Raw genomic sequence first — 72,089 nt, 5'->3', positions numbered from 1 at the left:
GGGGGGGGGGTCTCGGGACCCCCCCAGGGGTTTGAACAGGCTGCATGCTGTTAGATATCAGCAGTCACCCCTGTCCGGTCCCTGCCCGGCGAGCGGCGGTGAGCGGAATTCCCACGGGCGTATCCATACGCCCTCAGTCCTTAAGGACTTTAAAACATCCTTAAGGGGTTAATAGAAGTAATTTACAAATCTGTTTAATTTTCTGGCACCAGTTGATTAAAAACATTTTTTTCAAGTGGAGTACCTCTTTAATAATGCAAGAGTATGGCCTTAAAGAGGAAGTTTTTACCCACATAGTTTACAATGGACCATACGTTGTTCCCTTCCACCTTTTAGAGGTCTTTGCATCACTACAATACTTGGTGGTGTAAGTGGCACATGGTGTTTTTTTCACACATTTCCTTTTGTTTGATTTAAAAAAAATGTTGGGTACATATATTTTATCCAAAGAAAACTTAAGTTTTAGCATATGCATATCCTTAATACTAACTTGGGGTTTGATGCCGAGGAATGTCTGTAACTGGGGAGCAGCACCTTAAATATGTTTAGCAATATCCATATTTGTGAAATGTTGGTGTGGCACCATGGTCAATCTACTCTGATGCATCAGGCATTGGTGGGGGGAAATCCTGGCTGATTCATTCCTGATTCATCTTCACAAATGTCAGTCTCTCCACATTTCTCGTGGACAGACGAGTTCTCCTTGGGGTTACCATGGCCTCTACAGCACTAAACACCCACTCTGATGGCACACTACTGGTCAAGCCGGATAGCTTTTCAAGGGCTAACTGCAAGTTGCGGCCACAAATCAAGTTGGGCTGCCCAGAAGTCCAGCAGATGTTCAAGGTATGTTGGCATGGTCATGTCAAGGTATGCCACCACCTGCTAGATCAGGTCATGCTCCAGGTCTACCTGCTGCTGGTGAGTTGCTTTACTATGCAGGTGAAGAAAGCTACTCATCAGCGACTGTAGACTCAGGCTGCTGCTGATGGAGCTGGTACTGCTCCTGCCACCCCACCCCTCCCCAGCATCCATGGCAGTGGAAGGTGAGGGCCGAGTCCGACCTGCGAGAGGATAGGCGATGGCGCAGATATGCATCGGCAAACTGACTAGGTAGGATGTCTCTGTAGCAGGTCAGTTTGTCCTCCATCTCAGTGGGTGTAAAAAAGGCCCCCATTTTGTGCTGGTAGCGAGGGTTCAATAAGGTGGAGAGCCAGAAGTCATCCAGCTGCTGAATGGTGACAATTCGGCGGTCACTACGCAAGCAAGTGAGCATGCATCGTGCCATTTGTGCAAGTGACTCGGAGGGACTCCCTGTCTCCATCTCCACTGCATACTGCCACAATGTTTCTGTGTCCTCTGTCTCGCCTTCCTCATAACCCTCTAGCTCCTCTAGCTGCTCCTGCTCCTCTTCTCCTGTCAGAGGACTAGAAAAACTGCCCATCTCGCGAAACCTATACTGTGCTCCACTGTGCCCCTAATCATCCTCCTCTAGTTCAGCCCCACAGGGCTCATGTGACCATGAGATGTTGGCACCACGTCTCCAGTGCCCTGACCAGCCATTGTTTCCAACAAGTGTTGTGATAAATTAAGCAGTGAAATGACTTTGTTCATCCCGTAATCCTGACAACTAATAATGTGGCTTCCTCAAAGGGCCTGTGCAAATGGCAGGTGTCATGTATGAGCTGCCACTGGTTGACATTGTAGTTACACAGGGGTATCCCCCTATCTGCTTCGATCATGAAGAAATCGGTGATGGCTTTTCTCTGTTCGTATAGTCGGTCCAACATATGGAGGGTGGAATTCCAATGTGTGGAAACATCGCAAATCAGACTATGTTGGGTTATACCGCTCTGACGCTGCAGCTCAAGGAGGGTGTGCTTTGCAGTGTACGAGTGGCTAAATTACATGCAAAGTTTCCTTCCCATTGTTGGGATGTCTTGCAAAGGGGGGAACACTTCAGGAATCGCTTGACAACCAGATTGAACATGTGTGCCATACAGGGCGCATGTCTCAGGGTTCCTTGTTACAGAGCAGACAAGATGTTCTTCCCGTTGTCGGTCACCATGGTTCCTATTTCCAGTTTTTCGTGGCGTAAGCCATGATTTGATTTCTTGCTGACTTTTAGCAGTTTCTCCCCAGTGTGACTCCGTTCGCCAAGGCAAACCATGTGAAGAACAGCGTGACACCGCCGTGCCCTGCACACATGGTATGCTGGAGGGGCACTGAGACTTGTTCGTGCTGTGGAGGCTGAGGACATGGTGGAGGATGAGGAGGCGGAGTCGCACACTGTCACAGGACCAACGGCCTGAGAGCGTGGAGGCGGAAGTTGCTGATTTGGCTGTGCAGGAACCACATTTACCGAACAGTGGGCCGTAAAGGACATGTATTTTACCTGACCGTAGATACAGCTCCACATGTCGGCGCTGCTGTGCACTTTGGTACACACCGACAGGCTCAATGACTGGCCCACCTTCAGGTCCACAAAATTGTGCAGGGCTGGTACTGCCTTCTTCACAAAGAAATGACAGCTTGGGACTCTCCACCTCTGCCATATACCGCACCATACCATCAATTTATGTGTTCCAACAGTCTTGGAGGCATCTATCCAATGTATGAGCATTCCTAGATGAACAGTTTCCTGGAAAGTGAATTGGTCGTCGTGGGCCAGTTGAATGGTCCCCAAGGTCTCCCGATCTGACCCCTTAGACTTTTATCTTTGGGGTCATCTGAAGGCAATTGTCTATGCTGTGAAGATACGAGATGTGCTGCACCTGAAACTACGGATACTGGAAGCCTGTGCTAGCATTTCTCCTGCGGTGTTGCTATCAGTGTGTGAGGAGTGGGAGAAGAGGGTTGCATTGACAATCCAACACAATGGGCAGCACATTGAACACATTTTATAAGTGGTCAGAAACTTGTAAATAACTCATGAAAGAATAAAGTTACGTTAAAACCAAGCACATCAATGTTTTTCTTGTGAAATTCCCAATAATGTTGATGTGTCACATGACCCTCTTTCTATTGAAAAAACTAAAGTTGGATTCAAAATGGCCGACTTCAAAATGGCCACCATGGTCACCACCCATCTTGAAAAGTTTCCCCCCCCCACCCCCAAACATATACTAATGTACCACAAACAGGAAGTTAATATCACCAACCATTCCCATTTTATTAAGGTGCATCCACATAAATGGTCCACCCTGTACTGTGCTTTTGAGCTCTTAGGCAGTGTAATACACATGTTTTGAGGCTAAAAGGGGATATCTACCATAAGGTGATTATAGTACATACCTGGCAGACAGTAATGGACATGCTTAGGAAGGATCTGCGCTTGTGTTGGGGCTAAATGGCTAAGTCATGAGATTACCATAACACTGGGGCTAGCTTTTTGTGAACTTGTATTTCCTGTTTGACTGTTCTTTTTTTTTACTACAAATCCCACAATTCTATTTTCCTCCTTCCCACAAATCAGCCACCCCACCCATTGAAACATAAATGAGCTGCAGACCTGTGGTTTTCAATCAGGGTGCCTACAGCTGTTGCATTAGTTGCAGATTTATCCCTCCACCCATTGAAGCAGACAGGCTCCCTGTCATCAGCTGACCAGTGAGTCAGGTCACGGCCGCATTGCAAGCTGGGAAAAATCCGAGACAACAGTCATTTTGTATGCTGGTAAACATTAATAGTGAGGTGAAAATCACAGAAGAATTGTGAGAAAACCGTCACAGACAGGTACAGACACTATATTATGATCTACACTAACTTTACAGCCCCTGTAGCATAGTCAAATAAAAAAAAAATCCCAGAATACCCCTTTAATGCATTGTCAGTTTGTGGAGCACTTGTTCACCATAAACCACATTTTTTTGAAAAAAACTGTCAAAATGATGGGTGCTGCACGGGGATTGCAGGGGTTCCTCCCACAGGACCTCCGCGATCAGACATCTTATCCTCTTTCCTTTGGATAGAGGATAAAATGTCTAATGCCGTAATAAACGAAAAACACAGTGCTGTTGCTAAGTTTCATCACCTAGCATATAACATAATATACAATGCACAATAAAATAAAATAATTCCATCCGCATACAGCAAATATTTGAGTGCAATTCTTTTTCAATAAAAAATTTCATTCTGAAGAGAAGTGTGTAGAATTGATAAAATAATGTTTCTCAAAAGTATTACAGTATATTGACAATGTTTTCAGTTTAACATTAGAGGAAAGTATTTGATTCCTGACCTAATAAATTATTTAGTAAAGTTTGATTTGATGAATTAGACATTCTGTAGACTTTACAGAGAAACATACGCAGTTGAGCTGCTTACCCTACACAGAAAAAAGGACTAAAGGGAAAATACAACTATTTCAAACAAAGCACATTTTATAAAACAACAGTGATAACCTTCTCTTTGCTTATTTAAAGAGTACCTGTCATGATCTTGATAAATTTTATAATCGTCCCAGTTCACTGCCCCATCATGATAAACCCCCCGCCTTAATTTTTATATTTTTTTAGTTTTCTACCTTGATATTGTTTTGTATTTTCTGCTCAGTCTCAGTGAGCTCCACAGACTGGGAAGGTGAGTTCCCCAGCAGGCATGACATCCTCTGAAGCCATACAGGGGAGAACTTCCTCTTTCACTGTGCTACACACAGCTGAGAGCAGTTAATTGTGAGATGGGCTTTCATTGGCTGAGACCGCACCCCCCCCCCCCCTCAGCTCTCTAAACTCATTGGGGGACATTTATGTTGTTGTTTAGAGCCTTTTTCATTTTATTTTGCTTACTCCGGGCGCACAAAAAGTTGCATATGCGCCTAAGCACCTTTTTGTGCAACTTTTGTGGGTACGCAGAAAGTACCAATTAACCCTACCAAAGCAATTTTCAGTTTTCACTTTGGAGTGGTCGGGAATTTATGAAGTGCAACTGTCGTATGTAGGCATTAAAAAGTCGTAAATCCACTCAAAAACAACCGGAAGCTAGGTCAGGCTTGGCTTACTAAACTGCCTGTAGAGACAACTTATTAAAAAGTCACACAAAAAATTCTCAACTGCGATTTTTGTGTGAAAAGCTCCGCTACCTGGCCACCTGCCCGCATCTACCACCCGCCCGATAACTGTTGCAACTACAACTCCCAGAATGTCTTCACTGTAAGGGTATGATGGGAGTTGTAGTTGCAACAGCTAACAGGGGGGATAGATGTGGGCGGGTGGCCGCTGGCTGGGGAGCAGAGCCGGCCAGCTCACAGAAATAGGAAGCTACAGCACTGTAATTTCATGTTTCCTGGCCAGAGCTGTGATTAGCCAGGACTGACTGGCCAATCACAGCTCCATCCAGGAAATATGAAACTACAGTGCAATAGTTTAATATTTCTGTGAGCCAGCTGGATCTGCTCCCAGACCCCCTAACCCACATCGACAAACTGCCCGCAAGCTGTTACAACTACAACTCCCAGCATGTCCTCACTGTAAGGGCATACTGGGAGTTGTAGTCCTAAAACAGCCAGTGGGCAGATGGTAGATACGGGTGGGTGGCCAGGGAGCCATTTTAACATCAGGGTGCCTCCATCTGTTGCTAAACTATAACTCCCAACATGGGAGTTGCAGTTTAGCAACAGCTGGAGGCACCCTGATCCTAAACTACAACTCCCATGATAGGAGTTGAAGTTTAACAACAGGAAGCCTCCAGCTATTGGTAAACTTTATGGCACTCTGTTGCTAAATAACAACTCCAATCATCAATGATAGGGGTTATAATTTAGCAACTGCTTCATTGACATTCTCCCCAGGGGAGAGCAGCTTAAATTTACTAACCTGTTTTTTTTAATTTTTATTATTATGACAGATCTGTGTTTCCTGTTGACATCTTCGGATTCGGTGGACTATGTCGATGACCAGCATTTTCTTATTTTATTATTAATAAAACGGTTAACAAGGGCTCATGGGGGACTGTTTTTTGGAATAAAAGTTTTTAAGTGTGTTGTATGTTTTTTTTTTTATTTACTTTGCGGGCTTAGTAGTGGAAGCCAATTATTACCCTGGCAACCACCGCCACAGGGGTGCCGGGAAGAGCCAGATAATAATAGGAGGAACCACACACTTTTTTTAGTATTATTTAATTTATGCAGAAAACATGTAGGGTTGCTTGTATTTTCATTCTCAGCCAAATATCAACCAAGCAGCAACATCCTGACGTTACCAGGGTGGGCGAGGACAATTGTTATTGTCCCTCCCTAGCCTAAATAACACCAGCCTGCTAGCACCAAGGCCCAGGAGCACCATTTTTGAGGGGTTATCGCTAGCTGTTTTTGGGGCTAATGCTAAGCCCCGGCTTTGTAATGGACTTCGTCTAAAAGATGGCTTTCACTACTTAACCTGTAAAGTAAATAAAAAAATAAAAACACATTTTAAAAACTTTTTTCCCCCAAAAAAAACTATCCCCAACAAGTCCTCATTAAGCATTTTCTTAATATTAAACAAAAAAAAAATGCCAGGCATCTACGTAGTCCACTAGTCCTCTGCATATATGGATCTGAAATGAGCAGGAAAAAAAAAACACATAAAAAATGGGTTAGTACATTTAGGAGGGAAAAAAAAGTGGTAAAAAGTGCAATGTAATGATTTTGCTTATGTGTGCTAAAATGGTATTCTAAAGTGTTCTATTGTTTTTTTTTTCTTATGTGAGCCAAATTTATCAACCTCCAAAGCAACAATGATAAATGTCCCCCGTTGTGCATATCCTGACTTTTGTCTCTGTCAGGCAATAGGCAATACCAGAAGGAGGAACCCTGGTGGTCAAACTTTTAGGGGTTAATTTAACAAATAAAGTTAATAAATTTTATTAAGAAGTATATTAGAAAAGTAATTACAATGGACTAATCTATAATATATATACATTTTTATTACTAATGACAGGTAGTGGTACCATTAAAAAAGTTAAACGGAACAGAAATCTGTTTTGGCACAATAGAAATATAAAAAAGGATAAGTGTAAAATAGGCTAAAAAAAGTTCAAAAAAGCTGTTTAATGTTTCCTATTGTAACTTAATACAGTAAGGTTATCCAAAATAATCACTGCATTCCCTTATTTACAACAATATTGAATGCGTCTTTGCTCAACCTACAGATTCACTATAACGTACGGTGAACGACGTAAACGTAACAAAAAAAGTCCAACATTGCTGCTTTTTTGTCATATTTTATTAATAAAAAAATTATAAAAAGTGATGAAAAAGTTAAATATAAGCAAAAGAGGTACCAATAAAAATTACAGATCACGGCGCAAAAACTGATGCCTCATACCGGCCCGTATACGGAAAAATGAGAAAGTTATAGGTGGTCGAATTTAGGCAATTTTAAACATACTAATTTTCTTTAAAAAGTTTGAGATTTTTTTTAAGTGGTACAGCAATAGAAAAGCATATAACCATGGGAAATTGAACCACAGAGTAATGAAAATATGTCATTTTTACCGTAAAGTGTACAGCATGAAAATAAAACCAAAAATTTGCTGAATTGAGGTTTTGTTTTCAATTTCCCCACATGAATAAATAATATTATTTTTGTTGCGCCATACATTTTATGGTAAAATGAGAGATGTCATTGCAAAGTACAATTGGTCAGCCAAAGACAAGCCATCATATGGGTCTGTGGATGAAAATATAAAAGAGTTATGATTTTTAGAAGGAGAGGAAGAAAAAATGCAAAGATGAATTTGGCCTGGTCCTTAAGGCCAATATGGGCTTGGTCCCTAAGGGGTTAAGTGATAAAATGATATAAGGAAATTTTGCAAACATAGCCTCAAACTTTCCAGAAGTATGGTTAGAAGAACAATGACTGTAGCATAATAAAAAGCAGCCCAAAAGTAACCCTGATTACTCAAGGTGCAAATAATGTCTTTAAGGGGGTTATCCACCATAAGGTGATCTTAGTACGTACCTGGCAGACAGAGGCGGCTCTAGACTTTTTGAGGCCATAAGCGAAAAAAAATCTGAGGCCCCCCAAATGCGATAAAAAGACGGAGCACTTCATTATGATGGGCCCCCCCCGAGGTGCAGTATAGTTCCCCCACATTAGGTGCAGTATAGTTCCCCTACATTAGGTGCAGCATAGTTCCCCCACATTAGGTGCAGTATAGTCCCCCACATTATGTGCAGTATAGTCTCCCACATTAGGTACAGTATAGTTCCCCACATTAGGTGCAGTATAGTTCCCCCAACATTAGGTGCAGTATAGTTCCCCCCACATTAGGTGCAGTATAGTTCCCCACATTGGGTGCAGTATAGTTCCCCCAACATTAGGTGCAGTATAGTTCCCCCCACATTAGGTGCAGTATAGTTCCCCACATTAGGTGCAGGTGAGTTCCCAACATTAGGTGCAGTACAGTTCCCCCACAGACATACAGCCTTCAGCCATATACAGTGTTATATACAGTGGCTGGAGGCTGTATGCCTGTTTACCGTCCCACTTCAGTATTCCGACCACCGCTCCGTGGTCACAATCTGCTGCCTATGGCCCATAGAAGTAGGTCCCAGGACCGGAGGAGAGGTGGTCGGAACACTGAAGATGACATGCCACTGGTGACTTACCATGAGTGCACGTCCTCCTCACTGCTCCGCTTCGCTCTTCTATGGGCGCATGCACAGGACGTCAGTGATGTCCCTGCATGCACTACCTCCTGGTGGCCCCTGCATTTTTAAAGTTAACATGGGGCCGCAGAGAGGTAACCAGGGCATCCTTGTGTCCTGAAAAGCTTTTTCGGGACACAGGGATGTCCCAAATGTGATGGGGGCCCCCTGCGGGCACAGGGCCCGGAGCAGGCACTCCATGAGCGCCAATGATGATCCGGCCCGGGCCGCGAGGCCCCTTTCAGCATGAGGCCTCAGTTGACTAGTGAGTCAGGTCTCGGCCGCATTGCACCTGGGAAAAATCTGAGACAACAGTCATTTTGTATGCTGTTAAAAATAAATATTGGGGTGAAAATCACAAAAAAATTGTGAGAAAACCATCACACACAGGTACAGACACTATATTATGAACCACATAACTTTACAGCCCCTGTAGCATAGTCAAATAAAAAGAATTCCTGGAATACCCTTTTAATGTCTTTAACCCCTTATAAATGTCCATATGCGGCTCCCGATATATAACGCGCGCTCAGCAAGTGAGCGCGCATCATACCAGGGGGGTCCCAGTTGCTATAAGAAACCAGGACCTGTGGCTAATGGCGGACATCGGACATCGCCGTCCCAATTGGCTAGAACGCAACAAGAGGGTGCCTTACCTGCCTCCTGAGCGTCCAATTGTTCATTGATTGCTCCAAGCCTGAAAGCAATCAGGCTTGAGCAATTAACCGCCGATAACACTGATGCCTGCCATTGCAATGCAACGGCAGTGATCAGTGTATTGAATCAATGTACTGCATGTTATAGTCCCCCATGTGGGCTGTAACATTACAAAAAAAAAGTGTAAATAAAAGTTAATAAAGATCATTTAAAGGAGTAGTCCAGTGGTGAACCCAGTGGTGAACAACTTATCCCCCCACGATCTCCTGTACGGGGCCCCGACAGCCCGCGGGAAGGGGCGTGTCGACCTCCGCACGAAGCTGCGACCGACACGCCCCCTCATTACAACTCTACGGCAGAGAGAAGCGCTGCCTTTGGCAATCTCCGGCTCTGCCATAGAGATGTATTGAGGGGGCGTGTCGGTCGCCGCTTCGTGCGGTGGTCGACACCCGCTATCTGGCCGGAGAGCCTGGCCTCCGTACAGAGAGATCGCAGGGGGGCCCAGCGGTCAGACCCCCTGCGATCTCAAACTTATCCCCGATCCTTAGGATAGGGTATAAGTTTTTCACCACTGGACTACCCCTTTAACCCCTTCCCTAATAAAAGTTTGAATCACCCCTCTTTTCCCAATATAAAAAAAAAACTGTGAAAATAAACATGTGGTAAAAGCGATCAAAAAGTCAGATCAAAACAAAAATGGTACTGATAAAAATTTAACATCACAGCGCAAAAAATGAGTCCTCAAACCACCCTGTACATGGAAAAATAAAAAGTTATAGGGGTCAGAATAGGACAATTTTAACCCCTTAAGGACCAGGCCATTTTACACCTTAGGACCAGAGCGTTTTTTGAACATCTGACCACTGTCACTTTAAACATTAATAACTCTGGAATGCTTTTAGTTATCATTCTGATTCCGAGATTGTTTTTTCGTGACATATTCTACTTTAACATGGTGGTAAATTTTTGTGGTAACTTGCATCCTTTCTTGGTGAAAAATCCCCAAATTTGATGGAAAAATTGAAAATTTTGTATTTTCTAAGCTCTCTGCTTGTAAGGAAAATGGATATTCCAAATAATTATATTTTTTATTTACATATACAATATGTCTACTTTATGTTTGCATTATAAAATTTACAAGTTTTTACTTTTGGAAGACATCAGAGGGCTTCAAAGTTCAGCAGCAATTTTCCAATTTTTCACAAAATTTTCAAACTCACAAATTTTCAGGGACCAGTTCAGGTTTAAGTTCAGGTTTAAAGTGGATTTGAAGGGTCTTCATATTAGAAATACCCCACAAATGACCCCATTATAAAATCTGCACCCCCCCCCCAAAGTATTCAAAATGACATTCAGTCAGCGTTTTAACCCTTTATGGTGTTTCACAGGAATAGCAGCAAAGTGAAGGAGAAAATTCACAATCCTCATTTTTTACACTCGCATGTTCTTGTATACCCAATTTTTGAATTTTTGCAAAGGGTAAAAGGAGATAATTTATACTTATATTTGTAGCCCAATTTCTCTTGAGTAAGGAAATACCTCATATGTCTATGTAAATTGTTCGGCGGGCGCAGTAGAGGGCTCAGAAGCTAAGGAGCGACAAGGGGATTTTGGAGAGTACGTTTTTCTGAAATCGTTTTTGGGGGGCATGTTGCATTTAGGAAGCTCCTATAGTGCCAGAACAGCAAAAAAAAAAAAAAAAAAAACACATGGCATACCATTTTGGAAACTAGACCCCTTAAGGAACGTAACAAGGAATTAAGTGAGCCTTAATAACCCACAGGTGTTTCACGACTTTTGCATATGTAAAAAGAAAATTTATTTTCTCACTAAAATGTGTGTTTCCCCCCCCAATTTCACATTTTTGCAAGGGTTAATAGCAGAAAATACCCCCCAAAATGTGTAACCCCATCTCTTCTGAGTAGAGGTACCCCATAAGTTGACCTGAAGTGCACTACGGGCGAACTACAATGCTCAGAAGAGAAGGAGTCATATTTGGCTTTTTGAGAGCAAATTTTCTCGGGGGGCATGTCGCATTTAGGAAGCCCCTATGGTGCCAGGACAGCAAAAAAAAAAAAAAAACACATGGCATACCATTTTGGAAACTAGACCCCTTGAATAATGTAACAAGGGGTAAAGTGAGCCTTAATACCCCACAGGGGTTTCACGACTTTTGTATATGTAAAAAAAAAATGTTTCACTAAAATGTGTGTTTCCCCCCAAATTTCACATTTTTGCAAGGGTAGCAAAAAAAAAAAAAAAAAAAACACATAGCATACCATACCATACCATACCAATTTTTTTATTTTTACGGACCACTGTTCCAAAGATCTGTAAGACACCTGTGGGGGTTAAATTCTCACTGCACCCCTCATTACATTCTGTGAGGGGTGTAGTTTCCAAAATGGGGTCACATGTGTTTTTTTCTTGCGTTTGTCAGAACCGCTGTAACAATCAGCCACCCCTGTGCAAATCATCTCAAATGTACATGGTGCACTCTCCCTTCTGGGCCTTGTTGTGCGCCCGCAGAGCACTTTGTGCCCACATATGGGGTATTTCCGTACTCGGGAGAAATTGCGATACAAATTTTGGGGGCTTTTTTCCCTTTTACCTCTTGTGAAAATGAAAAGTATAGGGCAACACCAGCATGTTAGTGTAAAAAAAATATTTTTTTACACTAACATGCTGGTGTAGACCCCAACTTCACCTTTTCATAAGGGGTAAAAGGAGAAAAAGCCCCCAAGATTTGTTAGGCAATTTCTCCCGAGTACGGAAATACCCCATATGTGGACGTAAACTGTTGCCTTGAAATACGACAGGGCTACAAAGTGAGAGCGCCATGTGCATTTTAGGCCTAAATTAGGGATTTGCATAGGGGTGGACATAGGGGTATTCTACGCCAGTGATTCCCAAACAGGGTGCATCCAGCTGTTCCAAAACTCCCAGCATGCCTGGACAGTCAATGGCTGTCCGGCAATACTGGGAGTAGTTGTTTTGCAACAGCTGGAGGCTCCATTTTGGAAACAGTGCCATACCAGACGTTGTTCATTTTTATTGGGGAGGGGAGGGGGGCTGTGTAGGGGTATGTGTATATGTAGTGTTTTTTACTTTTTATTTTATTTTGTGGTAGTGTAGTGTTTTTAGGGTACAGTCACACGGGCGAGGGATCACAGCGAGTTTCCCAGCGCAAAATTTGCTGCATACTCACTGTAACCCCCTGCCCATGTGTGTGTACCCTGTATATTCACAAGGGGGGGGGGGGGGCAGCCTGGACAGTCTTGGTATGCTGGGAGTTGTAGTTTTGCAACATCTGGAAGAGCACAGTGGTCTCCAAACTGTGGTCCTCCAGATGTTGCAAAACTGCAACTCCCAGCATGCTCACACAGCCTTTGGCTAGCTGGGCATGCTGGGACTTGCAGTTTTGTAACTGCCAGTAACAGCAGGGAGCACCACTTTACGACGGTGCTCCCTGCTGCAAAGAAGACGCCATAGAAGAGCAGAAGACAGAAGACCTACTCACCTCCGCCAGCGGTCCCGCGTAGTCTGCGCCGATCCTGTGGTCCCCGGACAGGTAAGTGTACCCGCTCCGTCGCCGCCATCTTCCCCTGGCCTGTCCAGACATCCAGGGGCCGGGCAGAGCAGGGGAAGTAACCGCCCCCCCCGGGGGCCTGGCCTCCGATTGACCGGCCAAATCGGAGGAGACAGGAGCAGGTGGCAAGCTTGCCACCACTCTCCTGTCCTCCCAGATGGTCCCGGCTGTCTGTAACAACCGGGATCATCGGTATTTCACAAGCGATTTGCGCCGATCGTCAAAATGTTGGGATCCCGGGACCCCCCTCGGCATTTGCACAGCATGCCTGCTGAGCGATTTCAGCAGGCATGCCATTCCGATCTCTGCCTGGCATGCGGCAGGGATCGGAAAATGCCAGGGCGTAACATTACGCCCTTGGTCCTTAAGTACCAGGCCGCAAGGGCATAACATTACGCCCTTGGTCCTTAAGGGGTTAAATGTATAAATTTTCCTGCATGTAGTTATGGTTTTTTTCAGAAGTACGACAAAATCAAACCTACATAAGTAGGGTATCATTTTAACCGTATGGTCCTACAGAATAAAGATAATGTGTCATGTTTACCGAAAAATTAACTGCGTAGAAACGGAAGCCCCCCAAATTTACAAAATGGCGTTTTCTCTTCCATTTTGTAGCACAATGATTTTTTTTCCCATTTTGCCGTACATTTTGGGGTAAAATGACTGATGTCATTACAAAGTAGAATTGGTGTCACAAAAAATAAGCCATAATATGGATTTTTAGGTGCAAAATTGAAAGTGTTATTATTTTTAGAAGGTAATGAGGAAAAAACTAAAATGCAAAAACTGAAAAACACTCCGTCTTTAACCCCTTAAGGACTTAGCCCTTTTTCACCTTAAGGACTCTGCTGTTTTTTTGTAATTCTGACCACTGTCACTTTAAACATTAATAACTCTGGAATGCTTTTAGTTATCATTCTGATTCCGAGACAGTTTTTTCGTGACATATTCTAATTTAACATAGTGGTAAATTTTTGTGGGAAATTGCATCCTTTCTTGGTGAAAAATCCCCAAATTTGATGAAAAAAATGAAAATTTAGCATTTTTCTAACTTTGAAGCTCTCTGCTTGTAAGGAAAAATGGATATTTAAAATAATTTTTTGGGGTTCACATATACAATATGTCTACTTTATGTTTGCATCATAAAATTGACAAGTTTTTACTTTTGGAAGACATCAGAGGGCTTCAAAGTTCAGCAGCAATTTTCAAATTTTTCACAAAATTTTCAAACTATTCCCTATTTTTCAGGGACCAGTTCAGTTTTGGAGTGGATTTGAAGGGTCTTCATATTAGAAATACCCTACAAATGACCCCATTATAAAAACTGCACCCCCAAAGTATCAAAATGACATTCAGTCAGCATTTTAACCCTTTAGGTGTTTCACAGGAATAGCAGCAAAGTGAAGGAGAACATTCAAAATCTTTGCAAAATCAATCGCATGTTATTGTAGACCCAATTTTTTAATTTTTGAAAGGGGTAAAAAGGAGAAAATTTTTACTTGTATTTGAAACCCAATTTCTATCGAGTAAGGACATACCTCATATGTCTATGTTAATTGTTCGGCGGGTGCAGTAGAGGGCTCAGAAGGGAAGGGGCAACAAATGGTTTTTGGGGGCATGTCACCTTTAGGAAGCCCCTATAGTGCCAGAACAGCAAAAAAAAAAAAAAAAAAAAAAAACATAGCATACTATTTTGGAAACTAAACCCCTTGGGGAACATAACAAGGGGTAAAGTGAACCTTAATACCCCACAGGTGATTCATGACTTTTGCATGTGTAAAAAAATTTTTTTTACCTAAAATGCTTGGTTTCCCAAAAATTTTACATTTTTAAAAAGGGTAATAGCAGAAAATAACTCCCAAAATTTGAAGCACAATTTCTCCCGATTCAGAAAACACCCCATATGGGGGTGCAAAGTGCTCTGCTGGCGCACTACAGGTCTCAGAAGAGAAGGAGTCACATTTGGCGCTTTGGAAGCAAATTTTGCTCTGGGCGCATGCCGCATTTAGGAAGCCCCTATGGTGCCAGAACAGCAAAAAAAAAAAAAACACATGGCATACTATTTTGGAAACTAGACCCCTCGGGGAACGTAACAAGGGGTAAAGTGAGCCTTAATACCCCACAGGTGTTTCACGACTTTTGCATATGTAAAAAAAAAAAAAATTAGCCTTAAATGCTTGCTTTCCCAAAAATTTTACATTTTTAAAAAGGGTAATAGCAGAAAATACCCCGCAACATTTGAAGCCCAAATTCTCCCAATTCAGAAAACACCCCATATGGGGGTGAAAAGTGCTCTGCTGTCGCACTACAGGTCTCAGAAAAGAAGGAGTCACATTTGGCGTTTTGGAAGCAAATTTTGCTCTGGGGGCATGCCAAATTTAGGAAACCCCTATGGTGCCAGAACAGCAAAAAAAAAACACATGGCATACTATTTTGGAAACTAGACCCCTCAGGGAACGTAACAAGGGGTAATGTGAACCTTAATACCCCACAGGTGTTTCACAACATTTGCATATGTAAAAAAAAAATAATAATATTTTTTACCTAAAATGCTTGGTTTCCCAAAAATTTTACATTTTTAAAAAAGGGTAATAGCAGAAAATACCCCCCAAAATTTTTAACACAATTTCTCCCGAGTACGGCGATACCCCATATGTGGCCCTAAACTGTTGCCTTGAAATACAACAGGGCTCCAAAGTGATTCCCAAACAGGGTGCCTCCAGCTGTTGTAAAACAGTGGCTGTCTGGTAATACTGGGAGTAGTTGTTTTGCAACAGCTGGAGACTCCGTTTTGGAAACAGTGGCGTACCAGACGTTTGTCATTTTTATTGGGGAAGGGGGCTGTGTAGGGGTATGTGTATATGTAGTGTTTTTTTTTTTCTGTTAGTGTAGTGTAGTATTTTTAGGGTACAGTCACACGGGCAGGGGTTCACAGTAGTTTCTCGCTGGCAGTTTGAGCTGCGGCAGAAAATTCGCCGAAGCTCAAACTTGCAGCAGGATACTTACTGTAAACCTCCGCCCATGTGAGTGTACCCTGTACATTCACATTGGGGGGGGGGGGGGGAGAAACATCCAGCGGTTGCAAAGCTACAACTCCCAGCATGTACGGTCTATCAGTGCATGCTGGAAGTTGTAGTTTTGAAACAGCTGGAGGCACACTGGTTGTGAAACACAGAATCAGGGTGATCGTGAGGTGGCACCAGTTCCACCTCACCCCTGCTGGCTATGGCTGTTCGGGGCCGTCAGAGACAGCCACGATCAGCCAGTAATTCCGGGTCACTGGAGACCCAATTGACCCAGAATCCGCCGCAGATCGCTGGGCTGAATTGTACAGCAATCTGCGGCCATTGCCGACATGGGGGGTAATCATGACCCCCCTGGGCGATATGCCGCGATGCCTGCTGAACGATTTCATCAGGCATTGGGCACCGGCTCCGCTCCAGCTGGCTGCGGGGGGCCAGGAAAGCTCATGACGTTCTTATACGTCATGAATCCTTAAGGACTCTGAAATGAAGACGTATGAGAACATCATGAGTCGTTAAGGGGTTAAAATATCTAGACCCTTATAAAACAAAGAGACTATGGCTCAATGAATCAATCTGCTTAAACCCAAGCTGTTTGGTTTCTGATAAATCTTGGCCTATGTCTTACAATGGAACTTTAATACCTAACAACCAAAATATTTATATGAGTAGGGTCACATATGCCATATTTTACTGCATATTTTCTGCAAGTGATTTTGCTATCCATTGACTTTGATAGGAAAATATGCATCAGCAAATACACAGCAAAATAGGGCATGTGCGACCCTTCTATAAGCCAACAGTTTTGCTTCTCAACCTACATCTATGTATTTAACGTTTGCGAAAAATCTTAGGAGCATAGAAAGAAAAGTTTGAATACATTTTATTTTAACAGAAAATTCACAACATATAGAGAAGATTAGATAATAAGATTTAAAATTTTATAAAACAGTCAAAAATATTCAGCCTAACCTAAATATAAAAAATAAAGGGTTATGAGGGTTACTAGGATTAGAAAAAAACTAATTTCTTCCAAGAACAGCATCACACCTGTCCTCAGGTTGTATTTGGTATTGCAGCTCAGTTTCATTGAGATGAATGGAGAAAAGTTGAAATACAACCCGATGACAGGTGTGGTGCTGTTTTTGTGAGAATTACAGTGACTCTGTTTCTGTCTTTTTTTTATTTTTTGTTTATTCCCGGATAACCCTTTTTAAGGTGTTATGTCTGATGATCCCAGTGTCCTGCTTGGGAAATACACTGGAGCTTCTGAATTACGGAAATAAAAACTGGATCGGAATTATTTTATAAATTGAATCCTATTTGTATCATTTGAATCCCTGATTAGAACTGACAGTTCATTCATTTCTAAAATGAATGTAATACCCATTTCAAGGCATTAAAGGGGTTCTCCACTGCCCTGCCTTCCGGAGCTCCGCTCGCAGTGTCCGGAAGTTTATTACTCCGAACGCTGTGTGCAGGCTTCCGTGTTTGAGGCTGCCCCCTCTTGACATCACGCCCGCCCCCTTGTGACATCACGCCCACCCCCTCGTGAAGTCATGCTCACTCCTCAATGGAAGTCTATGGGAAGGGGGCGTGACAGTGGTCGCGCCCCCTTCCCATAGACTTTCGTTGAGGGGGCGGGCGTGATGTCACGAGGGGGCGAGCGTGACGTCACAAGGGTGCTGCCTCGAACACGGAAGCCCGCACACAGCATTCGGAGTAATAAACTTCCGGACGCTGCGAGCGGAGCTCTGGAAGGCAGGGCAGTGGAGAACCCCTTTAATGGAAGTTATGCTTCCATAGTTAAAATAGCATAGTTAAAATACATTTTTTTTTGTTTCATTGTTCTGTTAACAAAAGTTATTCATACTTTGCACAGTTAAAGGGCTATTCCCATCTCTCTAACCTTGCCTCTATGTGTAGAGTAATCAGCATAAACAAGTCTACAATTAGCTTAATTTATCAAGTTTTTTTGGTTTTGTAGATATCACTTGTTATCTCTTTTTCTTGTTGACAACTGGTTGCCGGGATGGCCGTCCACCAGCACTGCTTTAGAAGCAGTGGTGACATCAGTGTTTAGCGTGGCCTAAGGAGCTCCTGTGCATCCATCAGGCTTCCTCCTCCCGGCCCGTTTATCATGTCTTACAGTTGCAGGCATAATGTTTTAGCTTAGTAGGTGTCAGACACAGAAGTAAATGACCTGCCACTGACCCAGTCCATCCACCAGCAATTCTAGAAGTGTGAGCAGATAACAGCAATAGAGAGAGGTAATCAACCAGATGGGAATAGCCCTTTAAGGTGGGAATAGCCCTATGTGTCTGGTCAATTGATGCACATTTGTGGTTTGGGCTGTCTGTGATTTGTGATGTGTCCACTGCATGTGAGAAATGAATTTCACTGGTGAAGATGCCTTTCTGCGCTGATCTTTTTAGTTACTGTGTCAATTTTGAACAATCTTTAATGTTTGTGAAGATGTCTGCTGCAGATATGTGTAGATGTTACAGCTCTTTGGTACTCTAGCTCACAGTCAAAATGACAGAAACTACTGCAGGAGGATTTGCAAGGGGGTAACAATAGTGTAATGCAAACTAGGAACTCCATTTTACAATAAAAAAAAAAAAGTAATCTGTAACATGACACTTGGAGAAGTGTATCCAGGAGAGTTGCTCCTGGCTTAGCAGACAGTCTAGCACTGGTCCATCCAGAATCTAAGAAGTGATCCAGTGAAACGCAGAAAAGAGCCTTGTTCAGCTTTTTCCTTGATTAAGAACATATCTCTTTTGTGGCAAAAAAAATGTAGAAAACTATCCTCACAGGGGGGCTGGAACTAGGTTCAAGAAAGGCTTTGTCTCAGACAGGACTAGTGACAATGTGGCCTATATGTAGTACATATGCCTGATCTTAGGAGTACCTAGGCTCACTACTTTAATCTCCTCAGGAAGAATAACACAGTTGAGGAGCAAGATGTGCACTAGGCTGGGCCAAGCTAGGACTCACTAGGAAAGGTCCACTGCCAGAGGAGTAACTTGTAGCTTTAAGGTCCCAGTCTAAAATCTTTGACAGGACTCCTTGTCTACTGTGCAGCATTTATTATACTAGTGTTTTTTTATGAGGCAAATATGCTTTTGGGCCCCCTTAGGCATCAGGGCCCTGGTGCGACTGCTTCCTCTGCATCCCATATACGTCTCATTCCACCTCTATTTCCCAGGAGTGGAGAGCAAACTTGGAACAGGCTCCTGTATTCATTGGTTAGGAGTCTTATGTGACTAAATACTTAGCAATGCAATGTAAGACGCATTAACACCTTTAACCCTCTGCATGCTGCATACCTCAGTGAATACTTAGACTTGCGATGCAAAACAGAAAAGGCATTACAAATGTAGAAAATACTCATTGCTTGACCATATAATACTTGAGAAACATACTTTGAATCCATAAAACCTATTGGACGTCCACCACCTGACTACTTTAATGGGTAGCAGCTGGAGGTGCTGGACTGGGCAACTACATCTTCAGTATTCAAGTCTGAAATCATTTCTGTTTTGGCACAGATAACTGGCTAAATGAGTTGCTCATGTAGAATTATTTATAGCAACCCTGCATACTGTGGCTGGACCAATGGATTGCATCAGTTTTTTGTACCAATTGAGTTTCTCCCCTTATCTCTTATAGTGTAAGCTCTTAAAGGAGTACTCTGGGATAAGTATACCTATCCCCTTACCTAAGGATAGGGGATAAGTTTCAGATTGTGGGGGTCCGACTGCTGGGGCCCCCCGTGATCTCCCATATGGGGCCCCTGCAGTCAGTGGCCAGGGGGTGTGTCTGACCACTGCATTACAAGGCAGCCGACACGCCTCCTTAATACATCTCTATAGGAGAGCCGGAGCACTGCATTCGGCAGTCTCTGCCTCTGCCATAGAAAAGTGTTGAGGGGGCAATGGCGGCCACCGCATCATCCGGGGGTTGAAACGCGCTATTTCGGCAAAGAGCCGAAGACCCTGTACGGGAGATCGCAGGGGGCCCCCAGCGGTCGGACCCCCAATGATCTGAAACGTTTCCCCTATCCTTAGGATGGGGAATAAGTTTCATATGCCAAAGTTCTCCCTCCCTTAAGAGAGTTGTTTATTTTCTGTTTGTATTGTTAGTAGATTATTTGTTTCATTAGCTGTCATATGGTATTTTAAAGGGGTACTCCGTCACTTAGACATCTTCTCTATTCAAAGGATAGGGGATAAGATTCCTGATCGCGGGGGTCCCGCCGCTGGGGACCCCCATGATCTTGCATGCCGCACCCCATTAAAATCAGTCCCCGGTTCTGATTACTGTCGATCACGGGGTCGGAGCATTTTGACATCACAACTCCGCCCCCGTGTGATGTCACGCTCCGCCCCCTCAATGCAATCTTATGGGAGGGGGCATGGCAGCTGTCCCATAGGCTTGCATTGAGGGGGCAGAGCGTGACATCACATGGGGGGCGGAGCTGTGATGTCACAATGCTCTGACTCCGTGATTGACAGTAATCAGACCTGGAGTGAACACACTCCGGGGATTGATTTTAACGGGGTGCGGCGTGCAAGATCATGGGGGTCCCCAGTGGTGGGACCCCCGCGATCAGGCATCTTATCCCCTATCCTTTGGATAGGGGATAAGTTGTCTAAGCGCAGGAGTACCCCTTTAACTACTCTCTATTGTGGAAACCTTAGCACAATACATTGATGTCACTATCATAAATCCCCCACCATAAGTCTAATTTAACTCAAGAAATGTTTAAGGGGTTAACCACCATAAGGTGCTTTTAGTATGTACCTGTCAGACAGTAATGGACATGCTTAGGAAGGATCTGTGCTTATCTTGGGGCTAAATGGCTATATTGTGAGATTATCATAATGCTGAAGCTATCTTTTAGTAAACTGGCTATTTCTTGCTTAAGCTCCCTCAAACTACAAGTCTCATAATTCCTTAATAAAGAAATTGGGGCTCAAGGTCGATGAATATTGGATAGATAAATTTATTAAATGATTATTCAACAAAATGGTAAAAAAATACAAATAGTGGTATGTGACCTACAGGACCCTTGTAGGTCAGCTGTACCACAGATAATATTTATAAAAAATAATTAAATATAAATATAATTAAAAGTCAGTATAATTGAATGAAATATAAAATATACATTTATAAAATAACCACAATAGAATATCACAATGAAAATATAAATTATAAAATATAGGTGACCTGAAACAAAATTGTTTAGATCCAATAATAAATAATAATCCAGGTAGGGAGTTAACTGTCTCTTTAGAGATATGTGATAGCAGCGCTGGTGGTGTCAAAAAATGTATCCCGTTTGTGTTAGTTGGTTACAATGTCATATATGTCCGTAATGACTCTTCATTGATGTATGTGTCGAACCTGGCTCCTATAGCAAGGAGCCTGCTGCAGGAGACTCGGCGGTCTCACAGTGAAGTAGCAGTGGGCGGTGGACACAGATTGTGGATGCCAGAGTGAGCAAATAGTCAAAATAGAGTATATTACCAGTATATGCAGGTCTCATGAGGTCCCGGCTCCCTGGGCGGGGAGCGTGCTGCTAGAGATTCAGCCGTCTCAGGTATGCAGCGGTAGTGGTGGGCTCACTTGTAGCGGACTGCAGCGCTTCTTTTGTAGATGATTGGATGGACAGGCTGTGTCCTCGTGGCAGGGATTGCACCCTTGTCCAATAAGGTTGGGAGTGCTGTATCCTAATAAAACAGACTTGTCTAGCTGCTGAGGAAAGGTCCTATGGGGGACCTGAAATGGGTCCAGCCACAGCCATAACCACAAGTACCACAATACCAAGTCTCTTTTATTAGGATACAGCGCTCCCAACCTTATTGGACAAGGGGCAGTTTCTTTAATATTGTATGCTCTGTTGGACACCGTGGGTATAGGTCTCATTTGGGTAGCTCAGGTCGCAGGTAATTAGTGTGGTAAGAGCCTCTCCAATCTTTCAACTTTGCATAATTCCTTGTTTGTAAGTGTGAGGTCACCTTCCTCCTTCCCAGCCACCCCAACCATTGAAACACACTTGTGATCCTTTCAATGCAATAGACCAGTGTTTTCTGACCAGGGAGCCTCCAGCTGTTGCAAAACTACAATTCACTGCAGAGTGATCTTCTTCCCACCCAACAGTTGCTCCACCAATATAAGCAAAGACAGGCTCCCTATGAACACCTGACTAGTGATGCAATGTCTCGGTCTGCACTGCAACCTGGGAAAATCACAGTCATTTTGTATGCAGTTAAAAATAAACATTCTGGCAAAAATCAAAGAAGAACCTCCATGAATCACAGGTACAGATGCTAAATTATGGACTACACAAACTTAGCCCCTGTAGAACAGTCAAATACAAAAAAATAAATAAATCCCGGAATACCCCTTTAATGTATGCAATCTTTTTTATTCAGTGCATCATTGTTTTATCTTTTTGATACTGTTATTTAAATGTAATTTTAAAATATTAAAGTTCATCGATTACATCAAATATTTGGGCAGAGTAAATTTAAATGTAATAAAATGTTTTGCCACACTTTGCCGTAGTAACTTAATTAAGTTGCTCACCAGCTACAATGTGTCTTATTTAGTTTCATACTACTTTATGCATCTTTTATAGCATCGAAGTCATCTGATAAAAAATTTATTTTCTTTGACTTATTGATGATTTTATTTACCTCTCACAAGAGACATAGATAAGTGGAAGCAAAAATATCCTAATACTATTTTTTTCCTTCACAGTCAATGTGTAGTACATTGAACTTGTGCATGTCCATCTCACGAGATATTGATATTCTTAGTGCCCTCTAATAGTCACCATTAATATAGCATTTTTACAACCTTAAATGGGCATTATAGTGGTAAAAACTTATCCCCTATCCACAGAATAGGTATGATCACAAGAATGGGGCCCAATCTTTTTTTATTATTATAATATTCGTATACCCTTTTAAAGCGCTTATAGCGCTTGAAACGCGTTACTTGTTCCTTCCTTGTCCTATGGATTAAACCTGATTTTATCTGCATTGAGCTGGATCCGATCTCCTTCATTTTCTGCTTTTAAAGGGAATGTTACATTTGTTTAGATATGATATTCTTTTATAAAAAAAAATATATTTTTGGAATTTTTTCTGTGATTTTGTCAGGAAATATAAAATAATAAATAATAATTTATCATATTTTCCACTGTTCACCAGCAGAGGAAGCTAACATGACGATGTGAAGAAGGCAAGCAGGGCCTGGCTGGGAGGTAAAAGCAGCCCTAAAACATAAACCCTACCAGCCCATGTACTATATAACCTCTCAACCAATCTTGCAGAAAAATTGTTGTGCTCAATGCACTGCATATATTGCATCTTCCCCTACTCTTACATCATCTATAAAAACACATAAACACATGGTCAGAGCCAGGCGTACCTTCATTCTTCAGTCATGCATATGTGTATACAAGCACCAATGTAATTAATCTTTCCTTAATACAGTGCCATACAGTGGCACTGTCCAGTTCTATATAGGCTCTGTAGACCATAAAAGTACTTACAGGTATGTCTGTTGACTCACAGGTGAAATCTGTCTTCTCCATCCATTCCAGGCCCCCAAGCTGTAATAATGCCCCCTTACATAGGTCCACCCCTTAATATTGCCCCCTTTGCACCAACATCCCCCCATTAAGTCGGTAGACCCTTCAAATTAAGTAGGTCATTATTATTGTAAGTAGGCAGACCAACAATATTAGGTATTAAAGTAGACTCCTATATTTAGGGAACAAAGACTGACTAATAGATAAGTGAGTTAAGCTCCTATATTAGATATTTAGGCAGAGCCCCCATTTTAGGTAAGGAGTCTTCATATTTAGTTATTAAATAACCCTCATAGGTAGGTAGATCTCCCATGTTAAGTAAGTTAATACCTCCCACATAAAATACATACATTGGAAAGCCCCCTTTATAGGCATATATTAGGCAGGCAGGTAATCCCCCTCCATATTAGATAGATAGGTTGATCCCCCCCCCGCCCTACATTCTAGATAGATAGATAGGCTCATCCTTTTCCTTGCCCGCCGACATATTAGATGGATAGGCTGATTCCCTTGCTCCATATTAGGTAGGTAAATAGGCTAACTCCCCCTCCTCCCTCTTCAATATTAGATAGGTAGGTATGCCCTTAAAAGGGTACTCCTCCCCTAGACATCTTATCCCCTATCCAAAGGAAGACAAGAAGATGTCTGATTGTGGGGGTCTCGCTGCTGGGGACCCCCACAATCTCGGCTGCAACACCCCAGATATTGCAAATGACTGGCGATTCCGGATGGGGGATCGAAATGTCACAGTCATGCCCCGCTTGTGATGTCATGGTCACTTTAGAATGGGGCATGATGGCCATCAGGGGGCGTGGCCGTAACGTCATGAGCGGGGCACGACTGTGATGTCACAAGCCTCCAGAGCTGCACCCGATGCTCTAAATGAATGCTGGGTGCAGCAGGGGGATCGCGGGGGTCCCAGCAATAGGATACCAGTTATCAGCCATCAGATAAGATGTCTAGGGGCGGAGTACTCCTTTAATCCTTATTGCAGTAACTTGAAAGAAAAAAAATTTCTTCCATGACCATTAAGGAACCCGTCAGTCTGGTCATCATCATGCCGCCTACGCCAAGATGCAGACATCCTTTGTGGCCTCAAGTAGGTCCAGGCCAAAGTGCTTAGTTAGTGGTGGGCCAGGAAGTTTAAAACTGCTACCTCGGGGACACACACAGAATGGAACTGTACTGTATAAGCTCCTAACTGCACAGAGGTTGCTGCACACAAGATCCTGATACTGTCAGGACCCTGTGTGCTAGTGAGGGGGTGGGTGGCCTTACAGCGAGGTGGCCCACTGTCTGCAGAAAGATCCAGGCAAGCAGTGCCAGGTGGCCAAACATTATGTTTGTGGTTAAAGAGGTTATCCAATATAACAAAACTTATCCCCTATCCTCAGGATAGAGGATAAGTTTCAGAATGCGGTTGGTCTGACCACTGGGACCCCCAGCAATCTCCCGCTCGGTGTCAGGCCCCCTTCATGAATGGAGGCATGTCGACCACTGCAGCAAGCTGTGGCCAACAGGCACTCTCCATGTATCTCTATGAGAGAGCCAGAGTTACAGTATAGCGCACCTTGCTCTGAACAGGTTTTCTGCTCAAGGGCAGAAGGTGCCCCAGATTTGTCCCATCTCCTGCTCCTATGCTGGGCTGTGCCTAGAAAGCCATTCTTTCACTTTACATCAAATTTACAAATAGTCTTGTTTAGTGTACTTGGTTGTTTTTGGTGGCAATTAGCACCAAAATCTGTAGGAAAACCATTAGTAAAAACAAAGCACACACCCCTTTTAGGGTTTATGAGCTGCTTTGTTGGTCTCAGTGTAAAATCAGGAAAAATTTAGCCTGAAACACAATAGAATTGTTGGCTTTCAGTTACATACAGTAAATCTGGGCCAACTGTTTTGGAGCCAGACACTGAGATATAAATAAAAATAAATAAATAAAAAAAAACTGCCCCAGTTGGCCTTTTCATGTAAACAAAAATTTTAAAAAAATCCAAAGATCCTTGACATAGTCCTCAAATCCAACATAGTCCTCTGGGTACTAGTGTCTGAAAAAAAAGTTTGTAAATATAGGATGCTCTTGTCTGCTGTGCTAGTGACAACAGCTAGCACATGCAGTTGGAATTGCAGGAGGGGACAGAACTTGCCACTGTTTAATTTAGCAAGTCCAGGTACAGCCCAGCAGTCAATAAAAACATCCTGTAGCAACTGCCACTAGCGCGGTAGAGAAGAGTCCCCAGAAAGTGCTGGAAGGCTGTGTTCCCACATTACATAAAAAAAAAAAAGGCATGTTAAAAACGCTATTTACCTAACACTTGCCCCACTCTGCTCCAGACTGTGTCCTTGCTGGTATCTTATGCACTGAAGCCTCTAGTGACCATCAAGTGATTCCAAGAGACTTCAATACATATGAAGATGCTAGGATACCATAAGAGGAGTGAGTGGTAAATCCCATTTTCACAGGTGGTCTACTCCTGTATGTAATGCCCCAACAGGTGTGGACCCACTGTGCCACTTACCAGTTTGGCATAGGGCCAAGCTTGGGAGCGGAGTCTAAGTGTTCCCTTGGTTTTCACCCTTTATCCTGCTCCAGGATGTGGAATCTAATCTGAATAACTGAATAGCTCAGGTGCAGTTAGATGGAACAAGGTTGTTGGCAGAGAGAGGCATAGTCAAACAGTCTAAGATCATACACTGGAGAGGCAAAACAGAATGCGGGAACACAGCAGATAATACCTTCGCTTACAAAAAATACATTATTGCTCAGACAAGGAAAGGAGGGCAGAGCTCCCATAAATAGGTGATGCCAGTAAGGGAATAGAGGGGGAGAAAAATCAGAGGTGCGCATGGATCCTAAAAGAGACAGACCTTGTGCACTAGACATTGTCGCCACCTGAGAGTGCAGAGGGAACAGTCCAGAGTCTGTAGTGAGGAGGAGGAGCTGTGTGTGCAGTTCGAGCAAGGTAGGTAGCGGAATTTGATTCATGTTGGTGGCTGCCAACCACCAGCATTACACTCTATTTCTGTATAGATCACTCTTTACACTCTGGCCCTTAAGGAGTTAAGTGGCAATGTGCATCACCACTTAACTCCTGAATGCTCAGTCCAGCATGTAGAAGTAACAGTAAGTAGCGATCTACACAGATTGTTGCTTAATGTCTGGCCCCAAAAGAATAATGCACAGATGCACAGCATCACCATTTAATGGGGTATTTACATCTCAACTATTGTACCTAATCTTGTAGAACAAATCAAGTTAAATGTTTTGGCAAATGCACTCATTTAACAAACTTACCTCCTTCTCCAGATATTCCTTCTCCTTTCCTCCCCTTGGAGAATAAATAGTTAGTTGAGATAGGAACACCCCTCATTTAACTCCTTCCTGGCTGACTAAGCAGGGGGTATACAATATGTGCTATATAGCCATGGAGTCAGTTTGGAAGCGGAAGGCACTCCAAACTTGGTGCACCATCTTGAGCAGGAAACCCTGTTTGGAGCAGGGACTACAGAACAGGAAGTTTAGGCTCCTGTATAGTAAACAGTAGTAGTGTATGGCTGGCAGATGTAAATTGTAATGACATGCATCATCACTTAACTACTTACACTCCTTGTTTATGGAAGCCACAGATGTTGGTTGTGATCACAGTGGCATCTTCCTGAATTCACTAAAATGTTGTAAATGTTCCTTTTGTAAATGTAGGCTGTGTTTGCGCATACCTAGTCCACAGTCCATGTGGCAGTAACATAAGTAATTGAGGTAGGAGCCGTCTTAATTCTCTTATGTCCTGTATGTGCTGTATAGCATTTGTGTAGGTGTCGCCAAATGACACCCTACACATATGATAGTAGCCCCTATGGAAATCATATTAATTAAGCAGTAAATAGATATGGAAAAAAAATAATTGTACAAATAAAGTCCTCTAGCTTAATAACATGATTTTTAATAAGAAAAACTAACAAAAATAAATTGGTGACACTTTCCCTTTGACACCTATTATTACCATTATTAGCCAACATTGTTCACAGCAGTGTAATTGTAATACCATACATTGGAATCTGTCTAAGGAAGACAGTTAACCCAAGTGTGTTTCTGAAGCACGCGGAGAGACTGGAGTATTCTAAGGAAACACATGGAATAAACACATAAATCTTGTGAAAAACATAAACTATTTTGAAACTTGATTTGAAAGCATGAAAAGGAAATCTAAAATATGCAGATGGAGCAGATGTCCTTTATTCTTCAAGCTCTTGACTACACCCATAGAATCAATGTTTCACTTTCTTAAAATATGAAACAGAAATAAATCAGAAGTGAATTTGCATTCATTAGCCAATAATTGGAATAATCCATATAAACAGAGATAAATCACAACCCAGTCTATATCGAACCATCCTGAATTCCAAATTCTGCATCACAGACAACAGCCAGTGTTTAGCATATAGTTACAAACACACTTAGGGAGAGATTTATCAAAACCTGTCCAGAGGAAAAGTTGCTGAGTTGCCCATAGCAACCAATCGGATTGCTTCTTTCCTTTTTCAGAGGTCCCTTTAAAAATGGAAGAAGCAAGCTTATTGGTTACTATGGGCAACTGAGCAACTTTTCCTCTGGACAGGTTTTGACAAATCTCCCCCATAACGTCTAATACCTATAAGACATTTTTATGTTTAATCTTTCAAATCCTTTTTTTCCCTTGTATTTATTTCATGTTGTTTATAACAACAAGATTTTGTAATACTATTTGGTCCCTGCGGGCCGGTAGGGCTTACAATACAATGTCTCCTTGTCACACATGTGAGTTTATTTCATGGGAGACCAATTAACCTACATTTTTTGACTGTAGTAGTGCCTGCCGAAAGCTTCACATGGAACAAGGATGACAACCAGGGGAGTAGCTAGAAACACGGGGGCCCTGGTGCGAAAAATTGCCCTTGGCCCCCCTACCACCTGACAACCCGCTTCCCCAATCCCGGATGACCCCTTACTCGGCATCACAAAGATATCAGTGACTACAGCACTGATGAGACACAGTCAGGAGAATACACAATGATATAAGTGACTAACAGGCAGGGCCAGACAGACAAAAGAGGCATTTAAGAAGAAGCAACCCATTTTTCTGGTGGAGGTCCAACTACTGGGACCCCACCAATCACCCAATCACCTTGGTTCCACTTGCTTTCCAGCTGTTATAAAGCTATAACTCCCATCATGTCTGGAGAGCCTCAGGCATTATAGGAGTTGTATTTTTGCATCAGCTGGAGAGCAACAGATTTGGGTACAGCATCGCCCATCATCACTGCAGAACTTACAAGTGACTCCAGCTGATGGGACAGTCAGGAGAATACACAATGATTTCACTGACCTGAGTGACGTCTTCTCTGTTGTCTTTTCTTTTCTTCTTTATCTTGTCCATACGTCAGGACTTCTTCCAGCTCCATCTTCTCTGCAGAGTCTGACACCCGGACATCATTCTCCTCACTTTGTCAGTAGATCCTCATCCTCTGTATGAAGACAATAATCATTATTATTCTGCTAAATACTGTACCCCCTGAATATAATGCTGCCACACCCTGTATCCCCTGAATATAAAACTACCATCCACTGTAGCTTCTGCATATAATAATGCCACCTACTGTTACATAGTTACATAGTTAGTATGGTTGAAAAAAGACATACGTCCATCAAGTCCAACCAGGGAATTGAAGGGAAGGGTGTAAGGGGATAAGGGAAAGGGATGTAGTTTTATAATTCTGCATAAGCATTAATGTTATTTTGTTCCAGGAATGTATCTTACCCTGTTTTAAAGCTGTTAATTGTTCCTGCTGTGACCAGTTCCTGAGGTAGACCGTTCCATAAATTCACAGTCCTCACGGTAAAGAAGGCGTGTCGCCCCTTTAGACTAAACCTTTTCTTCTCCAGACGGAGGGAGTGCCCCCTCGTCCTTTGCGGGGGTTTAGCCTGGAACAGATTTTCTCCATATTTTTTGTATGGGCCATTTATATACTTATATACGTTTATCATATCCCCCCTTAAACGTCTCTTCTCAAGACTAAACAATTATAACTCCTTTAATCGCTCCTCATAGCTAAGATGTTCCATGCCCCATATTAGTTTAGTCGCACGTCTCTGCACCCTTTCCAACTCCGCAGTGTCCCTTTTATGAACAGGCGACCAAAACTGAACAGCATATTCCAGGTGAGGCCGTACCAATGCTTTATAAAGGGGGAGTATTATGTCCCTGTCCCTTGAGTCCATGCCTCTTTTTATACCTGACAATATCCTGCCGGCTTGGAAGCAGCAGCCTGACATTGCATGCTATTCTGTAGTCTGTGATCTACAAGTACTCCCAGATCCTTCTCTACCAGTGACTCTGCCAGTTTAATCCCCCCTAAGACATACGACGCATGCAGGTTATTAGTACCCAGATGCATAACTTTACGTTTATCCACATTGAACCTCATTTGCCAAGTGGATGCCCAGACACTTAGTCTATCCAAGTCATCTTGTAACTTATGTACATCCTCTATAGACTGTACCGTGCTACAAAGCTTGGTGTCATCTGCAAAGATAGAAACAGAGCTGTTAATGCCATCCTCTATATCATTGATAAATAAATTAAACAGCAGCGGGCCCAGTACTGAACCTTGGGGTACACCACTAATAACCGGGGACCAATCAGAATACGAATAATTGACCACCACTCTCTGGGTACGATCCATGAGCCAGTGTTCATTCCAGTTACAAACTAAAGTTTCCAAGCCCAAGGACATTAACTTACCTGTCAGACGTCAGTGAGGGACAGTATCAAACGCTTTGGCAAAATCCAGAAACACTATATCCACAGCCATTCCTCTGTCAAGGCTTCTACTCACCTCTTCATAAAAGCAAATTAGATTGGTTTGACAACTTCTATCCTTAGTAAACCCATGCTGGCTATCACTTATAATACTATTATCCCCTATGTATTCCTGTATGTAATCCCTTATAAGTCCTTCAAACAATTTATCCACAATGCACGTTAGACTTACCGGTCTATAATTGCCTGGCGAAGACCTAGAGCCCTTCTTGAAGATTGGTACCACATTCGCCTTGCGCCAGTCCCTTGGCACAATACCAGACACCAGAGAATCTCTAAATATCATGAACAGGGGTACAGATATTACTGAACTTACCTCTCTAAGAACTCTTGGGTGTAGTCCATCCGGCCCTGGAGATTTGCTTACATTTACTTTACTTAACTTACCTTGTACCATCTCTACATTAAGCCAGTTCAGTACATTACATGATGTGTTACCAGTACTGACCTGGCCAATGTCAGCTCCTTTTTCCATGGTGTATACAGAACTAAAGAACCCATTCAGTAGCTCTGCCTTCTCTTGATCGCCCGTGACAACCTCCCCATTATCATTATTAAGGGGTCCTACATGTTCTGTCCATGGTTTTTTTGTATTTATATATCTAAAAAAATATTTAGGATTAGTTTTGCTTTCTTTGGCCACCTGTCTCTCGTTTTGCATTTTTGCTGTTTTTATTACATTTTTACAGATTTTATTAAGCTCTTTGTACTGTTTAAATGTTATCGCTGACCCATCAGATTTGAATTTTTGGAAAGCTATTTTTTTGTTGTTTATTGCTCTTTTAACATCATTTGTCAGCCATGTAGGATTTAGTTTTAATCGTTTATATTTGTTCCCCTTTGGTATATATTTAGCTGTATAGTTATTTAGAGTTGATTTAAAGATGTCCCATTTCCCTTCAGTATCAGTATTTGAGAACACCTCCCCCCAGTCTATGTCCTGTAGTGCAGCTCTCAGCCCAGGGAAATTTGCCTTTTTAAAGTTATATGTTTTTGCCTTCCCCGCCTGTCTTTGTTTTCTACATTTTAAGTCAAAAGTAACTATATTGTGGTCGCTATTACCAAGGTTTTCCCGCACAGTTACATTACCAACCAGCTCTGCGTTGTGGGAAAAGATCAGATCCAACAAGGCATCACTTCTTGTTGGGTCCTCCACAAACTGGCCCATAAAATTATCCTGCAATAAATTTAGGAATTTTCTCCCCTTTGTAGTTTTAGCCAGCCCCCGGCCCCAATCTATATCTGGATAGTTAAAATCTCCCATTATTACCACTGTACCTGCCCGGGCGGCCCTCTCTATTTGCTTATACAGCCGACCTTCTATCTCTTCAGTGATATTAGGGGGTCTGTAGATTACACCAAATATAATTTTTTCAGTATTTCCCTCCTTTTGTAATTCTACCCACAGTGATTCCACCTCCTCAAAATCATCACACACTATGGCATCGTTCACTCTGACTTTCATACCACTTCTTACATACAGACAGACTCCACCACCTTTTCTGTTCATTCTATCCTTGCGAAACAATGTAAACCCCTGCAAATTGACAGCCCAGTCATGCGAGGAGTCCAGCCATGTCTCAGTGACCCCAACTATATCAATATGTTCCTCCAGTATCAAGGCCTCAAGCTCCCCCATTTTATTTGCTAGGCTTCTGGCATTTGTGAACATGCACTTCATATTTCCATTAAGTTTTACACATATAGTCTCACTAATGAGATACTGTACTTCCTAAATATAATACTGCCTCCTACTGTACCCACTAAATATAATACTGCCACATCCTGTATCCCCTGAATATAAAACTACCATCCACTGTAGCTCCTGCATATAATACTGCCACCCACTGTACCCCTGAATATAATACTGCCACCTACTGTACCCCCTGAATATAATACTGTCTCCTACTGTACCCCTAAATATAATACTGCCACATACAGTACATACAGTACATACATACTAGAGATGAGCGAACTTATAGTAAATTCAATTCGTCACAAACTTCACGGATCGGCAGTTGATGACTTATCCTGCATAAATTAGTTCAGCTTTCAGGTGCTCCCGTGGGCTGGAAAAGGTGGATACAGTCCTAGGAGACTCTTTCCTAGGACTGTATCCACCTTTTCCAGCCCATGGGAGCACCTGAAAGCTGAACTAATTTATGCAGGATAAGTCATCAACTGCCGAGCCGAGAAGTTCGTAACGAATCGAATTTACTGTAAGTTCGCTCATCTCTAATATACACACATCATACATACACACGCCACCTCCGCCCCCACACACATGCATAATACATACATTCACACACATAATACATACACATCATGCATACACATATCATACATACACCCGCCACCTCCAGATCCCCCCGCATAATATATCTCTACACATCATCCATACATACAACTTGTTTACACAAATTCTATGATCACCTCATGAACAAACAGATTCCATTATTAAGGATGGATGAACGTGTGCAGCCCACAAATCCCCCCCCCCCCCAGGACCACGGATTCAATAACTGCCCACCCCCTCTTCTCCGGACCACAAATTCAATAACCCTCTCCACTCAAAACCCCACCCCCGCTCCTCCGGTCTACAAATTAAATTCCGCCTCCATGCCCATCAACTCCCCCCACCCCCGCTCCCGCACCTCTTGACAACAAATTCACCCCTTTGCTGCCGCTCCCCCGCCTCCTCACCTGCGGGCGCCATGAAGATCAGCACTGAGGCCTGTTGGTTATCGTGGCTATGGGGCCCGGTCACAATGGCAACCTTTGCAACCTCTATAGCTACGCCACTGATGACCACCATGTAGATGTGGCTCTAGTCAGGACTAGAATACTAGTGCTGCAATACAACTTTGCTACCATCCCTTTCTGCTTACCTTTATGGTATGATGTTACTGGCTTTACCAGGTTCCAGGCTAACAATCCAGCAGGCGACTGTTGCTACCCACTAACAGCAGATGAATCTTCCACTAGTGCTTATGCTCATGTCCCTCAAAAAGTCCTGCTGGTTAGACATAGCTGCCTATTTTAAGGAGAATCATCCTGATATGCATTGTCAATTGACTGCATTTAATCCTTGTCTTTATTTTTGTCTTCTGGTTGACCCTGACCATGGTCTTGCTCCTGGATATTGTCCCTGCCATTTGGTTGTTCATCTAGTACCTGTCGTTCTAGTCTTTTCTCTTACCCTTGGTTCTATTCTTTACTTCACTTCTGGCTCGTTCTCCAGGCTGTAGAATTCCTGACTGCTCTTCTGGTGATAGCCTTTGGTTCCAATCCTGACTATGCAACAAAAATTATAGTATTTCTGCTGCAATTCCATAGTCATTTTGAGAACTGCAATCTGGCAATCTTAGTGCAGCAAAATCCACACCTTTTTGCTTGGTGTAGGTGAGGACCAGGGGATCCCAAGGGGCATGTTCACATGGACAAAACTATTGTGCTTTTTGAGGTGACAACTACACATTTTTCTGCTGCAAAAACCTTGCTTTTTTATACTTGAAAACCACCTCCCATTGATTTCAGTGGGTACCTTGGGAAAAAAGTGTGTTTTTCTGGGGCTTTTTTCTCCAATGACATAGAGGTGACATATCACTTAAAATTAAACACTGCAGACTAGCTAGCACCTAATGGATTAAAACTTTGAGAATCTACATGTCTGGTGAGTGATCATAGCAAGTAATAATTGGATTTCAGACTTAGCTAGCATGATTCCAGCTGCTGTCCTAAGCACCTCTAGGTTAACAATTGCTAAACAATTGAAATCAAGTGATAAACTTTGAAAAAAATAGCAGAACAGTCTGGATGACTGATGCATTTAGGAGCAAAATACTATACTAAAGTACTTAAGAAATATTATTATTATTATTATTATTATTATTATTATTATTATTACAAAGACCTGAACTATACAGTAGTTGTTTCTACATATTACTAGAAGTAACATTTAAAGGTTGCTGTGTGAAATGTCCCCAACTTATGAGCTCACACTAGAGAGGTCCTACTAGTTATGATGGTGCTTTGGTAGAATTTCTTTTTTTTTTTTTTTAAATCAACTGGTGCCAGAACGTTATACATATTTGTAAATTATTTCCAGTTAAAAATGCCTTCCAGTACTTATCAGCTGCTGTATTCTACAGAGACATTTGTGTAGTTCTTTACAATCACACAATCCCTGACCACAGTGGTCTCTGCTGCCACCTCTGTTTGTGTTTGGAACTGCCCAGAGCAGAAGAGGCTTGCTAGGGGGTTTGGTTCTACTCTAGACAGTTCCTGATACAGAGGTGTCAGCAGAGTGCACTGTTGAAATAACTATACAACTTCCTCAGTAGCATACAGCAGCTGATAAGTACTGCAAGGATTAAGATTTTTTTAATAGAAGTAATTGACAAATCTGTTTAACCTTCTGGCACCAGTTAATTTGAAACATCTGTTTTCCACTTGTTTTTTTTTTTTTACTAGAGTACCTCTTAAACACATAAAAAGTGATCCCCCCCCCCCCCCACTATTACATCTATACCCCTTAAAGGTCCATTTTCAACCTTCCAAGACAGAGTTATCTTAGAAGAAACTGCCTGATCGGCCAATCTCTGAGGTGGGATACCTCTGTGGTCAGTGACTGGCTGAGTCATTTCTGATTTGGAAGCAGGAAGAAGAAGTGACAAGTGATGGACTGGATGATGTCCTACTGGGAGCTGCAAACATTTCATGTGCCCAGACAACCTCTTTAAAAGGTGTCTGAAGCATGCTGGGATGTGCAAACATTAGTGACATACTGTATCCTGGGGATAGACCATACATGTCTGTGATGGAAATATTCCTTAAAGTGAACTCCATTGGCTTACTGTAATTGAAAGATTGCTTATTGACGATTCAAAATAGTTGAATTTTTATTGTATTTCCTACAAACTCTGTTGTTCTAAATCAATCCAAGCTGAGAGCAGGTGTTATCCGAAGATTGTCTTTCAGCAGATTGTGAGGGAGCGCTGCCTCCATGAATGTCACCAACTTCTTTTCATTATGTGCACATGTGAGCAGTCAGCAGCAAAAGATAACTCTTTATATAGCACGCATCTGATGACTTCTTTTCCTTATTGATAAGGTGGCAAATGATTACAGTAAAATGATTGCAAAATCAATGCATCATAAAATGTCCCTCATAAAGAAAACTCAGAATAACATAACTTTTACACCCAATGAGAAATCCCAGAACGTCATTGACTCACGTCCTCAACCGGAAAACTCTACTATTACCAATGTGCGTCATATTATTCTCATTTAGAGGATGATATATGGAGTAGCAAAACCTGAGAGAGGAGGGTTGGGGTTGTCTTCAAAATGCTCTCCTGTAGATTTGTGACATCATCTCACTGCTTATATAGTTGGGGAGGGTCCAGCATTCCCATTATGGTACAGAGACACAGAGCAGTCTAGTCAGCACAGAAGAGAGAGAAGATTTAAGAGTATCACTCGCATTTCAGCTATTGAATGGACTTAAGTTCCTAAGCTATTCAATGATGACTGGACTACGAATACAGATGGTGTGTCTGATGCTCCTTGCTTTCAGCTGCTGTGGGATGTGCACAGGTAATATATTGTCTTGCTACTCGTGCTTGTTACTGTGTTAATGTGAAATAGGACATTTGTTATGCTTTTCTTACACGTGTTTCTAGAGATGCATATAAGAGAATGATTTTGTTTCCTTTTTGTATTGTTATGATTTTTCTGTTTTCAAAACAGATATTTGCCATGAAAGATTATATTCACAACCAACACTAAATTGTACTTAAAGACTGCTATCTGTACAGTGCAGATAGGACTTTGTCCTTCTGTTAATCTTTGTGTTTTTGTGCTCAGTCTGCCACTTGTCTTGTGTATTCTATGAAAATTGTGTAAATAGAATTTGATTGTTGTAGATGTTGTTGTTGCTGCTACGTTTGTTTTTTGATCACATATATGCAGCACGAGTCCAATGACTTCTTCCAGGAAAAATCATTGACAGAGACAAAAGTCATATATTATTCTTTAATCTGAAATAAACAAACAAAAACTAACTTAAAAATAAGGCAGCCAGACAATTATTTCACAAACAATCAGAACTTTTGTCTTTAAATCCTTGGTTCTGATCACATGGGTTTTGACATAGTTAAATTATTTTGGTGCAATACCTTTAAAAGTACTGTTTTAGAAGAGTATTGTTTAAGGTTATGACAATAAGCAACTAGTTAAATGAAAACGGGTCTGGCAAGTTATCTGATAGACTTTCTATACAGTACAGTAGGTCCAAAGTGGTTATTTTGTTAGGGGCACTGGTCAATCACATTATCAATAAGAGTCCAATCAGCCAAAATAGGAAAGGGTTCATGATGCCGACCTGGAGGTATTCGAGCAGAAAGCGTACTGTACATTTTTTATATGTCCACAAAATAGAAGCATAAGTCTTATGTCAAGGTCACACAGTCTATTTTCTGACAGCAGTTTACAATTTTATGAAGTAATGAGATACTCATATAGCATAACAACAAAGTAAATGAAAACTGCACATTCCCTGAACAGCACAGGCTACTCTGCAGTCAAGGAGCTGTCATTTATTAGTTATATTCCCTATTGCTCATGTCCTAAGAAATAGAACAGACTAATTTTTTTCTTTTAAATACATACCATTATATCAAAAGCCCAACTATCATACATATCAGACTATTAACTGGGTAGTTATTTATACTGTTCTATGGCATATGTTATATATGACACGTTTACATAAATGACTAAAACATGTTCCAATCAGAAATATTATGAAGATTTTAACATGTTTAAACAACAGCACCTGTGACTCACTGTGCTTTTCACATGACTGAGGACAATCAGCTGTTCGAAACGCGTGGAATAAGTCATGTGGTTTTTAACCTTATACGTTGGTATATATTTTAAGGATTAATTTAATAAAGTTTGTTTTATAGTTTTTTTATTATGAGAGCTGGAGGAACCCTTCTTTTTGCTGTGTGCTTTTTAGCATCTCTTGTGCCAGCAAATATATTGCTTCCTTATTGATATGGTATGAAAAAGAAGTTGCTGGGATTTTCTATATGAATAAATGATATTACAGAACTGTGCATAGTGCAGATTGTTATTATTTTCTAGGGAAAAGAGGCATAATTGTGGCCAACATGTGAGAGCCACTAAAGAGATAAGTCATAGTTATTGATTTATGTGAGGTGTCTGCAATGTTAACACACACACTCATATATATATATATATATATATATATATATATATATGTATAGCACAGTGTGGGGTCTATCCCAATGAGGTCACCTTATCATGATGGGATGGTCCAAACTATTTGGCCAAATGGTGAGCAAAGTACCTCAATTTTTTTCATTGTAGCAATATAGCATTTCATGTTTCATCTGTATCTTTGTGCTAGCAGTGTGCTGCTGTATTCTCCTGTTTGTGTATATATATATATATATATATATATATATATATACAAACACAGAACACACACACACATATATATACACACAGAACACACATGCATATATATATATATATATATATATATACACAGAACACACACACACACATATATATATATATATATATATATATATATATATATATATATACACACACACACACAGAACACACACACTCACACAGACACACGCACATATGTATCACATTAACTTTTCTGAAATTATTACTAACTAAAAATTCAGATAAATACCACATATTAAGGCAACAGTATTATAAATTTCGAAGGAACATACAACTACTGAAGCAACAATGTCTGAGTACCTCATATACAATAGATAAGATATGATTTTCTGATAGTAAAACAAACACAAGGAAACACTATCGTTTAATGGCTCCCTCATTCACATCAATGTGCCCTCAGATATATTAAGGCGTGTTACTGTTACCCTGGGATTTATCATAATAACCAACCTGCTCCCAATTTCTGACATCATCCTTTATCAATATGTATAGAATGTGTGTACAGATCTACAGTGTGTTATCGGGTAACTTTTTTTATGATATGCCAATATACAAGATTGTTAGTAAACATCTTAAAGTTCAAACAATACAAGGCAAAGGCTTGAATTTTTGGCTATAGTTTGTATATTCAGGTGGGGTATCAACACGGCACCACTACAGCTGCTTTTATATGTATTGATTTATCTTTACCTAGATTCTGAAGAGGAGATGAAAGCATTAGAAGCAGATGTACTCAGCAATATGTACCCATCAAAGGTGTGTATGGCCGTATTTTAAATATCATGTTCAAATGAATGTTGGAATAAATAGCACCATTCTCCAAACCGTAGATATATTGGTTGTAATAAATTGAAGGACCACACAGCTCTAGAATAAAAACCTTGGTCTTGAAGAAGCTATCACTTGTGTTTTTTTCTATTAGTCACAAGAAGAAGCATTCCTTTAATCTAACAAAATGTACTTCTAGCTATGTGTTCTCTGCCCTAAACAATTACTTAGAGACCATGGTGAGCATTAGAAACATGCTGGAAGTTATGTTTTTATTTAGCTCATATTGAATACAGTCAGACAGATGTAGCAGAGCTAAAGGATAACACAGCAGGGTGATCAGGGTTAGATTATTGGTGTCAAATGGCAAAATCAGCTATTCTATATCTAAAAAATTTCAGACTTTGTTCATCCTAGTCAATTTTTTTAACAGATTTTCTTCACTATATTTTGAGTATAATTTAATTATTTTGTTGCTATATAAATATGTCCCAATAAATACTTCTCACTGCCATGGGTGAATTCCATTCTTATGTGCTGTTTCCTACTTCTTATTTAAGGACTGACCTCTCAAGGCAAGGGCCTATCATCACATTCCAAAAAACATCATTTTAGTTTTTTTTCTGTAAACCTAATGGTATAAGGGAAGGCATATCTTTCTAAGAGCTTGTTTTTTGTTGGAGAAGTTATATTGCTTAGTGGCACCATTCTGGGGTACGCATAATCATTTCTTTTAGGGGTAGGGGCTGAAGTGAAAAAGGGCACTACTCATAATTATTTAAATGCCACACTACCCAGAAGCTCCCAACAAGAGAGTGGTGATGCATACAGTATATAGTGTATGCATCACCGTTCAACAGGGACACAGGCTGATGGTAATAAAATAAGTAGAGTTGCTCACGAATATTCGCAATTTGAATATTCGTCGCGAATATCGCATATTCGCGAATATTGCGAATTTCGCAATTAAAATCCACTATTACGAATATTCGTCTTTTTTTTCAAACTGTTTTAAAAACTGAGCACATTGTAGGGATCTCCTTCGACTGATAAATGCAATGCTTGTATCATTTCATTAAAGACCCAGGGATGAGACTGTGAGGCAAAAGGTTTATGCATTGCGAATGTTCGTGGAAATTCCGCCCTACTTATGCCTGTGAGCCAATGAGAGTTCTGTAAGCATATTTGTCAGAGCTTAGCAACGTCCCTAGCAACGTCCCTCGCATGATGTTATAGCGCGCATGTGCAGATGAGCGAAATTTCGCTATTAATTTCGCATTCGCAATAGCGAAATTTCGCAATTCAAAAAAATGTCACAAATATAACGAATATTCGAATTTCACGAATATGGGACGAATATTCGTCCTCATATTCGCGAAATATCGCAAATTCGAATATGGCATATGCCGCTCATCACTAAAAAAAAATGCCTCCAAACCAGGAGGACATATACCTGCTGCATAGACATATACAGCTCTACCATAGACATATACAGCTCTACCACTGACTAATTAAAAATAAAGCGTGCATTGTCCAAAGAATTAATCTGTAGCCCATTATATAAAATGAAAGTACACCTTAATATCATTTTTTCATTAACAAAAACAAAAAAAAAAGCATTCATTTAAATATCACATTATGATGTCAGAGATAAGTACATACACGCTGCACATCCCATCCAGCAGAATCAGTCTGCTGCAGATCACTTTGTAACTAATTCCATCTCCTAAGCCAATCATTGATTAACTGGCATATGTTATGCTCCCTATATTTTTAGAAAGAGGTTCCTTAGCAGCTGCTGCAGACCTTCTTTTGTGCAAAGGATGAGGAGGTTTGACAACAGTTCTTTGTAGACAGAAAACTCCCTTTAAAGAGAAACCTGTCTCTACTTTCATGCAGCCCAAACCACAGGCAGCGTGAAACACTGCTATCACAGTGATACATGATTCATTCTGAATGGCTGTGTCATTTCAGAGAAATCCTAACTTCGGTCAGGAACTCTGTTCCAAGTCATGATTGATACATTTCTCCCTTTGTATTTGTGTATAAGAGAAATACCTTTAAAAGGGTACTCCGCCCCTAGACATCTTATCCCTTATCCAAAGGGGACTTGCATTGAGGGGGCGTGGCCATGACATCACAAGCAGGGCAAGACCGTGACGTCATGAGCGTCCGGCACTGCACCCAACGCTCTCAACAAACGCAGGGTGCTGCAGGGAGATTGCGGGGGTCCCCAGCATTGGGACTATCGTTTGGATAGGGGAGAAGATGTCTAGGGATGGAGTACCCCTTTAAGTCAGGGCCGGGAATTGCTCTATTTACTTGGAGCCCTGTTCTGGGCTGAATAAAAAATATATCATATATCACTGTCATAAGGAAGCCTGGCATTGTTTTATGCTACCTGTTGTTTAGGCAGAATAACAGTAGTGACAGGCTCTATTAGAGTGGACCTGAGGCCAAGCCCCCCTGACCACCTGCCCCTCAAAAAAATTAGATTGCCTTAACGATAAATAGCTTATGGTACCCTGATCACACATTTATCTATAGTTTATTGATAAACCCTTCTGTTCCCAAGATATGAGAGTTTAGAGTTTGCTTGGCAAGCAGGTGAATCAGTCAGATGGGTGTGAAGTTAATTTTAATAAAGTGAGTGAATATCAAGTAATTGACGAGATTATACAGTCAGTAAATGTGTATTAGACATAAATACCCCTCAATGTAAAACATTCAGACCCCCTAACTGATATTCACTCCCATCATTAAAATAAAGTTCACATCCATCTGATTCCCTGAATTGTCAAATTATAAACCCTCATATTTCAGGAATGAAAGGGTAAAAAGGTGTTTGATTTGGGCATTCAAATAGATGCAAATACATCTCATATTGTGCATTGTAAAGAATATTAGAAGTCACTGTAGCAAGATTAGCTGTTTAAAGGGGTACTCCGGCACTAAGACATCTTATCCCCTATCCAAAGGATAGGGGATAAGATGCCTGATCGCGGGGGTCCCGCCGCCGGGGACTCCCGTGATCTTGCATGCAGCCCCCCATTACAATCAGTCCCCTGAGCGTGTTCACTCCGGGTCTGATTACTGGCGATCACGGGGCCGGAGCATTGTGACGTCACTGCTCCGCTCCCGTGTGACGTCACGCTCCGCCCCCTCAATGCAAGCCTATGGGAGGGGGTGGTACAGCTGTCATGCTCCCTCCCATAGGCTTGCATTGAGGGGGTAGAGCATGATGTCACACGGGGGCGGAGCCATGGCATCACTATGCTCCGGCCCCGTGATCGCCAGTAGTCAGACCCGGAGGGGATAAGATGTCTTAGCGCCGGAGTACCCCTTTAAATGCCTCAGCTACTGCCTTGTTACATAGGTCCTTCTTGACTTTTAATATTCTTATAGTTTACCATACAGAGCTCTTTATCCTAAGTATATTACCCCAGTGGGATAGTGTTAAAGGAAAACTCAGATGTTTTCTCCCGCACTATCCACACTACTGATGGATAGTGCGGGAGACGCTGATTAAAATGAGCCCTACCTTGCCGTTTGCCCGCAATTGTAGTTTTAATCTATGTGTATATCTTGCTGTAACTGGCACGGGCGGGGCTTCTGCAGGTTAACTGGCACTGACGTCAGCACTGCTTATGAATATTCATCCCCCTTCCTCCAGCTCTCCCTCTCCTCACCGCTCCTAACTGAAGGGAGGGGGGATGAATATTCATGAGCGGCGTTGATGTCAGTGCCAGTTAACCTGCAGAAGCCCCGTCTGTGCCAGTTACAGCAAGATATACACATAGATTAAAACTACAATTGCGGGCAAACGGCCGGGCAGATCCAGGCAAGGTAGGGCTCGTTTTAATCAGCGTCTCCTGCACTATCCATCAGTAGTGTGGATAGTGCGGGAGAAAATATCTGACAGTTTTCCTTTAAATACATAAAGCTCAAGATACTGGAGAACAGATTTTTAAGTCTAACTACCCAGCTCAGCTTGTCATTTGGAATTAAATTGTCACATTACTACTCTTCACTGTCCAGCAAATGGCAATGTTAATATTAAATACTTCATCTGACACCCAGCTAGTTATGAGCTGTTTCAACCCTGACAGAGTAACAATATACAGCAGTGTGACATTAATTTGGTCTCTTCTTATTCTCATTCTGTATAATGATGATTCATTATGGCTTTGGGTTTCTTTTCACGACCGTAGATATTAAATTGTTATATAATAAAGGATAATACACTCATGATCGATGATAGATTATCACTGATAGTAAGGAATACGTTAATGAAAAGCTTATAAATTATTTTTACAAATGCTTAAATGAATCTGTGTCTTATGTTTGTATTGAGTTGCTCTGTTCTTTAACCAGACTTACTCACTCACTATGGGGCAAAATTATAAAATTGTCTGTAAGAAAAAAGAAAACAGTTACCCATGGCAACAAATCAGGGTCCAGAATTTATTATGGAAGACAAGCTATGGTTCAATTGGTGGACATAGGAAACAGTTTTCCTTTAAAAAGATTGTCTATATGGTTTAAAGGGGTACTCCAAAGGATAGGGAACAAGATGTCTGATCACAAGGAAGTCTGCCTGCTGGGACCCCCTCCCACGATCTCTGGTATGGCACCCTGTAATTTGATGCATGGAGCGAACTCCACTCTGAGCCAGATGATTGATGACGACCTCCATCACACCTCTCTATTCATGTCTATGGGCGGGGTATGATGCCTATGTACCAGCCATCACACCCCCTCCCATAGACATTCAGGGAGGGGGGGTGGCGTTACATCACAAACACAGAAGCCCCAAGCTTCCATGTTCAGTACATCCTCTGTGCCGGCCTTTGGATAGGGGATAAGTTTAGGAGCGGAGTCCCCCTTTAACCCCTTAATGACACAGGACAAAAACATACGTCCTGGTGCGGTGGTACTTAAAGGGGTACTCCGCCCCTAGACATCTTATCCCTGGTCTGGGGTCCCGCCGCTGGGGACCACCGGGATCTACCATGCAGCACCCACCTTTAGCGGCTTCCGGTACCGCTGGAGGTCCTCAGGCTGAGTCCATCTCGACCATGAGGACGGAGCATATTGACATCACGGCTCCGCCCCGTGTGACGTCATGGCTCAGCCCCATGTGACGTCACGGTTCCGCCCAGTGTGACGTCACGCTCCACCCCCTCAATGCTGCTGATAACTGCTGATAACTTTTTAAACACTTCTCAAATATCTTATTTCTTAAACATTACACTACACAATGACATTCACTATGTCCTTAGAGAATATACAGCTTTATATCATTCACTACAGGGGGTATTTATCAATTTTGCCTGTTGACAGTTTCTTTTTACCCTTTTTTTTTTTCACTTTGGTTTTCGTGGACATGCACCAAATTTATCATTTGGTGCAAGTTGTTAGTAATTTTGGCTCAAATGTTGAAATCAGCTGTTCACAGCGCCTTTTACACAGAACTTACCCCCCACAGAGGACGCGTATTTTACCCTGTAGAGCAGCCATTTCGGAGTCCCTCCTGCAGTATATCAGCAAGCGACATGAGTTATTTTCTTTTGTGGGGTTTATAGCCACCATGTGAAATGGATTTTATTTTCAACTTGGGTAGTTTTTTTGTTTTGTTACTTTAGTGCAGTGGTCTTCAACCTGCGGACCTCCAGATGTTGCAAAACTACAATTCCCAGCATGCTGGGAGTTGTAGTTTTGTAACATCTGGAGGTCCGCAGGTTGGAGACCACTGCTTTAGTGCTTACCTTTCCTGTACCTGTGCGGCCATGTCCAATGCTGGCTCAACGGAGGGTGAAGGTTCCTCAGAGACAACTATGTCACAGGATAGTATTGAGTATTTTAAATGTATTTTTACACCTTTACATTTTCTGACATTGCTAAGTGTGTTTTCCATGTGCAAAATTTCTTGGCGGGGATTTGCGCCAAAAAAACTGGATTTGCGCCAAAATTGCGCCAAAGATCGATTGGCGCAAATGATGAATTACTGACTAAGGTAAAAATCACACACAGGACCGTGTGATTTTGAGAAAGTTGTAAAAATGACAGTGGAGAAGATGCGCCAAACTGACACTGACAGTGCAAAAAGACACTGCGCCAAAGTGTTGCGCCAAAGTTACGTGAAAAAAACACATAAATCCTTTGATAAATACCCCCCTATGTCCTTAGAGAATATACAGCTTTATATCATTATACAAGTACAGCAGTTTCAAGTGATATCCTTGGGCTTCAGGGCGTAGATCTTCTTGACCAGCTGTAAATTTAAAGTACACATCACAGCCTAGGTTACCAACTTGCCAAAAGTCCTGAATTTGTTTGCCTGCTTCTGCAGAACGGTGCTCAAAAGAGATTGCCATTTTTGGAGCTATTACTAAGAGTTGAGCTTAAATGTTTAAAGGGGTATTCCAGGGAAAAACTTTTTTTATATATATCAACTGGCTCCAGAAAGTTAAACAGATTTGTAAATGACTTCTATTAAAAAATCTTAATCCTTTCAGTACTTATGAGCTTCTGAAGTTAAGGTTGTTCTTTTCTGTCTAAGTGTTCTCTGATGACACGTGTCTCGGGAAACACCCAGTTTTGAAGAGGTTTGCTATGGGGATTTGCTTCTAAACTGGGCGTTTCCCGAGACACGTGTCATCAGAGAACACTTAGACAGAAAAGAACAACATTAACTTCAGAAGCTCAAAAGTACTGAAAGGATTAAGATTTTTTAATAGAAGTAATTTACAAATCTGTTTAACTTTCTGGAGCCAGTTGATATATATAAAAAAAGTTTTTTCCTGGATAACCCCTTTAAATTCTAGTTTCTAAAACTATGTAATAAACAGATGTGTCCTTTCTTACTTTTTCTCATGGCTCAACATATCCCAAATGTCAAAGATGAATAGCTTAGATAAACATATATCATTGTGATACTATGAGGAGGTGTACAGTATAAGCTATATGGGGGAGATTTATCAAAACCTGTGCAAAGTAAAAGTGGTCCATAGCAACCAATCAGATTGCTTCTTTCATTTTGCAGAGGCCTTGTTAATAATGAAAAAAGGGAGCTGATTGGTTGCTATGGGAAACTGGGAAACTTTTCCTCTGGACAGGTTTTGATAAATCTCCCCCTATGTTTCTATCTCCGGCCACCCAGTGTTTATGGTTTGTCTACTGAGGGTTTTGTATGTTTTAATACTGTATTGAATCTATATAATGAACAATTTAAATCTAAACTAAATTCAAGGTAAGGTAAGGCAGGAGTCCACTAGCCCAACAATATAAGCACACAATAAAAGAGTCTTAACCCAAGAACTATTGGATGAAGATGGGGTCAAACTAGTAGTAGTGTTGTGTAAATCAGAAGGGAGGTCTGTGTTAACCTTAGCTGTAGGACATCCTTGCTTATTTGAACATCCCTATTTTCAGATGTACGGTATTTATGAATACAAATATGCTATTATATTTATCAGTATTCACTAGGGATGAGCAAATGGAATCTGACGAATCCGTATTCGTTACGAATTTCAGGAAAAATTTGCTTCGCAACGAATCTGAATATTGCCGCGAATCGATTGAGCAAATCGCTTAATTAAGCTCCATTTAGTGCGGTCCAGGCTCCAGGGCATCTAAGAAGGCGGCTCATCATGTTAGGACATGGGGCAAGGTACACTGGGAAGGCGAGAGCACTGGTAGGAGGGTTGACCCAGAATCCCATGCAGCATGCAGCCTATCAGCAGCCAGTCACCCCTGTGATGTCAAAGCCCTATATAATCGGACAGAAAGCAGAGTGTGTTGCACAGAAAAACATTTTTACAGCAGCGATTCCCCTCAAGCCCAAATCCAGCCTAGAAGCACTGATAGGGAAGGGAGTGAGATAGAGAGAGAAAGTCCAATTTTGGGTGTAGTACACAGCGACTGTGTGCTGCAGTACTAAAGCCAGGCAGTCACCCTAGCCAGGCAGTTAGGGTGAGCAGAGCACTAAAAGCAAAAATCACCTGCTATTAGTGCCTGCTTAATACAGGTTGCGTAGCGGAGTATATTGTCCTCTATTAGGTGTAACCTGTGCGTACATAGGTGATGTACCATTTTGTTCCTATTAAAGTCTTAAGGGCCTAGATACTGTGAAATGCCAGCCAAAAGTACACACCTGCAGGTATTGTAGACAAATACTGTTTTAAGCGTACTGGAGCGCATTGCCCTCCCCTCATAAGTGCATACCACATATGTATATCTACATGGTTTACCATTTTGTTCCTGTCAAAGTCTTAAGGGCCTAGTTACTGTCAAGGGCCAGCCCAAAGTACACACTTGCCTGTGTTGTAGACAAATACTGTTTTAAGCGTAGTGGAGCGTATTGTACTCTCCTCATAAGTGCATACCACGTACGTACATCTATGTGGTGTACTATTTTGTTCCTGCTATAGTCCTAAGGGCCTAGTTACTGTGAAAGGCCAGCCAAAAGTACACACCTGCTGGTGCTGTAGACAAATACTGTTTTAAGCATAGTGGAGCATATTGTCCTCCCCTCTTATACGCACTAAGTATGTCAGGCAGATAAGTGGCAGAGGCCTAAATTCTTCAGGCGCAGGCAGAGATCGCAGCAGACTGGGGTGAGTGGCAGCAAGAGTCACAGCAAGAGGCCTGAGCTCACAGTATCAGTTAGCGGTCAAAAAAGGTAGTACCAGCACTGTAGAATTTTGTGGAACAGAAGGGGGGCCAGTCCTTTAGCCTGTCAGTGTGTACCAAAGTGCATGGCAGTGCCGATGTATAGAGCTGTAATTACGGTCAGGGAAAGTACATGTCACACTGTTCTTCACAAGGTTTGCCTTGGCGAACTGAGTCACATAGGGGAGGAACTGCTAAAAGTCCTCCATCAAGTAATCGAATTATGGCTTACTCCACGAAAACTGGAACAAGGAAGCCTGAGCCATGCACCATGCATGGCACATGTATTCAATCTGGTTGTCAAGCGGTTCCTGAAGTGTTCCCCCACCTGCAAGACATCCTAACAATGGGAAGGAAACTTTGCATGCACTTCAGCCACTCATACACTGCAAATCACTCCCTACTTGAGCTGCAGCATCAGAACGGTATCCCCCCCAACATAGTCTGATTTGCGACGTTTCCACACGTTCGAATTCCACCCTCCATATGTTGGACCGACTATATGAACCGAGAAAAGCCATGACCAATTTCTTGATGATCCAAGCGGATAGGGGAACTCCCCTGTGTAACTTCAATGTCAACCAGTGGCAGCTCATACGTGACACCTGCCGTTTTCTCAGGGTCTTTGAGGAAGCCACATTATAAGTCAGACGCCAGGATTACGGCATGAACGACGTCCTTCCACTGCTTCATTTACTACAACACGTATTGGAAACAATGGCTTGTCAGGGCACTGGAGACATGGCGCCTACATCTCATGGCCACATGAGCCCTGTGGGAGCTGAACTGGAAGAGGAGGAGGGTGAGGGGCACAGTGGAGCACAGTTTAGGTTTTGTGAAATGGGCGGTTTTTCTAGTCATCTGACAGGAGAAGACAAGCAGGAGCAGCCAGAGGAGCTAGAGGGTTATGAGAAGCCGAGACAGGGGACCCCGACACATAGTATGCAGTGGAGATGGAGGCAGGGAGTCCCTTTGAGTCACTTGCATAAATGGCACGATACATGCTCACTTGCATGCGTATTGACCGCCGAATTGTCACCATTCGACAGCGGGATGACTTCTGGCTCTCCACCTTATTGGACCCTGGCTACCGCCACAAAATGGGGGCCTTTTTTACACCCACTGACAGGGATAACAAACTGATCTACTACATCCTACATAGTGATGTCGCGAACATAAAATATTCGGTTCGCGAACGGCGAACGCAAACTTCCGCAAATGTTTGCGAACCGAGCGAACCGCCATTGACTTCAATGGGCAGGCAAATTTTAAAACCCACAGGGACTCTTTCTGGCCACAATAGTGATTTAAAAGTTGTTTCAAAGGGACTAATACCTGGACTGTGGCGTGCTGGAGGGGGATCCATGGCAAAACTCCCATGGAAAATTACATAGTTGATGCAGAGTCTGGTTTTAATCCATAAAGGGCATAAATCACCTATTATTCCTAAATTCTTTGGAATAACGTGCTTTAGCCCCTTTTAGACAGCACATAGAGCCCCCTTTAGGCATCACATAGTTAGATGCCCCCTTTAGGCAGCACATAGATTCCCCCATGTTAGGCAGCACATAGTTAGAGCCCCCCTTTAGGCAGCACATAGGTAGAGCCTCCCTTTAGGCAGCACATAGAGCCCCCTTTAGGCAGCATATAGTTAGATCCCCCCTTTAGGCATCACATAGATAGATTCCCCCCTTTAGGCAGCACATAGATTCCCCCATATTAGGCAGCACATAGAGCCCCCTTTAGGCAGCACATATTTAGATCCTCCCCCTTTAGGCAGCACATAGATTCCCCCATATTAGGCAGCACATAGTTAGAGCCCCCCTTTAGGCAGCACTGGTTTTATTTCACAGCCAAAAAAGGTATTTTTTTTATTTGAACAACTGTCAAACCAAATGTGATTTGCACTAGTGTGACAATGAGCAAAAAAAGGTTGCCAGCGGAGTTCCCCTTTTAAGCAGAGGTCCCCAACCAGGGTACCTCCAGCAGTTGCAAGACACACAGACTAAACTTATAGCCCTTTTAATACTGTAGTTAGTTGCTTGAAGGAACTTAAGTTTTATACTGGAGTACCCCTTTTAACCAACGGTTCCCTCCCAACCAGGGTGCCTCCAGCTGTTGCAAGACACGGACTGATATTTGAGCCCTAAAAAGGGCTTTTTTGGGTGCTGTCCTTAAAGCAGATGTTAGACTAGTGCTTTAGGAGTAAAGTGGACCCTGAATACACCCCCTAGCAGCAACCTAGCTATCTCTTTCCCTATTACAGCAGGAGCAGCTTCTCTGTCCCTCCACTTTCTAAGCCTGCAGCATGCAGAATGAAGGTAAAATGGTGTCCGTGCAGGAGGTAGGAGGGTCTGGAAGGGAGGGACTGCTGCTGATTGGCTGTAATGTGTCTGCTGACTCTGACTCACAGGGTCAAAGTTTACCGCAATGTTAAAGTATAGGGGGCGAATCGAACTTTACATATGTTCGCCCGGCGATGCGAACGCGAACATGCTAAGTTCGCCGGGAACTGTTCCTACATAGTCAGTTGGCCGATGCCTATCTGTGCCATCGTCCATTCTCTCGCAGGTCTGACTCGGGGGGGCCCTCTGCTCTCACCTTTCACTGCCATGGCTGCTGGGGAGGGGTGGGGTGGCAGGAGCAGTACCAGCTCCATCAGCAGCAGCCTGAGTCTACAGTCGCTGATGAGTAGCTTTCTTCACCCGCATAGTGAAGCAACTCATCAGCAGCAGGTAGACCTGGAGCAAGACCTGAACCATCAGGTGGTGGCATGCCTTGACATACCCATGCCAAATCCACTGGACTTCTGGGCAGCCAAACTTGCTTTGTGGCCACAACTAGCAGAGTTTGCCCTGGAAAAGCTGTCCTGCCCGGCCAGTAGTGTGCCATCAGAGCGGGTGTTTAATGCCATAGTAACCCCAAGGAGAACTCATCTGTCCACCAAACATGTGGAGAGACTGACCTTTGTGAAGATGAATCAGGCATGGATCAGCCAGGATTTCCACCCACCAATGCCTGATTCATTGACCATGGTGCCACACCAACACTTCACAGATATGGATAGTGCTAAACCCCAGTTACAAACATTCCTCCACATAAAGGATATGCATTTGCTAAAACGTAAGTTTTCTTAGGAAAAAAATTTAGACCCCAATTTTTTTTATATTTAAGAAATGGAAAGGTGCGCAAAAAACACCATGTGGCACCTACACACCAAGTATTGATGTTATGCAAAGGCCTCTAAAAAGTGAGAGGGAACAATGTATGGTCAATTGTAACAGGTGGGGGGAAAAGCTTTCCTTGTAAGGCCCTACTCTCGCATTATTAATTCCCTTCTTGGCAAGTGTTACTTGCCCTAAAAAGGGCGGCCCCACACACTGCCAGGGTTTTTAAGTGGAAATAGGGAGAGTTTCCAGTGTGGGGCCGCCCTTTTTAGGGCGAGTAACAAACTTGCCAAGAAAGCAATTAATAGGGGTAGAGTAAGGCCTTACAGTGGAAGTTATTCCACCACTGGTTACAATGGACCATATGTTGTTCCCTTCCACCTTTAAGAGGTCTTTGCATCACATAAATACTTGGTGGTGTAGGTGTCACATGGTGTTTTTTGCACACCGATCCTTTTGTTAAATACAAAGAAATTTTGGGTACATGTATTTTATCCTAAGAATATAATTAAAAGTTTAGTTTTACATAATGCATATCCTCAATACTTACTTGTGCACACTAACACTTTTACAAAAGAGACCGTTTTCTACTGCCTACCTGCCTCAGCTACTATTCTGACCCTGACACCCACCTGATGTCACAAATTTGATGCCAAGTTCCCCTTTTTTCACCCACCTTTGTCACCGGATACTGGTATTGCCACCCACCATCGCACTCTGTCACCCGGTCACTTTTAGGACTCCTGATGCTGCTGATGCCAGGCTGTCTGATTCTGCTACCTTATGTTCTCCTCATGCTGATGCCAGATCCAGGCTGTCTCATACTGCCACCATATGTTCTCCTCATGCTGATGCCAGCTCTAGGCTGTCTCTTTCTGCCACCATATGTTCTCTTCCTGCAGATTCCAGCTCCAGGCTGTCTCATACTGCCACCATATGTTCTCCTCGTGCTTATGCCAGCTCCAGGCTGTCTCATTCTGCCACCATATGTTTTCCTCATGCTGATTCCAGCTCCAGGCTGTCTCATTCTGCCACCATTTTTTCTCCTCATGCTGATGCCAGCTCCAGGCTGTCTCATACTGCCACCACATGTTCTCCCCATGCTAATGCCAGCTCCAGGCTGTCTCATACTGCCACCGTATGTTCTCCTCATGCTGATGCCTGCTTCAGGCTGTCTCATACTGCCACCATATGTTCTCACCCTGCTGATGCCAGCTCCAGGCTGTCTCATTCTGCCACCATATGTTCTCCTCATGCTAATGCCACCTCCAGGCTGTATCATACGGCCCCCATTTGTTCTCCTCATGCTGATGCCAGCTCCAGGCTGTGTCATTCAGCCACTATATGGTCTCCTCTTGCTGCTGACAACTCCAGGCTGTGTCATTCTGCCAGATTATGGTCTCCTCATGCTGCTGCCACCTCCAGGCTGTGTCACTGGGCCACCATGTGGTCTCCTCATGCTGCTGGCACATTAAATAAAACGTTTTAGGTTCACCTATTTTAAATCTTTAATTTAAATGTTAAAAATATCTTTAATATTTTCAATTCTGAGGCCCTATGGTCTCCTCATGCTCCCGCCACCTCCACACTGTGTCATTCAGCCACTATATGGTCTCCTCTTGCTGATGCCAACTCCAGGCTGTGTCATTCAGCCACTATATGGTCTCCTCTGGCTGCCACCAACTCCAGGCTGTGTCATTTTGCCAGATTATGGTCTCCTCATGCTTCTACCACCTCCAGGCTGTGTTATTCAGCCACTATATGGTCTATTCATGCCTCTGCCACCTCTAGGCTGTTTCAGTCAGCCACTACATGGTCTCCTCATGCTGCCGCCACCTCCACGCTATGTCATTCAGCCACTATATGGTCTCCTCATACTGATGCCACCTCCAGACTCTGCCATTGTGCCACTCTGCGACAATGATTCTAATAGTGACGCCTCTAATCTGCATGTCATACTGAATAACAGTATTATTTCACTAACACAGCACACTCCTTATGCGTGTTACAGCAAAATAAAGTGTTCTACACCTCTATTGAGGCTCTCTGTAGCCTAGAAATAGCCGTTTTTAATAGCGATTTGCTGCAAATAAATTCGGACCAAACCACATTTTTTCGAAAAATTCGCAGAATAGGCCGAATAAAATCTTTAAAAAATTTGCTCATCTCTAGTTTTCACATTTATAAAAATTCCTTTATGGAGCTCACATATTTGGCAGAGCTGTACGTAGCTAGTCATCACTCATATGTCCCTGTCCCCACTGGGGATAACAATCTAAATTCACATATCAGTATGTTTTTGAATTATCGAAGGAAACCATAGTAACAGGAGGAAACCCACACAAACAAGAGGAGAACATACTAACTCCATGCAGATGTTGTTCTTGGTGGAATTTCAACTCAGGACTCTAGTGCTGCAAGACAACAGTGCTAACCAGGGACAAGTGGCCATTTTCCATGAAGAAATGCTGAGGGTTATGTTGCTAGTACTAAGTCATCAGTATTAACCACTAACTTTTTGGTGGATGACAAAAAAACATCAAACATGAAAAAGTAATTTTTGCACCAGAACCTGCTCTGTGAACATATGTCGTAACATTTTGACATTCTCCCCCATATTCGCAAAGGGGCAGAACTTGCTTTGAAACGTCCATAGTTTTGCGTGAAAGGCGAAGTAGTGCCCCCCTCAAATTGAATTTACTACATTGTACTCCTGCTAGCAAGTGTAAACTGTAGAGCAAGGGCGCACATTTATATAAGGCGTGCACCACTGCATAAATCCAGCAAGCCCATGCATTGGCATGTGAGATGCAAGTCTTGATAAACACAATGAATCGAGTGCCGATAAACAAACACTCTGTGATCTTTTTCAAATGAAAGCTGAAGTGAAGAATAAATGGCTTAAAGGGGTATTCCGGTGGAAAACATTTTTTTTTTTTTAAATCTACTGGTGCCAGAAAGTTAAACAGATTTATAAATTATTTCTATTTAAAAATCTTAATCCTTTCAGTACTTCTCAGCTGCTGTATGCTCCACAGGAAGTTCTTTTCTTTTTGAATTTATTTTCTGTCTGACCACAGTGCTCTCTGCTGACACCTCTGTCCATGTCAGGAACTGTCCAGCGCAGAAGCAAATCCCCATAGCAAATCTATCCTGCTCTGGACAGTTCCTGACATGGAAAAGAAATTCAAAAAGAAAAGAACTTCCTCTTATAAGTACTGGAAGGAATAAGTACCCCTTTAAATGCTGCATGTCCTCTTCCTGATGTCTAATTTAAAGGAATTTTTTTTTTTCCCTTACGGTATATGAAACTGTCGGATGCTCATTAGTGACCGATTTTACGGCCTCATTGTCAATTCTGTGACTAATGAAACAGCAGTTTACCTGCAGCATATGGCAGAATTTACAATACTCATGAGGGCAATCTCAGCAATCTGGAATATATTGTCTAAAACTAGCTACTTGTTTTAATGAGGACATTGGGCAGTTTTATACTACTAAGGTCACATAGCTGAAACAAGAAAGAAAAATCATGGAATTATGGAAATCACATAATTGATAGACATGCTAATGATATGCAAATAAAAAATGGAAACAAAATATTTAAAACATTTTGATTTATTCATTGTCAAGTATAAGTATCATGCACAAAAATACATGCACTGACACGCATTGTTTTGTTGCTTCTTGGACACTCCAGAGAATTGGCTATACCACTGGTTTCACAACAAAATCAATGCAATGCTGAACTGTTAGTGTACCTGAAATTAGGACTAGAGAGGACCAGTTACCATAAATGATGCCACCCCACACCATAATCCAGGGATTAGGATTGGTATGCTGTTTCCTTGTAAAGTCCTCTTTGTGGTCATTAGTCCAATATCTGGCTAACATTACCTTCAAGACTCATTTTAGAACAGTGGTTTCAAACTGTGGCCCTTCATGTGTTGCAAAATTTCAACTCCCAACAGGCCCAGACAGCCGTTGGCTGTCTGGGCCTGCTTGGAGTTGAAGTTTTGCAACACATGGAGGGCCAAGTTCGAGACCACAGTTTTAGAGGATAGACCTTTATTTTAGCCTCCACTGCCATCTTGTTCTGCACCATGATAGCCTATGAGAGTGGTCATTTGAAGTCAATGAAACACCTGTAACAGGACATCTGGCGCATAGCCCAATGTTATGCAAGCACATTTCCATGGTTAGTGGAGGCCCAGTTCGACACCCTAAGCATGGAATGTGACATCCTGAAACTAAAGTCTCTGAGTGATAAATGGTAAACCAAGTTCTCTCGATTTAAGTCTTCTGTCTCTCAAGTGGCAATGACTGGCATGTCAACAAACAAGAGGCGCCACATAATCTTACTGTACTGACTTGTTTCCAATTTCTGAGGTTTTACGAGGTTAAAAAATTTTGCTATCAATCTGGCTTTTATACCATTGAACCCCCTTCAATATGCCAGGTCAATGGACCTAGATGATTACATTTTTTTTTATCATTTACAGATTTTAGCGACACTTACTTCTTCCCTGATATAAACAATCTTATAGCTTGTGCTTCTTGGTATTTCAATGTTAATGTGGAGGAGTATATCTCATATAGTAAAATGAAGAGATTATTTTAGCACTCACCATTAAAATGTAACTTTTTGTGAATCTTCATTAAAATTCATGGTCTTCTCACCATGAATTTTAAGCGGGAAGTTTGCGAAACAAGGCTTGTTGCCGTCACACTGCGCAGCTTCGGCTGTGCGTCTTTTTCTCCCTTCTCATGCTGAAGGCCGTTGAATTTTAATGAAGATTCAATAAGAGTTACATTTTAATGGTGAGTGCTAAAATATTCTCAACATTTTGTAGTTGCTTTTTTTTTCATATTTTATGCACCCCATGGCTACTGGACTACCCTCCAATCAGATTACATGGTTTCTATTGAAGCTAATTCCAATGTTTAGCAGTATTGCTGTCCTGACTTTCCTCTATGCCTCATAATATCTTATGTTTTGTTGTAAAAGATAAGCCATGAAAAGGCATGCAGATCCCATACAGGGTAAAAACTGACAAAACAAAGGACAGTTTTAGTCTCTGCATTTTTGCTTTTAGTTAACACAGATAAAACATTGATCTCCTATACAGTTTGTGCACAGAACTGTAGTATGGGAGTGTGCCTATTTTACTGTATATACTGTTTAATGTTTTTTTTTATAGCCAATCAAATTTGTGATACAGTAATAGAAAGTTAGAAGTAAACCATTGACATATCCAATACTAAGGAGTCTTAGAGATGAAGGCTTGTAATGTTTTTACTCTTAACTAAACTGGTGTAAAATGCATTTTATACACTAGAACTGAGAATGGAATGGCACAGACAAATCCCTCTTATAATTAAACAAAAAGAGATGTTTAATAAAGAGTATCAAATGGGCGCATTATGAGGAAAATAGCTTTTAACATCTATCTCTATATCCATGCAGGTATTCAGATGGCACTATTCGAGCAGACACAGTACCCCATCAATCTCTCCACTACAGCCCCGTCCATTGTTCACTTATCTTACCTTTACAGCCCATAGAACGTAATTTGTTCTTTAGCCTAACTGTAAAGTCACCAGTATCAATGCTTCCTACAACAAAACCACAATATTTCTGCACAATAGATAAATGACATTGTAATGATAAGAGACAAAAATTTGAAAAACATCTAAATTTAAACATCAAAAAAGTGTACTTTTTTTCTAAGCCTATTTTAAATTTAAATAAATATTTCGAAAATCGAGGAACTTGCTGCAAAGTTACTATTTTTACTTCCTTAACCCCTTAAGGACTGAGGGTGTACCCATACGCCCCCGTTTTAGAGTCCTTAAGGACTGAGGGAGTATGGGTACGTCTGTGGGAATTGTGGTCCCCGCCACTAGCCCCCCATGTTGCGATCGCTGCAAATCGCCGGTCTGCGGCGATTCCGGGTCATACGGGTCTCCGGTGACCCGGAAAATAAGGGGATTGGGGCTGTCCAAGACACCCACGATCCCCTGAAGAGATAGGAGTGAGGTGGCAGGGGTGCCTCCCTTCCTATTTCTGCTATTGGTCGGTCAGAAGCGACCGACCAATAGCAGATCGGGGTTGGGATTAATGTTTGGTTCCCCCGTTCTGCAGTTTGGAGATTACTGTGCGGTGGCTTCTAAACCGTGGCCCTCTATGTCTTGGAAAACTACAACTCCCAGCATGCACGAACAGCAAACGGCTGTCTCGCAATGCTGGGAGTTGTACTTGCGTACCTCCAGCTGTTGTATAACTACATCTCTCAGCATGCCATTCGGTGATCAGTACATGCTGGGAGTTGTAGTTTTGCAACAGCTGGAGGCACACTGGTTGGAAAATACTGAGTTAGGTATCAGAACCTAACTGAAGGTTTTCCAACCAGTGTGCTTCCAACTGTTGCAAAAGTACAACTCCCAGCATACATGGTCTGTCAGTACATGCTGGGAGGTGTAGTTTTGGAACAGCTGGAGGTTTGCCCCCCATGTGAATGTACAGGGTACATTCACATGGGTGGGTTTACAGTGAGTTTCCTGCTTCAAGTTTGAGCTGCAGCAAATTTTCCGCCGCAGCTCAAACTCCTAGCGGGAAACTCACCGTAAACCCCCACCTGTGTGAATATACCCTTAAAACACTACACTACACTACACTACACTAACACATATTAAAGGGTAAAACACTACAATACATCCCCTTACACTGTCCCCCGTACTAAAAATGAAAAATGTATCATACAGCATTGTTTCCAAAACGGAGCCTCCAGCTGTTGCAAAACAACAATTCCCAGCATTTCCGGACAGCCACTGACTGTCCAGGCATGCTGGGAGTCTAGCAACAGCTGGAGGCACCCTGTTTGGGAATCACTGGCGTAGAATACCCTATGACCACCCCTATGCATTCCCTAATTTAGTCCTCAAATGCACATGGCGCTCTCTCACTTCGTAGCCCTGTTGTATTCAAAGGAAACAGTTTAAGGCCACATATGGGGTATTTCCATACTAGATGAAAATGCACTACAAATTTTGGGGGGCTTTTTCTCCTTTTACTTCTTATGAAAAGGAAAAGTTGGGGTCTACACCCGCCTGTTAGTGTAAAAAAATTAAAAATGTTTGCCCCATACTTTTTATTTTCACAAGAGGTAAAAGAAAAAAAAAGACCACCGAAATTTGTAGTGCAATTTCTCCCAAGTACGGAAATACCCCATATGTGGGCGTAAAATGCTCTGCGGACGTACAATAAGGCTCAGGAGTGAGAGCGCACTATGTACATTTGAGGCCTAAATTGGGGATTTGCACAGGGGTGGCTGATTTTACAGCGGTTCTGACATAAACGCAAAAAAATAAATGCCCACATGTTACCCCATTTTGGAAACTAAACCCCTCACAGAACGTAACAAGGGGTATAGTGAGCTTTAACAACCCACAGGTGTTTGATGAATTTTCATTAAAGTTGGATGGGAAAATGAGGGTGTTACCCTAAATTTTTCATTTTCACAAGGGAAAATAGGAGAAAAAACAAAAAAAAAATGTGTAACCCCATTTCTTCAGCGTAAGAACATACCCCATATGTGGATGTAAAGTGCTCTGCGGGTGAACTACAATGCTCAGAAGAGAAGGAGTGCCATTGGGCTTTTGGAGAGAAAATTTGTCCTGAATTGAAGGCCGTGTGTATTTACACAGCCCCCATAGTGCCAGAACAATGGACCCCCCCACATGTGACCCCATTTTGGAAACTTCACCCCTCACGGAATGTAATAAGGGTTGCAGTGAGCATTTATGCCCCACAGGTGTCTGACAGATTTTTGGAACAGTGGTCCGTGAAAATGAAAAATGTTAAACGCCAGTGGGGTGTAAATGCTCACTGCACCCCTTATTGGAAAATTGCTGCTATACATTGAAGCCCTCTAATGTCTTCCAAAAGTAAAAACATGTCAACTTTTTGATGCCATCATAAAGTAGACATATTGTATATTGTGAACCAATATATAATTTATTTGGTATGCCCATTTTCCTTATAGGCAGAGAGTTTCAAAGTTAGAAAAATGCTAAAATTTGCGGATTTTTCACCAAGAAAGGATGCAAGTAACCACAAAAATTTACCACTATGTTAAAGTAGAATGTGTCATGAAAAAACATTCTTGGAATCAGCATAAACAGTAAAAGCATCCGAGAATTATTAATGCATAAATTGACAGTGGTCAGAATTGCAAAAAAGGGCTCAGTCCTTAAGGTAAAAAAGGGCTCAGTCCTTAAGGGGTTAAAGGGATGTAGTGGGTGGGTCGGGGTTAGTGTGATTGCCTTCTCAGCCCATCATCAACCCCATGAAAGTGCTGTGAGAATGACAGCAGCAAGGGAATCAGGAAGGTGAGTTTTTTTTTTTTTGTTTCTTTTTTTATGGGGGGTCACCAGCCAGAGTGTAAATGGCCAGATTCAGCAACTTGTTATGTGTTTTACATTAACCTTTCTGATATACTTAAAAAATGTATTTCCTTTTTATGGAAATCATTGGTTAGAAATAAAAAGACCAGTAGGGGCCCCTACCCCATCCAGAACACAGTCCTGTCTGGCTGCAACATCATCTTTATCCCAACCTAAGCACAGACTGGGATAAAGTCCAGTAAATGAGGGAGGGACTAGCACTACTCTTCGCTCACTGCTGTCTGTCAGACTCTAGTCTGAAAAGAGAGAGGAGGGGGTTACAGAGCAGCCTGCAGTGATTGGATGAAGCGATCCAGCACCGTACAGTAGATCAGGGAGTAGTGAATGCATGGTAAGTGTGGCTAGGCTCAGTGCTTGCCTCAGACACGCCCCCTCCTGAGCAGTTGATGTCAGAATGAGTAAGCAGCAGAACAGAGGGATTTGTGAGACAAATACAGAAGCCAGAAACAAAAAAGGCATGTAAAGCACCTGCATGACCCAGTGAGTAACATATATACATTATTATGTATGTGATATTACAGATACAATTGAAATATTTATAAAAAAATATTCCTTTAGAATATATTTTTAACCCTAAATTCAATAAACTAAATTGATAAATGATGATCCAGTATGTCAGCTAGATGAAAACCTTCATAAATCTATATTTGGCAGGGGTCGGCTATACAGGGCAGCTGGTTGGCTGTAACTCAGCTGCATCAAATTGTTCAGACATTTCCTTTTCGACTATAGACAGTGTCAATGCTGCTTTAATCAATGGTGGGCACAGTACTATGCATATGGAGATGGCATAGAACCCAGTGAACTGATACAATATACAGTGAAACCTGTAATGGGATTTTTAATAAATTCCTGAAGTGGGTTATTATTGTATACAACCACTTGAAGACTATATTCCTGTTTTACTGGGCAGGCAGTTTGTAATATGTATACCTTTAGACATGTGAAGCTATACAATAATACATAATTGAGAAAGAGTAATACTTTAGTATTACCACAAATACCCAAGTAAATTATACAAGCAATGCTCCTGTGGACGAAATTGACTATTAAAAGCAGACAGATGTTCATTGTCAACACGACCATCATTTGCTCTTTTTACAATTGACTAGTGGCAATAAAACATTGAAGAAAGTGTTCTTATCTATAAGACTACACATGGCATGTGCCAGCCTATGCCAGGTATCAGTAATATTTAAAGAAGACTCTCCTGTTTCACCTCTCATTTTTAGTAAATGCTTGTGTTTCTCTCAAAATAACTATTTTGAGCATCCTTTCTGAGCACTCTGTGTTGGTTGTTCCTTGTTGGTTGTTGTGTGTTGCTATACCTATTTGCAGAATGCATTTTTTTCTTTTCAGTTAAATAAGTTTTGACAGTGGACTGCTTTCCACTGTTAAAGAGTATATGCCTATTGGATGTCATAACCAGTATGAGTCAGTAAATAATACTATACCGTCTGAGCGGCCTTTCTCTCCCTATATGTTTTTGCTGCATTATCAACACCCTATGTTCGAATTTCCAGGTAGAATCTTGCTGTTGCAATCATGACACATGCGCAAAAATGTGCCATATATGCAGCCATGGAATCCCTCCTCTGTCTTCATACAACCATCTTAAATATAACCTCCCTGACAGATTCCATTTAAACTGTTAACAAATCCAAAGGACAGGGTAAGGATAAGATGTCTGATCACGGGGGCCCCGCCACTGAGGACCCCCGTGATCTCCCTGCTGCACCTGGCGATCGTTTACAGCGTTTGGTGCAGCGTTGGAGTGCCGGAGGCTCGTGACATCACGGCCTCGTCCCCTCAATGCAAGTACATGGGAGGAGGCGTGACGGCCGTCACACTCCCTCCCATAGATTTGCATTGAGGGGGTGTGGTCGAGACATCACAAGTGGGGCATGACCGTGATGTCCCTAGCCTCTGCCCCACATTGCCAATCATCCGGCATGGAGTGAAGTTTGCTCTGTGCACCAGATATCTGGGGTGCCGCAGCTGAGATCGTGGGGGTCCCCAGCAGCGGAACCCCTACAATCAGACATCTTATCCTCTATCCTTTGGATAGGGGATAATATGTCTAGGTGCATAGTACCCCTTTCACAAGAAAAAAAAAGCAAAAAGCTTTGTCCATGGAATAAAAGAATACAATGTTCAGACCCCCACAGCGGTCTTTGTCAAGACAACCTGTAATAGTGGTTATGGGGAGGAGTAAGTTTTCTTTTAAATAGGGATTTCCCACACTTACAACCTTGTGGTAAGATAAAAGTGGAAATTTAATTTGAAATTAAAAATTATATTTGAATTGTGACTTTGAGAACTAATGTTCCATCCATCATCACACCAGCATATATGTGTCATCTAAGTTTGTAATATATATATATATATATATATATATATATATATATATATATATATATAAATGTTAGCATTTTAGGGCAACAGCTTTTTTAAATTGCACTGTGATTACTGAAAGAATACATAGCTTATATGGAATGTTAACCTTATACTTGTATTACTTGTATGTTGGAGTAGAGGTACTTTGTAGACTGCATTCTATAAAATAAACAATTAAAGGTATTTGAAAAATATTTAAATGGGCACTCTCATTAAAACTTATTTTTGCTATTGCACCCCTTATGGTAAATAAAAAATATTTCTAATATACTTTGTTTAAATTTTTTTTTTTAGTTTTCTATGTTTTATTTGTGCTTAAAAAAGCTCAAGAGCATATTTTCCCCCATCTCATACACAGACTTTGGGCCGAAGCCCAAACACAGGAAGTGCAGCCTGGAGTGCTGAGGGGGGGGGTGTCCAACCAACAGCATATGGCAGTTAAGTGTGAGAGGAGCTTGATTGGATGAGGCTGGAACCCCCCCCCCCCCCCCCTCAGCACTCCAGGATGCACTTTCTGTGTTTAGACTTTGGTCCAAAGCCTGTGTATGAGTTGGGGGGAAATGTGCTCTTGAGCTTTTTTAAGCACAAATATAACATAGTAAACTACATTTTTTTACCATAAGGAGTGCAATAGCAAAAATTAGTTTTAATGAGGGTTACCCTTTAATCATTCTGTGTCAGTCTTTTATCATATGTAAGAAATCAGCAAAAAATTTGTTTGTTTGAGCTCATAATAATTAGCAAATATTTAACTTCAGGTGAATAAGGCGAGGCTTCCATACTGGAAAATGACTCTTCTCAATGTATGCAAACTTGTTAACAATTTTAACACCCAAATGGAGGAAACAGGGGAGACTGGAGAAGATCTTACAGTCAGAAAACAATATCCAACAACATTGAATGGCTTTAACTTGGACGCAATGTTGACAGCAATTCAGCTTCAGAAAATTTGCCAAAGTATGGTCTTTCCACATTCAGAGGTATGATGTAAATTCTGCATTTCAGGTATAACTAGTACTTATCCTAATAAAATTCTGCCAAGAAGTTCAGGATTTCTTGAGCCAAGAAAAATTAAAGGGGTACTCCGGTACCACAGTTTTATGGTTATCTAGCGTGTTTGTAGCGAGTTTAGCACTTTTGTAATTCACATGTTATACATCTGTCCACAGCATATATGTTTTTTATTGACTTTTTACTGAGTTTTTCTGGTTGCTTTTGACTGTCGTCCACACCTGCGCCATGTTTGTTCACTGTTGTGGACAAGACGTCAGTGCTGCAGGCGTTGCGTTTTTTTTTTCTCTCCTGCAATGGTTTTGCCCCTTTTTCACACCCCATGTAATGAATATTTATTGAATTGTTGCTATCCAAACATTAGGTAACTAATCATATGTGACCCGCGGGTGCTGCTCTGCTTCCTGCCAATCCCCCTCCTCTCCCCTCCCCCAAAGCGATGTCCCCACAAGGGTTAAAGGACAACTGTACTGAAAAATTTTACATATTCCAGTTCCTGGCTGCAAAAATAAACAAAATAAACTTTGAATTGCCTTCCTGCGTTCCCCCATTGCTACGGTAACAGCCTCACGGTCCTCTGCTGCGATCCTCATGCTGCTTCCTTGGGACAGGAACATCACAGAGCCTTCAGCGTATCACCAGCCACAGCAATGTCCCACCTCAGCCAGTGATAGGCTCAGCGCGCTGTTATGTAAGGAGCCGGTCGACTCCTTACATGACAATGCGCTAAGCCTATCACCGGCCGAGGCGGGACAACGCTGTGGCCGGTGATACGCTGACATTGTTACGGTAACTGCCTCACAGTCCTCTGCTGCAATCCTCATGCTGCTTCCTGGGCATGGGAAAATCACAGAGCCGTCAGCATATCACAGGCCGCAGCGATGTCCTGCCTCGGCCGGTGATAGGCTGAGTGCACTGTCATGTAAGGAGCCGGCAGGCCTATCAGCATCAGCGTATCACCGGCCGCAGCGATGTCCCACCTCAGCCAGTGATAGGCTGAGCGCACTGTCATGAAAGGAGCCGGCCGGCTCCTCACATGACAGTGCGCTCAGCCTATCAGCGTCAGCGTATCATCGGTCACAGCGATGTCCTGCCTCGGCCGGTGATAGGCCGCTCCTTACATGACAGTGCGCTCAGCCTATCACGGGCAGAGGCGGGACATCGCTGTGGCCGGTGATATGCTGATGCCTCTGTGACGTTCCTGTCCACAGGAAGCAGCATGAGGATCGCAGCAGAGGACCGTGAGGCCGTTACCATAGCAACGGAGGAATGCAGGAAGGTGAGTCGAAGTTTATTTTGTTTATTTTTGCAGCCCGGGCACAGGAATATGTAAAATTAATCAGTACAGATGTCCTTTAACCCTTGCAGGGACATCGCTTTGGGGAGGAGAGGAAAGGGCAGGAAGCAGAGCAGCGCCATATGTTCCCTAATGTGGGGACAGTGCACTGCAGATGACAATTCATTGGGGGGGAGGAGAGCAGCGCCCGCGGGTCACATATGATCAGTTCCCCCCACTGACAATTCATTCATTCCCTTATGTGGGGACTGTGGGGTGAGAAGCTGACAGTGAGGGTGGGATGAGTATACTAATGAGCAGGGCAGGGAAAGGGAGTGCTAAAGGGGAAAGAAAAAAAAAGAGCCACCCACAAACAGGGCTGGGCGGCAATGCAAAACAAGTTGGGCAGGGCACTGAAAGAGAAGACAGGCTTCAAGGCATGCTGGGAGCTGTAGTTTCTAAAACAAAGGCAAAATGGAAATAGATGCTGCACAACATCGACACAATTGAGCAAAAAAGGGAAAAGAAAGACAAAAAGAGCAAGCACGAGACCAGAGATAACAAGATAACAAGAAAACTCACCTGCAAGTAGAAACTGAAAAAACACATTGGCCACCGGAGTTCCCCTTTGAGGAAAAGGTTGACATGAGTTCTTTAATAGATAAAACACTGCTCAGACAAGTACTAAGTGTCTAACTTAACCTACATCTATGCCTTTTGACTTCCCTATAAGACATTCTTATGGAGAAAAATGAAATGAAAAAAAAAATGATATAAAACTATAATTATGCTCCAGAACTGATTTTTTTGTTTGTCTTTCATGACCTGCAGTTACTTAGTTTGTCAGGTTTCTCTAGGCTTCCTAAAATAGAATCATCTTATTTCCATAATATTAGCACTTAAATGTCAGAAGGAATGAGGATATGTAGAGTGATCATTCTTATAGCTAGCTGGAAGAGAGTCTACCCAGTATTCGCATGTTGTACTGCTCAAGATTTGTTTTCTACTTACAAAATATTAATGTATTCTTTTGGGCAAGTATGGCTCTTGGGCAGTAAGAGAGTGGAGGGCACTGTTTAAAATGGCACACAGCAATTGTAAAGAGTGGGTGAAGAAAGAGAAGATATGAAAGACAATAAAGGAATAAAGCATGAAGAAGAGTGAAAGCATAGTAAGTGGCTTTGCGTGAAGAGAATAGAAATTGCCGACCATTATATCAGAGTGTTCTAGCAAATGCCTTATCTGGAAGAGATATTGCTCCAAGTTCTATGGTACAGTACAAAACTATAGTTCATGATGAGTTCTAAAAGCAAAATTATTATATAATAATAATAAAGTCTGAAAATAATGTGTCAGGCAGCCCTTTCTCCAAAACATTGCCGCAATCATTTGATATGAGTATTTGTCTAAATATTGTTACCTTCCTGTCTATACTGATCAGAAGTGCATTAGAGTGGAAGCTGCGTAGGCTTTTTCTGCAGAGCCCGGACAATCCTAATGTACTCAATATGACAAAATTTTAATTCTGCTATTCTTCCCACATGCTTTTCCTTCATCTATATTCCCTAATTCCCTAATAAGTTATGTGTAGTCCATTGAAGTTTTAAATGTTATCCGTCACCAAATCCTTCTACTTGGCTGGAGCATTAAAAACAAGCATATAAATAAACTGGTTTAAATAGTCTAGTCAAAATAAAAGTCCTTTACAAAATACCATTATATAACTGCAGCATAAACATGATAAACAAACATTGTTTGAAAGGAGTATTCTGCCAATTCCAAAAGGTTCTATTGTGGACTTGGAGGGAGTGCTTTCAATATAAAAAAGTAAGCATACCTGCCCCATAGCTGCTGATGTTGGTGTTGGGTCCCTGCTGCTCCCTAGGACTTTTTAATATTACAGAAAATGACTGATTAGCCAATCATTGACTGAGATAGGTCAGCACTGAGGCCAGAGATTGGTTTAACATGCATTTTCTGCAAAAACTAAAAGGTAGTGGGAACATGATACAGTTGGAACAGCAGCTATGGGAAATAAGTGAAGGCGAGTATGCTTGCTTTTTTGCTTGAAAGTCTCTTAAATATATTTACTGTACATGCACATGCAAAAGTATGAAAACAATATCAATACTATCTCAATTCGTATAAAGGGAATATATATATATATATATTTATATACATATTTATACATATATATATATATATATATATATATATATATATATATATACACATATATTTATATATACATTAATATATATATATATTAGTACTAATAATAGGCAGGCAACGAATATTTAAAGTTACCCCAGAGAAAAAATATATGTCTCTAAATCAACTGGTGCCTGAAAGTTAAAAAGATTTGTAATCTTTTTCTGTTCTTCACCCTTACAGTACTTGCACAATATTCAAGGTTACAATTGTAACCAAATTATAATGAGGTATCACTTACCCCGAACCACAGTCCGGTTCCGGAGATATTCGTTGTGTTAGCCGCTTTGCTAATCTGGAAATTACCTACTTTGGCCTTCATTGCATGACCTGACATACCTAGCCTCCCTGCTTTCATCCCCTCTGCACCAATATGCCTGCCCACCTCATGCTCACATGAGTGAAGGGGTCCCATGATTATTCATAAGGTGGGCAGGCATATCGTGCAGAGGGAATGGAGGCAGGGAAGCATATTATGCCGTGTACCGCCTTTATTGTGCAAAATCGACCATTTCCAGATAACCAATGCCAGATAATACAAAAGGTATCTCCAGGGAAACCTCATTGTAATCTGGTTCACCTGCAACTGCAATAACCCTATGTATTGGGTTTAGTTTTACTTTAAATTGTACCTGTCATTGTAAAAACTTTTGATACTAAAAAATTTTTTTTATTGAGTTTTCAGACCCCAATCAAGTGTTTCAACAAGCGGGGAGAGCAATATGCAACCATGCTTTATGTCTTTGTGAGCTGGACAGTCTCATAGACTTGCATTATTCCTGGTCACATGACACAGAATCAGGAGAAGATGTGCTAACCGTGCACTTCTCTTAGGCTGGGTTCACATCACGTTTTCTCCCATACGGGAGCACATACGGCATGGGGAGCTAAAAACATCCGCTCCCGTATGCCTTCGTATGCACTCCCGTATGTAACTCATTTCAATGAGCCGGCCGGAGTGAAACGTTCGGTCCAGTTGGCTCATTTTTGTGCCGTATGCACTTTTTCCTCGGACCTAAAACTGTGGTCAACCACGGTTTTAGGTCCGGTTGTAAAAGCGCATACGGCACAAAAATGAGCCGATCGGACCGAACGTTTAACTCCGGCCGGCTCATTGAAATTAATTACATATGGGAGCGCAAAGAAAGGCATACGGGAGAGCGAGGTTTCAGCCCTATGTGATCCTGTATGGGAGAAAACGTGATGTGAACCCAGCCTTAACTGGTGCTACTTATCAGTCGGGATCTGAAGACTCAGACCTCCAACCTATAAAAACTTTTGATATGTCTTAATGACATATGAATTATAATTTTTTTGTCATAATGATAGGGACACTTTAATGAACTTGTGGATAGATCTGTTTTAGTATTTTGGACCTTACCAGCACAAAGTATGCATCTGCTAAGCTATGTAATTTGACTTAAATGGGTAACACTGTTCTTAGACATCTTATTCCCTATTCAAAGGAAAGGAATAAGATGTATGATCGGGGTGTCCAGCTGCTGGGGCCCCACATGATCGCCAGCCCAGCACCTCGCTAGGCTTTTGGCGGCCGTTGTCATTACGCCCCCTCTATTAATGTCTATGGAAGATGTATGGAGGGGGCGTGATGGTCGCTTATTATCCATCAAGGAGCAGTGGTCACTCTGTGAATGCGTACTACTGGATAGGGGGATAGATGTCTACGGTCGGAATACTACTTTAAGCACAAGCTGGTTGAAATGCTTATTTATCTCAACAAGAATTAGACAGTAGCTAGTGAGATTCAGAATACTCTCTGGAAAGATATATAACTAAATATTTTATGGTATAAAAATAGCATTGTCAATTTAGGCATAACACAATCAAAAACCAATAATAATAAATCCACTACCTTTTCCAATTATTATATTTATTGTACAGGATATAATACTTACTGACATCCACATCACTTGCTATGTAATGTATCGGGTAAACTAGATTTCTGATTTGTCATCTTAATGAGATTGCTACATATCTTTCTTTCTTTTTTTAGCTGCTTCAACAGGATTACCTTGAACCCAGCAGCTCGAACAGTGAAAACGAAGACATTGTAAAGAGAAAAACTCCTTATATTTTAAAAAGACAGGCCATTGTAAGCAAAGCCAGGAGACCCTACATACTGAAAAGGGGCTCTTATTACTAACAATGTCAATATGATTCACTAAGATGTGTTTAATTTATACAAGTAAATGTGATTTATGGTTATTTTACCTACAATTAAAATTATATTTGTGCCATAAATAAATTGGAAAATGATTGTCATTAAGATAATGTAAATGTGTTTTTATTCAAGTTGTTTGTTAAATGTGTTTTTTATATACATGAAATTATTTGGACTTTTACATTTTGAAAATAAATGCCATTTATCTGCAATGTGTTCATCCATAAAGTGAATCAGAAGCACTATTGGATCCATGGTCTGTTGCTGAGAAGGATTGTGTGGAAAATGCATATAGAGTTACCAGAAGTAAAACCTTTAGTGATGATTTAGAAAAAATTAAAACTGACAAAAAGTGTTACTGTTTTAAAACATGTTTCTCATCTAGAATGACAATAAAGTTAGAGTACTACACTAAAACTTTTAAAATTATTTACAGATTTTTTATTTTGTGTATTCTTTTCCAAGAGGACCAATAAGACTAAAAACAGCAATAGAGAAAAACATACGCAACCAAAAAGTTGTACCAGATTTTTACTCTTTATAAGAAACTACATCATTAACTTGAATGTATTTAGTATTACCGTTTTTCCCATTCACTTGAATGCAGCATTACCAAAACTTACCCAAGGACATGCAATGCATTGGTTCAAAGACCTGTTTTGTCTAATCATACACAACCACTTTCAATTCTGAAAAACTATCATTTTTTACAGTTGCTATGAGACAGATATGCACGGGTAATCATGGACATAAAGAAAATTACAAGAGATAGGATCCTAACTTATACAATACAATTAAAAAACATTCTGAGGGTAGCAACAGGGTTCTTGTAGAAAAGTCTAGATTCTTACACAGAAGTTATAGGGGTGAAAAATAGGGACTATGCTATAAGATGTTTCAGCTGTATTTGTCTATGTGTAGATATTTAATTATATAAATAAAGCCTTTTGAGAGTTTTGAAAGCATGTTTTGATATTGTGTTACACAATTTTCATGACAAATTTTAATCCTTGACACATCTATATATTTATTTAAATATTTTTCTGAGATTTGTCCCACTGTTTCGATGTCCTGCCTTTTAATGTGTACATTAGCCAAAATCTTTCTACTTTTAAAGATGTTGTTAAGCTATTTATAACCATAAGTTGTTAACAATAATATGTCTTTTATACCTTGTATTCATTAATTGCATGGTAACATAGGAGCAGAAAGGAAAAGTAATTAAGCAAGCTAAGGTCAGGGCAAGTGGAGTTTACACAATCTGGATAGCAGGCTGAAGATCAGAGCAGACTACAATTAGAATGGTCTAAAGACTAGCCAATTCAGAACTACAGTGGGGATGAAAAGTTTGGGCACCCCAGGTAAAAATTTGTATTAATGTGCATAAAGAAGCCAAGGAAAGATGGAAAAATCTCCAAAAAGCATCACATTACAGATTAGACATTCTTATAATATTTCAACAAAAGTTAGATTTTATTTCCATCATTTACACTTTCAAAATAACAGAAAACAAAAAAATTTTGTCTGCAAAAGTTTGGGCACCCTGCTGAGTTGATAACTTGTACTGCCCCCTTTGGCAAGTATCACAGTTTGTAAGTGCTTTTTGTAGCCAGCCAAGAGTCTTTCAATTCTTGTTTGAGGTATCTTTGCCCATTCTTCGTTACAAAAGTCTTCCAGTTCTTTGAGATTTCAGGGCTGTCTGTCACGCACTGCTCTTTTAAGGTATATCCATAGATTTTCAATTATGTTAAAGTTAGGAGATTGTGAAATCCCCTGTGGATTTCGAGGTGTGTTTAGGATCATTATCCATTTGTAGAAGCCATCCTGTCTTTAAAGATGTACTCCGGTGCTTAGACATCTTATCCCCTATCCAAAGGATAGGGGATAAGATGCCTGATCGCGGGAGTCCCGCCGCTGAGGACCCCTGTGATCTTGCACACGGCACCCCGTTTGTAATTGCATTGAGGGGCGTAGCGTGACATCACGCGGGGGCGTGATGTCACATGCCGCCCACCCTGTAGTCGCCGGTAATCAGTCCCGGAGCGAACACGCTCCGGGGACTGATTACAAACGGGGTGCTGCGTTCAAGATCACGGGGGTCCCCATCGGCGGGACTCCCGCGATCAGGCATCTTATCCCCTATCCTTTGGATAGGGGATAAGATGTCTAAGCACCGGAGTACCCCTTTAACTTCAGCTTTTTGATGAAATTTTATTGAATCAATTTTTCCTTCTACTTGTGAGATGTTCCCTGTGCCACTGGCTGCAATACAACCCCAAAGCATGATTGATCCACCCCCATGCTTAACAGTTGGACAGAGGTTCTTTACATTAAATTCTGTTCCCTTTCTTCTCCAAACGTACCTTTGCTCATATTTTAACCTCATCGGTCCACAGAACTTGTTTCCAAAATGCATCAGTCTATATGTTAATTTGCAAAGTTCAAACGCTGATTTTTGTGATGAGGAAGTAGAAGAGGTTTTCTTCTGATGACTCTTCCATGAAGACCATATTTGTACAAGTATTTCTTTATAGTGGAATAGTGTACCACAACTCAAGTGTCTGACAGATCTTTCTGGAGGGATTGGGCAGTCAAACGTGGGGTTTGAATTGTTTTTCTCACAATCCTGCGAGCTGTTCTTCCAGATCTTGCTTTAACTTCCACTGTTCCTGTTGACTGCCATTTCTTAATTACATTCCGAACAGAGGATATTGACATCTGAAAATGTTTTGCTATCTTCTTATAGCCTTCTCCAGCTTTGTGAGCATCAACTTTTTTCAGTTTTAGATTTCTAGACAACTGCTTAGAAGAACCCATAGTGCTGATTGTTGAGGCAAGGTCAGATGAGTCTGGGCATTTAAAACCTTTGATTGACATCACCTGATATTCCCAGATGATGATTGAGAACAATCCATGACACTGGCAGGTCTCAGCTTTGCAAAGGGGGCAGTGCATGCTATAAATTCTGCAGGGTGCCCAAACTTTTTCAGTTGCCATTTTTTTGTTTTGTTTTATTTTGAAAGTATAAATGATGGAAATAAAATCTAACTTTTGTTGACATATTATAAGAATGTCTAATCTGCAATTTGATGCCTTTTGGAGATTTTACCATCTTTCCTTGGCTTCTTTATGCCCATTAATACAAATTTTTTACCTGGAGTGCCCAAACTTTTGAACCCCACTGTAGGCAGTGTTGTTTGAAGTATACTTTTGCAGCACACAAGATGTATGAAAATGTTATAATAATAATATATTATGCCAGGAAATTGGTGGAGGAAGGAGAATAGTAGGGAACACTGGCGCTTTAAATATTCAAAAGCAGGGACTTATCTGGTCATACTCCAGCACCGTGTCTGGCCCTGGCTTCTCCACCTCCTCTGGTTATCAGTGGAACAAATTCTACGCTATGATGAGAAGGGGAAGTGGGCCTATCAGGAGCTTTGTATGCAGGGCCAATTAGAGCAATTGTCAGTGTCCCACACCTTCAGCTTGTATCTATTTACACGTGTATATGCATATTGTTCTTATCTCTACCCTTCACTATTATTTATATAGTACTGTGTGCAATTTTGGAACGGCGACCGTTGTTCCTGTTAAAGTCTTAAGGGCCTAGATACTGTGAAAGGCCAGCCAAAAGTACACACCTGCTGGTATTGTAGACAATACTGTTTTAAGCGTAGTGGGGCGTATTGTACTCACCTCACATACGCACTAAGTATGTCAGGCAGAGAAGTGCTAGGACATGCAAAGAGGAGTGGCAGTGGCCTATATTCATCAGGCAGAGGTTGCAGCAGACTAGAAGCGAGTGGCAGCAGGAGTCGCAGTGAGAGGCCTGAGCTCCCGGTATCAGCTAGCAGTCATGTCTCGACCAGCCACCCATTTGCTGTCATCGATTGGTTAACACGGTCATCCACTTCATCACAAGTGACATCTGACACACCCCAGTCAACAGTCAGTGGGTCCCTCAGACACAATCCTCAGTTGGCATGGCCTGGGAGCAGTCCCTGTCCTCCCATTGCCTCTGTCCTATGCTGTTCCCTACTCCACAGAAGTATCTTATGCTGTGGGTTC

General features: G+C 41.8%; 1 protein-coding gene across 1 annotated transcript; it reads left to right on the top strand.

Moving 5' to 3' along the window:
• The first annotated feature begins 35,765 nt into the window (after window positions 1-35,765).
• On the top strand, window positions 35,766-68,974 carry NTS (neurotensin). The gene is made up of 4 exons (XM_056574411.1): window positions 35,766-35,956; window positions 38,562-38,623; window positions 62,097-62,318; window positions 67,851-68,974. Exons 1-4 carry the CDS (start codon window positions 35,884-35,886, stop codon window positions 67,998-68,000), a joined length of 507 nt encoding a protein of 168 aa, XP_056430386.1. The 5' UTR covers window positions 35,766-35,883; the 3' UTR covers window positions 68,001-68,974.
• The last annotated feature ends 3,115 nt before the right edge of the window (window positions 68,975-72,089 follow it).

This window comes from Hyla sarda, chromosome 4 (assembly GCF_029499605.1).
Source record: "Hyla sarda isolate aHylSar1 chromosome 4, aHylSar1.hap1, whole genome shotgun sequence".
NCBI lineage: Eukaryota > Metazoa > Chordata > Amphibia > Anura > Hylidae > Hyla > Hyla sarda.
This window is presented reverse-complemented; position numbering and strand designations above follow the sequence as displayed.

Bases quoted from the DNA above. Each gene is read 5' to 3' on its own strand.
- NTS (XM_056574411.1), top strand. From the start codon at position 35,884: ATGATGACTGGACTACGAATACAGATGGTGTGTCTGATGCTCCTTGCT. The intron at 35,957-38,561 runs GTAATATATTGT...ATCTTTACCTAG, and splicing joins CTGCTGTGGGATGTGCACAG to ATTCTGAAGAGGAGATGAAA. The intron at 62,319-67,850 runs GTATGATGTAAA...TTCTTTTTTTAG, and splicing joins TGGTCTTTCCACATTCAGAG to CTGCTTCAACAGGATTACCT.